Genomic DNA, 69837 nt, shown 5'->3' on the forward strand with positions numbered 1-69837 from the left:
TCGTCAATGGTACACCAGGTAGAAAGTTTGGCGGTCCATACTGAATCTCAGGTACGGAGAATGAACCAGCGTATCCTCCGAGTGCTCTGGCAATTTCAACTTCATTCTCATGTAGAGTGTGATCATAATGATGATGAACGTTATTGTAACGAGAATCACCAGGCAGGATATCCCTCTTTTGTTTGTCTGCTGGAGCAGCTAGGGCCACGCCGAGAAGGCAGACCTTAAGAAATGATTCAATAATCAGATTTCGTATATTAACGAATATCGCTGACATTTGTAATTGAGCATCCAAAATTCTTTATATGTCATCCATTCACATATATTCATCTGCGGATTGTCGTTTTACCGGCTCTGATGCAATCTCATTGGCCATTACAAGTTTATTGAACTTCTTATGTAAGCAATATTACGTATGGGGTTTCACCATTCATAATTTAATAGATTTAAGTCGAATTCCGATTGAATATTATAGTATAAAAGAAGCCGGTTGACATTTTTGAAAAGTTGCTGCATCCTTTGAATTAATATTTACTCGAAGCTTTCACTCGTCTTAACACACTTGCAGTATCAATTTTTTCATCGAGTCTCGTTTAACGAAAACGATTTTCGAACAAAATACGCGGAAAATTTTTATACCGAGCGTTGGTTTTAATATATAAAAATATAAAAAAATAATAGGTATCAGAATTCGACTAATTTTTATGGTACGTAATTAAAATTCTATAATAATTGATAAAGTGAAATAATAGTGATTCGTAGATTTAAAAGATTCATCGGCTCTTTGTTTTCATATTTTACGTAATTTATTTTTATGCGCGATTTTTCTAAATAAAATATCTTTATTTGGAGAAACTATTTACTCGTTCTTGGGACGAATCATAACGAGATTAACGAACTCGCGAAAACTCACCACCAGTAGGAGCTTCATGTTGACTGGATGAAGATTGGTGCTAAGTTGAGCAAAGATACCGAGTCCTTTCGACCTTTTATACAAAGTGATGCTCCTCCCAAATCATTTCGTAATCCAATGGCATTGGCAGAACTAGATTTTTAATTGAGTTTTGCTGCTTCAATTTGCTTCCCACCATTTCAACGTTTGTGGATATACTACAAGTTCTCATGGCCATGTGTGAGTCCAATTTAAATACGTCGTCGTACCCGGAGACAAGCCTCGTGTTGCAAATACACTTAATAATTCAAAATGGAATCCATGATAGTATACCATTTTTTTTGGTATGGCATCTTCCTATCTCTGGTAAGACGGGCGTCCATTAACGACGTTGTCGGTAGCAACGTTAAATTCGAACTGCATTCGAGAAAGTTTTAATGGGTTTTTATATGCATGTACAGATCCTCATAACTCATTGATATCTTTTGTAAAAATTAAAAAAAAAATATTATGCTGCATGAGTTTTCATACTCCGCTAAACATATATCAATTTGACACTTACTTTAGGTCAGATCATGTATCCTGTACTTTAGTAAAGTATATACTGCAATAATGTCTGTATCATGAAAAAAATAATATTTTAAGCTTAATTGTTATTTTAGTTTTAGAAAACATATATTTAAAGTCTAGTATTAAGTATATTTTACATATTTATATAAATTTATATAAATATTTATATAAAGTAGTGTATTAATATATAATTTATGTAAAATAACTTATCATTAAGGGGATATTATTGACATCAACTGAAATCAAATTGGCAATTAAGCTAAGAATTGGATGTTACTTAAGCCTGTGATATTTAGTTATCAAGATTTGTGTTTTGTTACAAAAAAACTTTTTTTGTTCATTATGAAGTGATAAGATTGTATCATGACTTCGAAACATTGATTATTACAGAGCGACTAATATTTATAACTATCGTATTCAAATATTTTTTTAGCAGCATCTTTAATTGGCATCAAATTTTTTTAGGTTAGAACGTATTCAAATAACTATATGTATTTCAATAGAAAGGTATCGACAATTTAATACAATAGCGTTGTCGTAATATATGTATATTACAATAGTAATTGTGGCGAAATAATTGTATTCTTTAGATACTCTGTCTTGCAAAGCATCGCAAAGCTATGTACATTCATGTCGTCGTGCAGACGTACGATCTGAAAGAAATGATTTTTAAATGAATTTAGTGTAACGTACTTCATACTTTATGAATGGTCCAAACAATTTACAAATCCTTTAAACGTACTTGCTCACTTTCCCTTTCGAATAAAGACGAATAACGATTAAGGCTAATTCTATAAGAGACATTTATTTCAACTACCGTACAGGTAAAAATGGTCCAATTCAATATGATATTGCAGTTCTGTGCAGTACCCACATAGTAAGTAAAAGGAAACACATGATTCTTCTTTTGTGCTTACCTTCAGGCGCGTAGACATTGGGGTGTTTAAAGGGCCCAGTCACGAGTAAAATATAAATCATAGAACCATAGAATCATAGAACAATTTTTTTTATTTACCCACCTTAACCTATAATAATTATATATATTTAGATCTCCGTTTGTGGTCATCAGGTTTTATACGAATTAAAAGAGATTTGGATGAATTTCAAAATCCGTGATCCTTGGATTCCTAAAAATAATTTTCTGGTAATTTTTTTCTGTTTTCTATATTCCTATATTTTTTTTTGACGGAATCTATAATAACTATACTGATGATGTATCTTCATGACTGAGTGCCTACGGGTCTAACAACATCAATTATTTCTTTCTAGGCTATAGCAAGCTGACAAATCTGGAAACCAAATGTCAACCAATATGGGACTGCTTATGAATTCAATTTTATTACGAAAAATTTCACGAAATCAAACCGCTCTTTCGCAATATCCGTCCGAGCTCTGCTACACCTGTCGCAGTGGCAGGTATCGAACAAAAAAGAATTTAACCTAACGAGTATCTCTTGTAATATCGATTAGTGAAAATGCAATTATGCAGAACGTAGAATTCTTCAGAAGTTATTAATATCAAGCATTACGAAATACGTATTATTTTACATAGTGACCATATGCTTGGGTCAAATAAACAACCTTTCAATTATTCTAATTTTCAAAAAGTTCTTGAACTTTCAATTATATTCGTTCAATAGGTCTATGCATTTTTACCCATTTGTCAAATTCTGCATAACTCGTTGCACGCGAATGTATATACAGTCGCCGTGTACATTTACCTATACTGTGTACTACGTGTAATATGGCAGCTTTTCTCAGGATGAGAAACCAGTTTGCTTCCCCCTTTAAATGCTAATAATAATTCCGCCATTCATTGCCGGTCAATCATCCTGACACTTTTCGAAATGCTCGACCTCGTGAACTAATCAACCTTTGAACACTCATTGATCTTACACGTTTTGTCATGGGGTCCTTTTCTTTCTCGAGTTCAAAAGTGACGTATTCCTCTAAATAAGACCTCTTCGAATATCAAGTATCGAGACTCAATATTTCGATATTTCAAGTGACTTTTCGATTATCTAAGGATGAGGTGAAATAACCGCTTAGACCCACGCAGTTACGAAACGCACGCTAGAAACCAAACCTTGAAAATCGTTTGGTTTGATTTGTCCATTTATTATCCTATTTATTCTACATCTCGTAAAAATAGACAGTAGAGTTACCAATTTTTTTTTCAGTTCTACGGATTTCATGTTTGCTGTCTTCTTCACACGTTCTTGGTTCGATATTCTCTCGTATTTTTTTACCAGTTCCATGGTGCTGACTTAACGAATACTAAATGTTCACGTAAATGTTGTAAAAGAATGATACATACGTTATGTAAATAACGATATTACTTTGATTAATTTGGAGGCCATAAGTTCCCAGAACAAGGATAAATGAGACATTAAAAAAATATCATTAATCTACCTATAAAATGAGCTGATGCTTTTTTATATTACAAGCAAAAAGCAATCGAATTATTTAGTTATGAATAAATCATATTCATTATAAATTTATATGCACTGATCATTATAATCACGTTATTATATCTTAGATGCTCGAACCACTATGATTATATATTTATTTATACGATTGTTGTAAATATGATTAATTACTTATACTCAAGCCCAAAATTTCGGGCAACAAAATTACAGATTTACAGTCGCCATTTTCAGACACTGTAAATCAAGAAAAAAGAGGCGTTGAATATGTTCAATAGCGTGTTATTAATTTTTATGTACGACCGCAAGGGAGAAGTGGGAGTGTGTTATGTATTCTCCATAAAAAAAAAATTTGTATGCACGTAAAATTCTGTATACAAAATTCCAAACAAGCTACTAAACAGATTGCGTTAAAATTTATAGGGGATATCAAATTCCGGATGTAGACGGAACATCAGCATTTATGTATTTCCAGTATTTCTAATTTCAACACAGCTTATATTCAAAATTCAAAATATTGGGTATTTTACAAGCACGCCTATATAACTATGGGCAAAATAAACAGCTGAACCTATTGAATTGAAGCTTACAAGAAATATCAAGTTCCAGATGTAGACGGTACAGGAATATATGCAGATGTCTAGCACATCCGTTTTAAAAATAGCACATGACAAATATCCAAAATCGTATGTGTGTATCCAAATGCCTTGTTGAATGCTTACCCAATCCGGATTAAATTTATAGGAACAATTGTCGCCTAATTTTTGGAAAATTTATCTTGCGATAAAATAACATTGTAGAATACATCGCGTTGAACACTGTACGTGAATAAGGCTATACAATCAACTTGGAAAAACCATAAAATCAATAATGAATTTATTTAATCGAATAGTCTATGGGGATCAGTTTTATCAGTTTCAGATGTATAGGTAACCTGGGAAAAAGGACAATTCCGATTAAGATAATAACTATGAAATTTATCTCTTTCAAATATAAAGTTTTGTAATTTTTCATTCTGTAATCCAATTTTTGTTTATCTAAGATTCAATGGAATCAAGATAATCATATATTGCGAGGTATCTGTTCCTACAGGCTCATCAGAAATCGTGTCACTTGGAAAATATTTGATTGTCCTCCTAAATGTAAACCATCTATACTATCAAAAATATTGGACCGAGTTCTGTTTTGAAATTGTAACAGCTAGGGAAAAAAAAATATTATCTTAAGATGTCGAGAGTTAATAAAGGAAAGTATGATTTCACTGAAAATTTACAATTTCAACTTGTATTCGAAATACGATGATCCATAGTCACTTTTTTGCGCACCATATACATAAAGAAGTACAGTAATTAGCAAGTGGCAATGAATTTATAGCAATTTTGTTTTATCAAAGTACAACTGGTATTGTTCTTGTTTTTTTTTACCGAAATCTCTTATTCCATTGTTATGTTCCATGTGAAAAATGTTGAATCTAAGATCTGACATTTTTTGTCTCCATCGTTGTTACAGGCGTGTTCTACTAGGCGCCGTTCTCTTTTAGAATGTTAACTTGCACTTCGAGCATCGCTGTTTTATAGTGGCGCCTTTCTCTTGGCTATCAAAAAAAGTCTAGTAAAACCGCGCGCCACTCTCGTCAACGACATCGCTGTTACATTATTCTTATCGTGCCAACATTCTAATAACTTTTCATTGAAATCTTGCCATAAAAGATCTAAGATTCGACAATACAAGTATTTGCTTGATTCATACCACATTCGAATAAACTTCGGATCATTATGGTATACTGATTACAGTTAAATGTCGCACACGTGTTGTTTTGGTTACTTGTGGGGGTGAAAGCATTCATTTTCCTTTGAACATAAATTATAAACTGTCATTGGATTGATTATTAAAATAATCAAAGTTATAATCCATGTTAGCCTGCTGATATATTTTTTTGAATACATTATTGTTTACCCGGTTGCCATATCATAGGCGTTCTGCTAAATGTCACTGTAAATCATAATTCCTGTGAATCTTCGTATCAAAATTATTTTTACATGTTATTTGACATTTGGGGTAAAAAGTTACTGTATTCTGTAATAAGAAGTGAATGTGTTTCTGGAATAAGGAAGAAGGCGTGAATAAAAAAGATAGTTTAAAAAAAGACATTTATCAATTTCAAATGATAAATCTGCCTGATAATGAAAAATTGCAAATTATTCAAACTTAATATTCAATTTACGTAAAAATCGTGCTATTCTTATTCTATTATTCATTTCTATACTCTGGAGTCATGTGATTTTTCATAAAAATTAATTAATGGATGGTTAAAAAGTTTGACCAGAATTTGTTGAACTATAAAAAGTTATCGAGAATTATCATTGGAAATTATCATTATTCTAGATATTTAATTATTCATTATAAAAATAACATGATCATGATTGTAAAATTTTTAAATGACGTTTGCAAGATTTTGGCAAAAAGATACGATGAATAAAAAAAAACTGAAGATTCTCATTAATGTAACCGGAAGTAGCTTAATGATTCTCTTAACGAGCTGAAGCTTTACTGTTAACGGTGTGAAGGCTATCATTAATTTACTTGGTTCTCCCGTGATCTATGATCATCAGCATTTTAATTTAAAGTAAAAGTCGATTGTTAGACTTAGTTTTTCCAGCTACGGAACAAACAGCTACTATCCTTACGACGTGACATTGATCTTGATTTGATCGATTTGCTCAAGAGTGATTTGGCGAGTGAGCGATGATGTTTTTGGAGCAGAACCACTCTCCTCCTTTCAGCGAAAGTAAGAGGAGAAAGACCATCAAATAAGTAACGATTTAACTTTTGCTTTTCAGTCTAACTGGTTTTTCGCTATTTTTATTGCAAGTGGCCTGAATCGAAAGAACATAATATCTGATCCGATCTAATCGATCAAAAATCTTAAATATAATTATATTTATTATACACTGATTGTGAGTCGCATATGTATACCTGTTGTTATAAATATATAGGGTGTAACGTTAAAAATGTTACAGGCTAATATTTCGAAAATTATGATAAACAAAGATTCGTTTGTTATTGCGTTTCATTCAGTATTAGGGAGAATTTTAATCTTTTGCATAATTACATGATTAAACTTAATCTCTAAAAAAAATCTAAAAAAAAAGCAAAATATTTATTACGAAAATGCGTTACATACAATATGAGATAAACGTGGATATCCTATATAATTTTCAATCGATACATTATTTTGAAAATTTTTTCAAATAAAAATTATTCAGTTTCATGTTAATTCTCAAATCATATATTAAAAACTTTCCTTTTTTCATTAAAATTTGAAAGGTAATCTTATATCTGTCGATAGAGATTAAGTTTAGGTAACAGAACATACCCTGTATATACTTTCAATTTTATATCCTTTATATGTATATATATATATATATAAAAAGTATACTTTATATACTTTAAATTTTTTACCCTGTATGTACTTTCAGAGTAATAGTGGGAAGTATCTACATAATTGAGATACAATCTCGTTTAAGTGGCTGTGCATTTGCCGTGTGGAAAATGATTGCATACTTACTGACTTCCGTTTTACGCTTCGGTTACGTAATTTATTTTACATTAAATAAAGTAAATTATATGCGTTGATTGAGAATTTGAAAAATTTTTTTGACTTTGAAGATTGATTAAATAATGTATATTATGCATTTCACTTATGTATACTTGTCCAAAATGCGGATTTCCTTGTGCTTCATTTCTTCTGGAAATCGTTTAAATGAAACCATTCAGTAAGAGTAAGAGTAAGAGAGACTTTAATTGCTAATGCATGAAAGCTATTATAGTTTATAATAAGGAAAAGAGGAAGGTATAGTTGTACCTTAGGAATGTGGATATTCGCAACATGATAATAATAATAAAAGTAAATTAAGGTGTACATGTCCTATCATTATGTTTAAAAAAATAATAATTACGAAGACAAAGTCAAATTTCACAAATAATTAACAGCTTATATGGCAATTATATATATTTCATTTTAATGCACTTGTCTTGCCTGGAATTGAATTAATATGCAAAATGGAGAAATTTGGTCCATAGGTGGAGAATATCATGGATCAAAATTTCTCTCGCAGATAGTGGATTTCGTTAAAGATTTCGAATTTCGAACTACTCTTATACTTTTATTTATTATTTTTTATAAGAAACTTTTCACCACTAGTGGTCTATATAGTAAACGCACTTTGTCTTGTGACGCGTAACAGCACGTGACGCGTATAAGCAATGTGAATTACAATTATTTCAAAGTTGTATTTGTAGTAAATATTGTAACAATGTAAAGTATATATAATGCCACGATTATTTGGTTATACTAAATTTTCAAAAGCTATTGGACTAATAAATCATTCGTAAGTCATAAGTAATCCCTGACAGAAAATTTTGTGATTTGTTATGGGAGAAAATACAATTTAACGAATAAACGAACGAGTGACAAAACAGTGATTCGATACACAATAAATATTGGGTTTCAACTAACGATATCGTATATCAGAAAGAAAAATGAAATGGTTGACAGTACACACGTCCTTTCGCCATTCTCCTCCAACCGAATATCTCTTATTTTCTGTCACTAACGAAAGGAGAAATGACAATTCCATTGAAAATCCATTCCCAAGAGTCGTTCACATATACAATCTCTAAAGTACCTTTTTCGATTAGCTATTGCAACACGTAACAAGCATCTTGTATGAACTTTCACGAGTAATTGTAAGATAATCCAATAAAAAATAAATAAATTCGTCTTACAATTTTTTTTAAGTTAAAACATAGAATATCAAAATTCTCCTTACATTTCTTTGACTCTGAATCTATTTGATACCTACGAGGCGAAGTGCCATTAAGATTAAATAACTGTACACGATTTTGAATGAAAGGTGAAACTGAAAGTAATCGAAGTGTCTTTTATCATTGGTTTCAGGGCATCCAATACCGACATCTCTGGGAGAACGTTTCCATACAGTCGAAGAGGAACAAGGAGTCTGTAATATATACAATATACACCCCGGATAACGCTGGCGAAGCAGTAACTAAATAGGACCTTTCTTTGAGGTTCGAGCGCGAAGTGAGTCGGGCGTCGAACTCGAAGGCAAGAAAAAAGAGAAGACTCGCGAATGTAAGTGAGTTGGAAAGAGAGTGCTTTCTTCGGGAATCATGGTGAAGGTCCTCGTATATAAGCTACAGGCCGCTCTACAATTGTCAGTGTAGTTCTTCTCACTGGAAACACCAACTCAATTAAACGAGAAAACATGTTTCGATTCGTAAGTTTTCCGTCGAGAGATACAGTGACCCGCATAACGTATCTTGATAATCAAAGTGACCTTATATCCCGGAAATATCAAAAGTCCCTGACAGTGAATTTCAATGGAGACCAAAAATCGCTTATATATTCATTCGTTTGATATCAATCGTTTTGATATTCATTTGTTGCATAAAAATTTTATGTATCGTTGACATAGGGAATTCTTTTTTGTTTTTAGACATTTTTAGATCAATCCAAGTTTTTAATCGAAGTTGACCTTTTTATAATATATTATTGTTATTCGATTATTATAATAACATTAGTATTATTGTGTAGTAGAGTATCGTTAAATGCCAGTCAAAATTTTTTGATATTTCAAGAAGTCTACGGTATTTTGGGTCGAGAGAAATTTTCTATCAATAAAGCATAATTTTGGATTTACACAAAATAAAAGTATCTCTATGACTGATTGCAGTTAATACTAGCGGTGACTCTAGTCATGACGAGGGCCTCTTACTCGTCATACGGCGGAGGTCACGAACTTTCGATACAACCGAAATTGTTATCCCAGTCGGTACATTTGCAAGAAGTTCCCACGAAGGTGATCAAGGTTACAAAGACGGTGGCGATCAAAGTTCCAGTGCCTTACCCGGTGAAGGTAAGCCTTCAAAAAAAAAAACATATAAGAAACATTGATCGTAACGTAATATAAGATAATTGAGCTTAATCGGCCATAATTTACAATGATTGGTGACAAGTCCGATAATCGACATTTACGCGTGAGTCAGAATCAATCTGATTAATTCATCTTTAAAAGTTTTCACGCATCATCGTTTCTCTGCCGACAGGTTCCACACCACATTCCCGTTCCTGTGCCTGTGAACCATCCTGTGGCAGTTCCAGTTCCGCAGATAGTGAAAGTTCCTCATCACGTGCCGTTCGAAGTCTCTAAGCCGTTTCCAGTGGAACTCCCCCAGCAGGTTCCCGTCTTGGTCTCCAAGCCGGTTCCGGTGCCTCGGCCGGTCGCAGTTCCTCATCCTGTTGCCATCAACAGGCCAGTGTTCTACCCGGTACCACACCCTATTCCCTACCCTCAACATAGCGAATCGACCGGATATGGGGGCGGATATGGAGGTGGTGCCGACAACAGCGGCTACGAAGCTCAGTCCTACAACACTTACTCTGTTGAGTCTCAGGGACCTCATGCCAGTCATGAACAGTCTAATGCTGGTTACGGTCAGTCTGAACATGACCACTTCCAGGCATCCCAACCAGATTACACGGCCCAGCACTAAAATTGGAGTTTGCTCAATCATCCAAGCTGGAACAAGTCGATACCTTCACCTCCCATCTTCATCCTCATCCTGATACTTTCCTTCTCCTTTCTACGTCCTGTACACAGGGTGTCCCAAAATTACCTAACCAACGGGGTATCGCGGTGTTCGGGAGGCACCACTGATCACGAAAATGACCTTCCTTTTGTCCGGAAGGTCATAGTTTTTAAATGGGAGCAGGTCAAAGTTGACCAATCAGAGGGAGGCGTCAACAGAAACGTAGGTACCTGCGAACTCTGAGTTTTCTTCCCTCGCTTTTGTTTCTCGGTGGCTTTGGGCAGGATGACGTCAGCCGAAGACATGCCTATGGGAAACAAGAAACAAGCTACAAGCGGGTGCCTCCCGAACACCGCCATTCCCCGTTGGTAGGGTAATTCTGGGACACCCTGTATAGAGATTGATCGACCCACGACCGAGTCACCATTGAGTTTTTGTTTGTAACATATCGTTGATGTCTTTGGGGACCTTGTTTTATATGTTGTTTTTTTTTTATAATAAAATCTTTCACTTTCGAAATTGGAGTTCTTTTCTTATTTTGTGTTTAACGTACTCCTCTACGTAGAGATCGATACAAGTCAAGCAGAACGATCGTAAGACTTCTTATCAATGTTGTGATATAGAGATCAAAATCTGCCAATGCTACTAGAAGGTTGTTTTTACCGAAACTGTTAGTAGTGAAGAAATAAATTCTTTCGCTTTCTAAGGTTAGTTTCGGTACTTTATATCGGGTATTACGTGGACCGAATGATTTGTCTAGAAAAGTCCGAATGAATGATCTGTCGTAGGTCGCCTATTGACCAACGGCTTTGCTAAAATTATTAGAGTCAAGGAACTGGAGTATGGCACTGTTACTTGCTGTAATAAGAGATTACAAGTAGAAAGTGATAGAAAGACGATACTATTGTATTTTTGTGATATCCGACTTGTAACAAGACTCCTGTCAGTAGTTCGGATGACCATTTAAATATTAGGTATCTATTTGATACATTTATGCTGACATTTTCTTCAATACTTTCGAAACAATTTCTTGTAAAGTGTCCAATTTTAATGTCCGATGAAGATATGGTGTGAGGAATTCTAAAAAGATTTATCGGTAACTCTGTTGGCTCTTATACCAATTGTAATTGGAATTGTAATTATTGGAAAAAAAATATTTTTTCACTCGCAACAAAATCGATATACGAGGCGTTCGTAGGACAAAGCGATTAACTCCATTCTCAGATTATTTTATTTTTAGTACCGAAGCACTTGCTCCATGCTTAACTTTTTATATTTAAAATAAGTTTCAACTTTTTCTTGTGTTAATCGATTTGGCAAATGAGCAGCTCATATATAGTAAACATTGTTCTAGAATAATTCTTTTGAATTTTTTACCTTGAATCTTTTTAGAAATTCAATAATTTTCCAAATTTTAATTCATAATCAACATTAATAAATATCACGGACAGATTAGATGAAAATATTTTTATTGCACCACAAAGGCGTACCCCTGTGAAGTCTCGAAAGTAGTATACAAAGATGAGAAAAATTATAGTAGTACAAAATATAAATCTCCATAGAAAAAATGTAGGTACCGAGTAGATTTCGATATTGAGTAAAATGCCTATGAAAGGTTGAACACTTGTTGACGGTACTTGAGGCCGTTAAAGAGCAAACTTCGTTGTCTATATAGTCCTTTTCCAAAGGAGAGGATAACGGTGTTGTAGTTCAATTAAATCCCGTAGTTAGTGATAGATCGCAACCTCACCAAGTCCCTCCACGTAGCATGTAGTTTATAGAGACTCGGACAGATGGCGCCATCGTAGAATTGAATAGAACAGTCACCGTCTACGAATGCTCCCGGCTTCTTCGAGGGATAGTCCATTTACCATCCGCCATAGCCGTAGCCAGAAACAAGACCGCTGCCGTATTTCTCAACGACAATGGGTTGATGAACAGCAACGGGAACGTGCTTGACGACGGGGACAGGGTAGGGCTGGGGAACCTTGACAGGGTAAGGAGCAGGTACGGCAACTCTGACGGGTACATTTACGGGAACTGGGTAAGGGCGGTCAACAGGAACAGGCACGTGTTTGGTAACCTCAACGGGGTATGGCTTAGGTACATGAACTGGGTACGGACGATCGACTGGTACTGCGTATGGGACCTAATAACATAAAGAATAAAAATATTAAATATTATTTGATCACTAAATGTCAATTTTGTACGATTAAATTTAATCTTATTAATACTTTTCGATATTTGCTGCGATTGTCGCGGCAATGGGTTGTGGGAATTCTGTGACATTCAACGTGACGTGAATATGAACATTCGAAGGATGAAGAGCTCTAAGCTCCACTCTCCTTGTGATTGGTTAGCGAAGCTACAGTGGATGCAGTATCGAAAATAATATGCGATTACTAGAGCGTGATCAAGGAAACAAGGTCTCTTCATTCGTTCTATTCGTGGAAGCTGCTTGGATCGAAACCTTGTGCTAAATATTCTTGCGTTATTTGCGACAATTTAATTAATTCTGAATGCGTTGAAATTTCTCGAGTTGACATGTAAATTGTTCTTTGCGCAAAAAATGTTTCGTTACTAGTAATTATCGCGTGGGATGTTTCTTTGTTTTGAATATAAACAGCTACACCGTATAGTCGAATATATATGGGTTTAAAAATATTGTTTGACTATGAATTGTTCGACAGACAATTAACTAGTTTTTGATTTAATTTTTAGTTGGATTATCGTCAGTTAATACAAACCTTGACAGGAACTGCGATGTGTCTCTCAACAGGTACGGGAACCGGATGTGGCACAGGCACTGCTACTTCGTTGGTCACTACGGTGGAGACTCCATGGTTGAGTCCAACAGATGGAAGTGCTGAGTAGCTAGTAAGTCCATCGATTCCAAATCCAGAATTCAGACCAAGTCCCGAATATCCATAATTGTAACCATATCCCAGACCCAAATTACTTCTCTTCTCTTTCTTAGCATCGATTGGTTTATTATCCTTTTTCACTTCTTCGGCGACAGCCAAAGCCACAAGGGCGAAACAGATGACGATCTAAAAATTGTTAAAGATTTCATTTATTTTGCTCACGTTATACTGAAATTTCTTTTGTCATGAAAAGTCCAAGAACCATTACAAGTTTTAACGCAAAACAAATATTTAAATTTTATTTACAACTAAGGAAGATTCATTTAATCGACTATTCTGCATTTATGCCTTTTGAAAAAAATTATATGCAGTCCAGCCTTACAGTTTATCTGCGTACGTGACATCGTAATTTTTATGGTAAGCTTAAAAATTCGCGATGCAAGAGATACACTGTATTTATGTAATTTGTAATTTTTACCTTAGCGTTCATGTTGCTGTGCTTGTCTTGTTTGCAACTGGAGACTATCGGGAAGACCTCTTCTTTTATACGGTTGGAAACCCTCCAGAGGTGGAGGGTCTCGTGGGGCCTGAATACACAAGGACCGAAATCCACACATGCGAAGCTTCTCGTTTCTTGCGCAACGGACGACCACACTTACACTTTGCAACGAAATTCGCAGCATTTCGTATCGAGATTGTAGATCTGACCATTAATTATCCAATTGGCTCGTTCCTTTACGTAGTACTACGGTCCCGTACTTGTTTCCGGAAAACGGCACGTGGTCAAGGATCCTCAATTTAAACATTTCTTTCTTTTTTTTCGGATCTTTCAGAATTTCTCTTGGCTAAACCACACCGTGTCCGTACATTTAAGTACACCTTACTTCTACTGGATGCAATTGCACCTTGCTGTTTTCGAAGCCAAGTGCATACACGCATTAAGGAATGCAAGAGTAATTTCGAACCTTCAAAAAAAGGAATGGGAGAAATAAACAGCTTGTAGAAACTTTCGTAATTTGAAGATGAAGGATAAGTCGGATTTTTAAAATTCTTAATTAATAATTTATATCATTTGCGAATTCTATTTTTGACATGTACAATTTTGATCTTTTTTAGTTACTATTTTTAATCTTTGCTTCTGACGTTACTCCAGTAAAATTCCTGAATTTCAATTTATCACCTATATCATCCTTCTCAATGGGCTATGCGATGCTTGGGGCAATTTTATAAAAAATACATTAGCCCAACTTAAACGAGTTGGCCGCCATTAAGGTAGCGCATTTACGCTCTTTATCGACAATTTGTAATTTTATGTAGCGAAAGTACCTAATAAAGATTATACAGAATATTTTCTCTCATACTTTAGCCGTTCGACGAATGGCTGCTGATTACGCATTACGTGTGATATTAATAAGTAAATATGTTGTAAATATCAGAACTACAGGATCGGCATGTACTTTGGTTACTACAAGATTCATATGTGAACGCAATTAAAATTTTAAGATGCTCTTTGAAAATTCAGTCGGTATTAACTAACAATATTAATGCTACCTAATATTCTGCTTTACGAAACTGTCGAGCTGCATTACGAAACAGTAATCTATAACAATTAATGAGCGACTTTTCGATTGGAAATTTTATGAGAATCCAATTTTGTACGCATTACGTGCTAAAATTTTTCTTTTTCATTTCGCAATCGAAGAGTGCAAAAATCGTTTCTTGTATTGCGATCTTGAAGCAGCTGGTGAATGTAGGCTGCATTTCCGAGGTCACAAACGTATGATTAAATGAATATTTGTATGCTACTTTTTTAACATATTGCCGATTCTGAGGAAAAAAGAATCGCCCTCTATGTCTGCGAAATTTATATAAAGAAATCTAAATATTACAAGACACGCAATTTCGATGAATGTTTGTATCATTAAGGAAACATTTTTATGCGAAATACTGAGACCATTCCAGACATTGGAAGTTAAATACATAAACAGGTTTTCAGATGAAACTGGAAAAATTGAAGATCTGCAAATAATAGGTATTATCTCATTCACATTTGGGAATTGAGATATCTGACGTATATAATTCAATCCACTTGGAGGTTAGTTCAATATTTTTTTTATGTAGATACCTACATATAACTCGCGTTAGACGTATATGGCATTTTTCAATGTCAAGCTTACGTAATTTTCAAATTTGATGCAACAGACCTACGCAAATTTTACTATCTCATCTATATTCCGTAAATAAAACCTTATTATGAATTTTAACTGCTTGGTTCAACTATTTATCATTAATTTTATGTGGAAATACCGATTCTGTACCGACAAAAAATACATTAGGTTTGATCCAGGATAAATAAATTAGTTTATGAGAAACAGGATTAGCAGATGACGAAAATGATCGGTATTTTTAAGCATTACTGATTCTACTAAAATTTTATTAAATACCATTATTTGCATAAAGATTTGCATGAAAAGTGTTTCAGGTAGGAACAGTCTCACGGACGAATTAAAAGACTAAATGAAAACAACAAAAATTTGAAATAACATCTGTATCTATAATTCTCATATTAATAGAGAATAAATGGCTAAGCTATATCAGCATCCGGAATATTCAAGATCGACATAATTTTTCGGACGCGATAAGTTGTTTCGGAAAGTACAGTCATACTTCTGGTAAGAAAGTACGCGAAAGTACAGAGTTTCGGATTTATGATCTGGTTCGTTATGAAATAAACGTCTATCAAGCAGACCTACTCGACAGACCACGAATCAACATACAAATTTAAGATTATAGTCCCTGTGCAAATCTGATGGGGAACTCTGTACGGGTATGATGCAAGAGAAAAAAGAAAAGAAGAGCCACCATTTTGACGAAAACTACAATTTCGCAAGAGACGTGTCGATCGTAAATCAAATAAAACTGTCAATTTCGTTTAGCCTACGTTGGGACGCACAAGCCCGATTACCGAGCGTAGATTGGATTACAGGAAGAGACGACGAGAATGGGTTAAAAATTGTATGCATAAATTTCATAAGTCGTAATGGTTTCAACACCGGAAACTAACACGGCTTTTACATGATCTTACCGCCTGGTATATGCCCAACAACAAGATGGACTCACGTATCATTGCGCAATAGAAAAATTTTTTATTGCAAAATGACGAAATTTCATACTCTCCTACCCTCTTATTACCGACGAATCATTGTAATGGAAATTTCTTATTTACCGATGTGTCCGTCTTGCCCGTTCGGCAACCTGCGGAAGAAAGTCGTTTCGATAATGGCGACGCGATGTTGTACGACGGATTCCGAAACCGGATGGCTAAATGGCCAAACGGCCATATTTTTCCACCTGGCACCAACTAGTCGATATTTCACGTGAATTAATACACTGCTAGAAGCAACAGGCCATCATCCTAACATTTAATAGAATATTTTCTGAGATGGAGAATATTAGACATAGAAAAATTATTATCTTAGAATTTAACATATGTTATGCATTATGCATTACCTTGAAAGGTTCATTCCGAGTTTCATTTTAAGAAACAGTTGAAAAATTTGAAAATAGTATCTTCTTTCACGCGAGACTTAAAATCATACGAAACTGGGAGACTCGAAGATCTAGCACGTGGAGGAGCATTTAAAATCGCAGTCAAGGTTCGAACCGCAAATATCACATAGTAAGAATTTCCACATGAGATTTATCCGTAGCGCAATATCAGATAGCACGCCATGCCCTTGTCGCGTATAGGATATGTCGAAACATTTCATTTACACATAATTAGTGTTCTTCCATGAGATTTTACTTTCGAAACGGCGTCGAAGATCTTCGTACGTTAAAGTTTCTTGGGCCTAACGTCACTAATGATCGACCAACGTTATATTCGTACAGTATGAAATTGCCAGTGATACGTGAGACGCCACTCGTCTAAATTCTACCGTGAGATATCAGAAATCGGCACAGAATCAAGTATATAAAAATTACGGTTTTTTTACAAAACGTTACAAAACTGATTTATTTCATGATTTTTAGATACTATGATAAGAAACATATTTTGGTTGGTTTGCTTCACGATGATAGCGATGCTCCGATTGGATGATTTTTTTTCTTTTCTACGATGCTTCATGGTTTTTCTAAAATCCATGTCCGTATCCGTGTCCGTGGCTATGGCTGTGAACAAGAACGGGGTACGGTTCCCTAACGACAACCGGGTGTGGAACTGCGACGGGGACTGGGTGAGGAACCGGTACTGGAACTGGGTGTGGAGCAGGGACCTAAAAAAAATAGTAAGATTTAGAAAATTGTAATAGGACACTTTATATATCGTACTGATTTTAATAATCTTACCTTGACAGGGTAGGGGGCTGGCACAGGTACGGGTACCTTTACGGGTACATTGACAGGGTATGGTCTGTCAACGGGAACATGGACAGTTTGGGTCTTGACCACGGGGTAGGGTTGGGGAACTGGAACAGCAATTGGGACTGCGTGGGGAACTACAACTGGTACCTGAAACATATAGATATCGAATGTAAAACAAGTTTATTGATACTATTGAACTTTTTATGCAATAGTTGATTGATAATTTCTCATGTTGCGACATTCCAAAAAATTGTGACACGATAAGATAACTACTTTGTCATTGCTTTCGGAAGGTTGATTCAATTGGTATCAGCTTCGATCCATGATCTACAGTGACTGCTAGGAGTTAGAATGTCTGTTGAGTTTGCCAATAATTTAACGTGTTTGACTTTTGCTATTATTGCGATAATAATTTAATTAGTTTTGCCTGTACTTGTCATCAAGATTTTTCGATGTCGTTTTATTTACCTTCACTGGAACGTGAACGGGTCTGTCAACAGGGTATGGAACCGGATGTGGCACTGGAACAGCGACAGTTTTTTGGATCGCTATCGTGTGGATGCTTCCATGACTACCTTCGTAGCCTCCACCATGGCCCCCCCAGCCCCCGTAGCCACCATAGCCCAAACCAAACACACCACGCTTCTTTACAATCTTCTCTTCCTCGGCAAATACCAGTGAGATCAGCAGGACGCAGATCTAAAATTAATAGGAATATGTTGATACTCGATTTTCGGTGAATGTATATTTTTTCTTTGACAACATTTTTAAAATTATGAAAGTTTGAAATCTTTTTTTTTTTATAACTGCTTCATATAGTAACCACGTACCAGGACCCTCATGACGGCTGCGTTTCCAATACTTTGAGTACGAGATCTGACTGCTAAATTACACTTGGTCTGATGCATTGAAGTAAAACCACCCTTTATATAGGGAATTGACTTTCATTTGATCTGAACACCCCGCCAATAGGAAGCCAATAGCTGTCCCGTGTGCTATCGCCACACCTCCTATATACTATTTACCCACAGTAGAGCACATAAGATCTATAGTAATATCTATAATGTATCTTATGTTGTATAACATATTAAACGTGAACTGCTGTTCTATATGTTAAATAGTCTATTTACGTAGAAGCTTATCGTATCGTATCGTGGGTCTTAACGAGTTCGCTGACTATTTCTTTTGTGTTTAGGTAGTCGAAGCGGTTAAAACTGTACGGTTATGCTCAATTCCATTCGCAGATTTAATTATGAGACTCGATCCCCGAACCCTTGGGTACAGAATATACGAGGCATATAGAATAGTACTAGGTCTGAATATTCTGTCTTTCTGATTGATGATGTCATTCGTGTGTATTATAGGTTATCGATAATCTTACCATTGGCAATTAATGATTTCGAAATGAAATTTGCCATATTTAATTCTCATCATGAGATGAATAGTAGGAGCGCAACGCGAACGAAGGTATTTATCCAATTAACGATAAACAGTACCTACACCTTAACCAGAAAAAGGCGAACCTGATTTCGCGTAATTATATTCGGTAAAGAATTTTATTTTTGCGATTTATTTTCCTACCGATCGACGTGGCAAGTGTGCCAACTTTTTCTCTTTCGCCAGAATTACGTGAATCGTCCGTACAACCAGAAGCAACGCAATTAGAGCAGCATCGAGGAAACAATAAGGAATGAACAATTTTTTTTTCAAAATTCCCATAACATTTTTTCATTATTATAATCAATTTCGTATCGATACTTAATGATATACCAACTATGCAGCCTAATATTATTTTCTTAAAAATTTTAGCATTCACTTAGCAATAATATTCTCACGCTTTGCGTGTTCTACGTATATCTCATATACATATCGGATCTAATAAGTAATATGATAACAAGTATTGGAGAGTATGAAATAGTATCATTTTTTTTTAACTAGACCATAACTATTGTCGAAATTCAAAAAATGCGACTTAAGCGTATACAATAGGTCATGCGTCGTTAGGATTACAAAATATTGGTAATCTGCATGCCCGTATGAGTCATAAGTGTGAATTCCTCATTTTGGCTCAAGTGAGCGTAATGCTGTTCTGCGAGATTTCACGGTGTTACCGAGTTACGCAATCCGGTTCAAATTCAATTGCCATTATTTTCTTCATCATCTCCCTCCCCAACCCAAATAACAGAACGGCCGAAGAAAAGGGCTGATTGGGACTAAAAAATTTCGTATGTTCCTTAATGAGGTACATTTAACAAAAAACTCCAATGACGCAACCGGATCGGAAACGAATTCGTGAGACCGGAAGTCGCCGAGTGGTCAGCCGCGAGAAAAAATACGACACTTCCTAGTGTGTCGGCTGCATAAACAGTCTTGTTGCTCCATTTCTCACAGCCATCCAGAAGGCAGTTCGAAAGCCGCCCACTGCTGCGACGACTGCGTCATATCATTTCCAGGCCACGTATTACTTCGAATACCCATGAATGACACATGTATAGAATGTAAAAATTCTCGAAAGAGAGATAATTTGAAATTGACAAATTTAGGATTTAATTATAAAAATAAAAAAATTCGAAAATTTCTACAATTCTTTAATACGTTACTCGGAATACGATTTGAGAGATAAATAAAATATATTTCCAACAAAAGTAAAAAATTTTCAAATTCCCAAAATATTCAGTACCGGCGTTAGAGAAGGATCGGAAAGTCTGGCAATTTTTCGCAAATAGTCCCAGCGTCAGTAGCGAGCCAGTGAAAACTATAACGCGGTATCAAGATCCCCCCTTACGTAAGATGAACGCGACTGGATTGCATGGTCGGGCGGGTCCCGGAAAAGACGTGCGTGTGATTAAGTGCGTAAATGTGCGTATATAAAAGTGTGATTACGCGTTCCTTGCCGAAATATGTACTTTCGAGCGAGACCAAGCCCGTTCCATGCATAAGGACGTTCCTCGTGACTGCTCCTGACGCAACCAGTGCGCATTCTTCGCAAGGACTTTTACACGACTGCAGACCGACCTCACATACTGGATTCAGCCGTAACGTTAAGGCCCCGTAGAATTGACAGTGTATCATGTATTATCAAGGTAGACTAATAAATAACGTTTTACCGATCAAGATTCGAATCGATCTATCGTATCTCTAGGTAAGTAAGGGGCAGGCAACAGTTTAACGATTAAGAAACCATCAATTACAACGATTGAGTGAACCATTATTGTACAAGCACACTTGACGTAAGACTAATGATTTTTTCGTTGGCATATTGATTTATGAAAATAACTAACCCCGATGGTAAAACAGAGTACACGCGTTATTGTCATTACCAATGATCTCTATATTGAAAATCGTAAACGACCTCTTACAAGTTCCTATGGCCGGTTGAACCTCCGTGACAATAGCAAGGTTAAGAATCTGGAATGACTTCCAGCACTTGATTCGCCCTGACCGTGACAGAGAGTTTACATCGTAACCTGTAAATTCCGAAGACAGTGAATATGCCCTGAGGGAACTCGTACCACGTAGTGAGGCGTTCTTTCAAGTATTTACGCTAAGCAGGTTATGTGCTGCATAGAATAGGTCAAGTTGGACGACGTAACGAGCTACGTTACATTATTCGATATTTATTAAAAGATAACTATTTCTATCATTGATATTGACTAATCGATAGCTTTAGATTCTACAGCGATTGATCACTTACGTGATCGCATGTAATCGTCATCCTAACGCTACGGGTGACTGTCATTGTCTCATTACGAAATCGTGTATAATAATTATCTATAATTTTATTTACTCCTTCATCCGCCCAAGCAGTTCAATTTTTTTATAGGAAACTTAAAGGTGTGCACGCGATCGTTTTCTTGCGTATTGCAAAAGCTTTGATATATATATATATCTATACATAGCAAGTATGCATTTACTGATACTTTTATTCATTAATGACTTCAGCATAGGTTATGTTCCATCGTAACGATCGTAACTGATTTGCTGATACCCATGGAGTTCTATAATTCCTCAATATTCCATAGCATATTCTGACCTAATCATACCGGTTGACCACAGTCGTAAGCGTCATTTACGTCCATCAGACCACCAGGTCATTCCTTAGCGACGATCACGATAGCAATCATTAACAAAGGTAATAACCCAAGCGTGGTCAGACTGTGCCAAAGCACAATACCAATAATTGCTAAATATCTCAGGAAGTAATGACATTCTGAAAACAGCCCAAAGCATCCGAGCCTAAATGGTTGAAAAAAATATCTATGACTTTTTCCAATGCGCCGCCAAGGAAGCCAACGTGAAAATGATTTCGTTCCAGGAACCCTTCCTTGGCCGTCGAGCCATTTAAGGGCGTCCACAGTCCAGACCATAATTACAGGTGTGTTCGACCTTCCGACAATTGGAAGGTGCACGCGATACCGACGAACTATTCAAGCCGATTGTCCAATGGAGCGTTTGCAATGACAGCGACATCTGGTGCGACCCAAGGCACCCAGGGTAGACACGTGCATCTTGAGGTCTGCATGCATGCACTTGGCTACGACGGAGATGGGAATTTTATAGCAGCCAATAGAGAGCCGTTATCCACCTTTGGATAAGTTGGACGTTCTAAAGATCGCGATCTTGACAAGTGGTTCCCCGTGTCAGTTCTCAAGTGTGGAATCCAGTGAAGGGTACTGCACTTAAGATATAGAAGCGGCTCCTAAGGCAGTCCTACTGCAAAACGATACTCGTTAATCACGCGCTTTACGACTGGGAAAACGAGTATGTACCTTCGATACACGGTATATGCATATGGAATATATATGTAGGGCACTTATTGTATATATTACGTATATTACACGTGCCCCTTTTCTTCGTCGATTTCTTCCTCGAGAACGCGGGGAAGGCTGGGTACAAATGTATGTAAGCACAATTCGCACGGCCCTTCCCTCACGAACGTTCTCCTCGGCGTCCCTTTCCTTCAGTTTCTCCGCTCTCGCATATTCGATCCCGAGAAATAGCTCGCGATACGTTGGAGTTTTATCGCTTTAACGAGTGCCTCCTTGCTTCCGTGCGAATGGTCCTCAAGAGCCGTACAAAGCCTCTCTCGCTGGGAGTTTACGGTTTTGCGTGTGTCTCTATGATGCAATATCTTATATTTTATATATATGTATATATATATCGTGTATTTGGGTCAATTCCCACTAGAAGCAACCCATCGATCTATATTGTTGTGATTTATCCGATGTATTTGTTGGTATTTCGTTTTCTTGGCTTCCCGTGAAGTTTGGACGAGTCTCGATGGTGAGACGTGTTTACCAATCGAAAGGAGCAACTTCTAACATATACGTAATACTTTACGAATTTGTTACGTATTACACGCGCCAGAAAAACGATTGGGCCATCGGCAAATGGGGCGTTATATATTATCAGCGTTTTATCATTAAGTGGTTTTTTTTTTCGATTTGCATCACTCGATCTTTAATGCGATTTCATTTTTTAATGTCATAATACGGATTCTCGCATATACAAGTATATCTTACGTATATTCACATATGACTGATTTTACATGAAAGAAAAGTATTTGAAAATTCCTCGGCGTTATGTATAAATGGTTTTTGGTAAATTCATAAATGATAATGCCAAAGTCGACTTCTGCGTAACGAATCTACTCGTATATGAGCCGGAACATTGTTTTGACGGTGAGAACGCCCGACTACGTGATACGGCCAGTCTTGCAATCTTTATTGATATCTTTATCCGCGTATGAGCGACTCTGGTAATAAAAATAATAAAGCACAAAGCTGCAGGCAGTAAAGGCGGGTAGGTTATCGCGGTCGGAGTAGGCCGGAACATGTTCCTTTGAAAACATATAGTCATCCGACGGACTTTTGTTGCGGTAGACCGCATGTGAAATGGTCTGTATATGGTTACTAGCACTTGAAACATGAAATAAGTAATAATAAAAAGAAAAAGAATCTTTTTTATACAGCTTTATTGGTAACGGTGTGTCTGGCGACTGTCGCCCCAAGTACGAACAAAATAATTAAAACTAATAAATAAATAATGGTTAATCGAATAATTGGTTATGTAATAGGACCGTAGATAAAATAAATTATGATATAGTATAACGAAAGTATGTAAAATATTTTATCAGGAAGCGAAACGATTGACGTAAGAAATTGTCAACCTGATGTTATCGATCGTCATTCGATTTATCGATGTAAACGAAATATTCGAATTGAATAAAGGATAACGAAGTAAACGAATGTACGCGTATGGAAATATGTAGTCCATAATGTAACTGTATACAACGGCGCGGAAAGGCAAGCAAGTAAGTTGGTACTCGCCGGAACTTTGATTTTTCATCGAAAACGGCTCCAGTTGCATTGCGGAGCTCGTTGCGGTATAATGTGTCTCTATATCTATATATGAGTTACGTAATGTACGAGACCTATATGGGTTACGTGGGTAGTCGATGGCGTACATAGGATACGTGGCTGCTCGAGCGGAACCTTTCTGCAGAGAGTTTGAGTTTATGTGGGGTACCAATCTGGACTAGGGTATCCCCACTGTCAGGATATTTATACGTAGACACCTACCGCGTGGCAATTGAACTGTGACGTCATTTCGATTAATTTTTTCTCTAGCTACTTTCTCGAAAATTCATACGAATATTTTTACTCGCTATACTATATCCTTAGTTCTCGAATACTCGTTATTGGTTAGCCGTTAGCGTTCTTCGTGGAGCAGGAATGGCGTCGTGCCCTAATAATGTCATGCACTTAGTACAGCAGCTCCATGAAAACGTGTTACCTATGTCTATAACGAAACGTGATTCTTGACTCATGGGGGGTTCGACGTGCGAAATTGTTAGTCTGGCCAATTACAAGTAAGATCAACTGTATGCACGTGACAGTTTTCCTGCTGGGATCAGACACGAAGTTGATATCTCTGCGTAATATCGAATCGTATAAACGAGTAGTACAGATTTAGATAATTAGCCAGGTCAGATATGAAACCTGCTTCTTGCTTATATGTCGTGTAAATAAATAAATATATATATATTATATATAAGGAAAATATAAGTTATTTTTCAAAGAATCTCAGTTTACTCTTTAGGCTTCGTTGTCGGAGTCATTGAGGGTTACGGGTGTCTCGGTAGGTGGCTCCGTAGGCCAAATACCTAGTGTGGCTGCCGGATCCACTGTGGGAGCATCTGTGATGACAATGGGTCCCAGTGGCTCTATGGTAGGTCCTTCGTTATTGTCAGAAACTACCGTCTCATCCTTGTGCTCGAGCTCTTCTGTGAAGTTGTGCGTTTCTTGAGGCATGGTCGCGGTCCCGAGCACTTCGCTGTACGGTTTTGCTGATGTTGAACTTGTGGGCTCTGGAGTCGAATTTTTATCTGGCATTGGAGGTGTCAAATCCATGGCAGGTACCACAGTCTCAATTTGACAATGACGTCCCATGTAGCCCATTGGACAGACGCATCTAAAGATAATATTTATTTGTATTATTCCTTCCTAGTATATTTTTGTTCCATTCTTGATTGTCCTATTATTCGTCTCATTGTTTCTTGTAGTATTTTTAATTGATAGATTTAGGTTTAAAAAAAATCATCTGTCATGCAGATCCAATACCCACCTGAAGTTTCCATCTTCCTTTGTCATGCTGATACAGGTAGCATTGTTTTTGCAAGTATCTGGATTTCTATCGCAATACGTAAGCTTCTCGTCGCAAAGGTCACCAGCCCACCCAGGTTGACATCTGCACTCCCATGGTTTTCTACAGGTTCCGTGGACGCAACCTGGGTACGGAACACATTCCGTGCAATTTGGTCCTGTCCAGCCGACTCGGCATCTGCAGGTCCCGGGTCGTCGACACCCACCATGCTCTTTGCTACATCCTTGCGCGCAAATTGCTGGAAGGACAAATGCTCTTAGAGTGAGAAGGGTCTGCATAGAATTTATTATTGAGAGAGAAAAAGAGAGAGGCTCACGGTTTTGACACAAAAATCCTGTCCACCCTGGCTCACAGTGACATTCCAGGGGTCCTTGGCAGGTTCCGTGAACGCAGCCTGGTAATACTGCGCACTGCTTGCATTTTGTTCCTTGCCAACCTAATCTGCATCTATTGCACATATAATTTGCGCATCGTAATGTTAACAGTATACTTCAGCTTTGTAACTCTTTTAACGCTTTATTTTTCTATTGGTTTACCATCGTTACCATATAATGTTAATTGTGATTACCTGCATTCACCAGGTTTCTCGCAATATCCTTGACTTGGATGACAATCAGAGCCGCAAATGGGTTCTGAGCAGAATAATCCTTTCCATCCAGGATCGCAGGCGCATTCGAAACTGACGTTGCATCTATTTATAAAAATAATATTAACCGTTGCTCTATCATGAAGACCACCTTGTATTCAATTGCTTGGCAGTCTTTGAGAAACGTACTAGATATCCATACTCGGTTGCAAGAAATGATTAAATGCTAAAAAGACGTGCGTCATCAAGAGAAAGCAGTAATGCTCGGGAAATACGCTTCTGAGGTGTCATCAAATGCTACTGTAGGTCATTTACCTCCCGTGTTGACAACCTGGAAGTGCTACGCATTTGTCGCATAGTTCACCATAAAATCCGAGCTTGCAGCGACACTCTCCGGGACGGCGACAGTAACCTTGAAGAGGGTCGCAACCCTTTCGACACATGGGAACGTCGCATAAATCTCCCGTCCATCCTAAGTGCGAAACGCAATACTTTATCGATTGATATTACATTTAAATAATTTTTAAACACATTCCGTTACATGCCCGGTGAACAAGATCGAAATGCATTAGTTAATAATAATTGATGATTTACCTGGTAAACACTTAACTTCACCGGCCTCGTCGCAGACGTAATGAGAGTTTGGATGCTGCGAAGCAGGTACTTCGCAAGCTTGTTGTTTCCACTTTGGAACGTATCTGTAGAAAATTCTCATGAAGACTTTTCGAAATAATCCCTTAGGAAATCAATGATATTCTAAAAGTCAATAAATCTTTAGTGTCATCACCCTAATGGTAAATATTTTATTAAAAAATTTAGAATTACGATCGATCGATATTAAAATGATTTTTATGCCTGTCATTCAGGCTCGGTAATATATCAGCTGCAGTATTGTATGTCTCTCGGTCTATTAACCCTTTGCACTCGAAATTTTCTAATTTTTCATATATTCGATGCCCGAGAAACGGCAGTCGAGTGCACGGGTTGAAATTAACAAGTGATCGGATATTTTAAGCAGATTAATAATATTATTAAATTTTTAAAAATTCGTAAATCACTTTACCTGGGTCCCGCGGTAAATCCAATTGGTAAAAAGGTCAATCCAAAAATTGGTACGAAACGTATAATGGCTCCATCATCGATAGGAGCAACTTCGCGAAGACCGATCAGAAGAGTCAAGGACACAAGGAGTCGTATCATCTTGGCTTGACTTCCCAGTCAAGACTGAGGAGGAAGAGCCGAAGACGAAGCATGGATAACGGGACCTTCTTCGAGGTCACGACACACTTTTCTGTTGCTTGGTCGTACGTGCATGCAGTAAGGTGCCTGGCACCAGCCGCACTTTTTCCACGACTTATGTGTGTTATTCACGGCGGAGAGGTTCAACGAACGCATAGAAGAGATTTTGCTAGAAGCATTTAAGCCCCGGGGCGACTGATCTTTTTGATTTATAATCAACCAGGTATAGCAATGGTAACGACGTCTTGTTTGATGATAAAAGTCACTATGAATTTTCTTACGATATATTCTATAGACTTTATTGATTGAACGAAAATCATTCAAGTATTTACGTGACACTAGTTGATATTAGATTACACGTACAAACGATGATGGTCCCGATTGTAGACCTCACAGGGTAGTAGGAACTTTCTTCGGAAAAGCAGGATAAAAATTCCATCTGGATGAGATCAGAACTAAGGCGCTTAACTACGTGTGAGTAAAGGAGAATCTTTTGGTACTTACTTGCTTACTCCCCTATCCAAAATTCTTAATGTTTTATCGCGGCCACTTCGTCTGCTCTAATCCTGCGTTTGATGACTGGGCCAATACCGACTAGTCCTTTTCCTTACGGCACAGGACGTCGTTTCCTTAGGGAATGGAGATCCGTCAGGATTCTTATAAGGAATGTATACCTATATCGAGTAAGTCGAAATGGGATATTTTAGAAAGCGAGTTTGTAAAATATTTCAGTGGATTACACTATACTTAATTTAAACGAGGAATAAGTATAGTGGGTTAACTTAAAAATTTAATATTTTTTTGTCAGGAAAGTTTACGTTTATAAATGTCAAATTATCATTGTAATTAATTATTTATTTATATTTTAGAGAATATTTACAATAGTGTTATGTACAAATAAATATAGAATTTGGCACGTGACCGAGCCGCTTCTTAAAAACAGGAACTTCTTAGACAGTCTATACGTTGCGTGTTGAGCAATGGTAATACAGTCTATAAAAATATCAGCTCTTTACAGATATTTCTTACGAGATTCTCAACCCTATTTCGTTAACCGAACATAATATTTTGTACATTCATTCACACTTCGGCGCGGAGTCCAATTTCGTGATATTTCTTCGGGACGTTTTATACATTTGATATATACTTCGCGGGGATTGTATCTCCAGTACGTTTATCCAATCGTGTGACTCGTCATAACGTATAGATACCCTGAGATGGTGATTTTCAAATCACGTTCCACGAATTCCTTTTAAGGAACCTTTAGCAGAGGACAACAAACAGTCTTAAGGAACTTCACGCAATATTGTCAACGGCAATATTTTTTTTGTCTCTGTTGGCTCTCCTGACGAGTACGATGAGGAGAATCAAAAGGGAAGCAGAGACGATAGCGGCGGACGTGGGCCAAATTAATTCCGTCGGTAAAAAGATCTTTTTCAAAGCTACCTTCAGAAGAGAAATTTCTTTAGTCACGAGAACAAACTCCTTCCTCTTAAAGGAATCGTCCGTATCCAAAGAGTCGTCTTGTTTGCTTGTTACTTGTTGAGAACCAGAGGTGGTGTCCACTTCAATAGCATAACTGCCAGGACCATCATTCGTGGCAATCCTAACCTGATACTTAACACCAGGTAGAAGAGAGATCTGTGTGGTGCTGGACTTGGTTACCTGATTTCCCATAAGGCCACCAGCTTCCGGTTGCCAAGAGACGATATACGTAAGTTCAGATGCTTGTGGGTAGTCGAAGGATTCGGTGGTCATTGGAAGATCGAGAGACAATTCTGGAGATAGCGAACCAGTACTTGCTTTTGTAGATAAGGTAGGTTTTACTACAATTTTCAAAGCTTCCGATGATAAATAATCAGCGTCCATATGGATAATTTCTGTCTCACTGTTGAGCATCGTCTTGACGTGATTCAATTTTTGCATGAATATGTTCGATGGATTTTTCCAGGTAAGGGTAGCTTCGTAAAGTGGTCCTTCCTTGAGAGTTACTAAGCTTGGCGACCAATTGATCTTACTCCAGTGCTCAACGCCACTCTGAGTTACGACAATTATCCAAGAGTTCAGGTCTAGTGTTGGTATCGTTTTTGAATTAAACCATTCATATTTCTTCCATTCGACGTTCATCCTCTTGAAGACTATCCCTACGTCGAATCTTCCCAGGGTAATTTTATCGCTCTTCGGTGCGGGTAACATGGATGGCAGGTACTCCGATTTAGGCTCTTGAGACTTATAATAGTAGCAGGGATTCACGCATTCTGGGAACTGTAAAAAAAAAAAGAAAGCATTGTTCAGAAACGTGGAAACGAATTGAAATAATGGGAAAATTGTCAGCGAGGGCTTTGTGGTTTTTGGAAGACACGAACATTCTATCCATTAGGGTCCCTCGTTAATTAATGGAACATTCGAATGAGGGCAATTTTAAAATTCCAAGGTCTATGCAGGTACCTAGTGAAGATTATCGAATGGTTATCTCGAGAAAAAGTCATGTATTCTCCGTTACAAGGTAAGATAAGGTCCATGCGACAGACCCAAAGTGAACTTTTTCGTTACTGACAGTAGGAGTGAAATTGGGCCTATATAACTGCCGTAACGGTAGTATATTTTCCCAAATATTTGAGGAAGATTCCTATCGTCAGGTGGCCAAAGAGGGACGGGACCCCTATGCCTTTTGCCCCAAGTCGATCTTCCGTGAAAATCAGCAGGTAGCTGGGTTCTGAGGATTTTGCTGTTTCGGCTTCGATAGATTTTCCTTCTTTGAAAGACGCCCAAATGCTTTATACGTCTCGACGTATAAGACGGATCGGTGCATTCAACAATTTTCCTCGCGATCTCGAAATCGTCGAGACATTTTTTCGCGCCTCATCATAGGATCAACGGACCCTTTGGGTTAATGCGAAGTGACATTGGCAGCTTTTCCTTTCTTGGAAACGTCAGAAATCCATCACGAAGAAATGCCTTTCTATAGAACCATTGACGAATTTAGATGGTGGCGAACAAATATTATAATTACGCAACAGCTTTTTTCAAAATTTCGAAATCCAAAAATTCATTATTTTTATTAGACTATGTAACTCTCTTCCGATAGAGGCTTTCGAAAATTTTTAAAATTTCATAATTCACTTTTTCATTTTGACGTTAGCACTGTCGCTGCTACAATTTCAATTTGAAATATTTACAATTTCACTGAATCAAGTACAATCGATAGATTTGATACTGTTGTGTCATCCATTTTCCATATTATCCAGCAGACGAAATTTTTTATATTTTCCAAAGCAGTAATCAATGAAAATCATCTCTCACCTTGATGCAATTTGGCTTCTCACACATGTCGCGCGTATCATCCCATTCGAACAGGAGCGACTCACAGTTGTACCAGCACTGAAAAAAAAAGGAAATCGTTTGGTTAAAAGAGGTAAAGAGTAAAAAAAAGGGAGAAGGCCAGGAGGGGGGCAGGAAAAAAACGATAAACTCGGGCGGTGAATCGAGCGATGCTTGTAGCTCAGCCGAAAAGGGGCCCGGGCAATGGGGCACTAAGGGGGCGAATCGAGGGGCGAAGGAGACAGGAGACGATGATGACGATGACGATGGTAGTAGTATTCGTGGTGACGCTGCTGGTGGATGGGTAAGCCAGGGGGGTGAACGGGGGCACGAATTAGCTTCAACCTGTTCCCGGCATAACAGGCACCGTCGTTGTTGTCTCTATATTTATTGGGGTAGCCACGAACGCCTTTCCAGACTCTTTCCCAGCTTCGTAGAAATGCCGAGGGGCCGCGTTAATGATGTTTCCGAAACGCTCGAGTAACCTTAACGCAGGATTCATTTATTTTCCAACAGCCGAGAGAAGTGCTCCGTTTCTCGGCTCGAGGAAAGTTTTATGGCGTTTCGTGCTGACACCCGAAAAGATCGTCCGAGACACGAAAAACAGCGTGGCAGGCACGTAACGACGTCAAATGTTACTTACGGTAGCAACCATATATATGTATATCGAGAGGCGACGCCACATAGGAAGATAACGCATCGATAAAACATCCACTCGAAAACGAAGGGGTAATCAATAAGAAGGTTCGTACAGTTTACATTTCCCGTTTAACCTATTTTATTTACTCGTAGCCCCAGGACTCGTATACTACGACCTAAGAAAATAACAGTGAATAATGCTTCGCGTCAAATTAAATTTGAATGGGGAATTTTAATAAGCTCACAGTTCAAATTTGTCTCGCACCAAAAAGTCTTTTTCCATATAATATTCGTGGGAGGGTTATCGCGTGCTATTAAAAGAATGGGTATTGTTAACTCGAAGGAAGATAATTAAGTCAGCCTAACGAATCTTTTGAGATGCAAAGTTTCCAGAGTACGCGCTGCATCACTGCCGGTGCTATTCCATGGACAGAGACGCACATCTGCTTTTTGTAAGCCACCTACTCGACGTCCGTCCTATGGAAATTGTTATTCTAATAGCGAGGATGATCGGACTCAATCGACGTCCGAAAGAGTGCCGGCACCAAACGAGCATAAATTTGAATAGATCATTGCGTAGGGGGACCTCGTCGTGGAATCGATTTTTTGGAATTAATGGACACCCCCGTCCGGTATGGCAAATGAGCAACGCCCCTGAGGCATATAGTGAGGGATCTAGGAGTAGGTACGTGAGCTCATCATCGGTCCCATCTGTCCTTAGACCCGTCTGCGACGTGTCTCCAGGGACGGGGGACCACCATGATTTTCCATGGCGCCCCATAAAACTGACACAAAGATTTATCACCATTGTCACCCTATCCGATTTCCAGAGATCGGTTATCTGGAGACAGAGCGCATTTCGTGTGCTTGCTCCACCCTTCTCTAGAAATGCATTATACAATACTCATGCTTGCGTATCCGCTCTCTGGTTCACGTGATTATTTATCATCGCTACATTCAAGGGTGGCTTGTCATAAGGAATAGTTAGGGGTAATGAGTGACGAAAGCGATGATTCTCTTGTAAGAGGTTTCAGATACGTAATCGTACAGAGAACTTTTACGAGAATATTTAATAGTCGATGGGATAATATTGATTCAGACAGATGAGATAAATGAAAGATATGACAGGAAACAGATGTAGAATTTTTTTTCAAAATCAATACCAATTTTTCCCGGACTCGTGACTTTTATAAAAATCTAATGATTTAGCTGAATACCAGTCCTGTATACAAACCCCTGATTTGGGGTAACTTTTAGGATGCTGTGCCCCTATGATGCAGTTAACAGAGTCTAACAGAGGGATGTTTTCATGGTGCTCGCATCGATTTTCACCAAGCGGAAAGCTGGGAAAGCCGACAGGGATTCTCAATCGGTTTGAGAGGGCGCTATAGTACGTGCATAAAGAGGGCGGATAAGAATATGGGCAAGGTACTCACTTTGCTGCAAGAGAGTTCTTCCGAATTCTCCGAATCGCAGGATCCATCGATGGAATATTTGCTGATACAAGATGATTTGCATCGGGCAATTGATAAATAGGGTTCCAAGTTGAAGGCTGCACCCAAAGTAACGCAGCACATCGTCCACACCAAGAAGCGAATGACGGACATCGTCAAGCAGTGATTTTACTCACAGGCTTATTGATTAATGCACTTCAATTTCTTGCACCGGAAACGATTGTTTTTCCCCGGATAGAAGTGAAGATAGTCGCTCGACTGAACACGGAAACGACCAAAGAGCGGCGGAAAGTAAAAACACGACCGAGTATGCGTGCAGCTCGTGACGAGTCGAGGAACGATCCACGAGTGGGTACCCTTGAATTTTTGAGGCAACTGTGACCTTTGGAGGTTGGGTCGTAGCTTATATACCTAGTCGCCCCACCACCGAAATTTTACCACCGCCCTACTCTCAGAGCATCCCTTGTAATTGCCAGTGAGCAGCTCCGTCCCTTGGCATATGGCGAGCCAGGCCAGTCTTATTTCTTTTAAATTATTTTTCTGATACAAAAGTCCATTTTCTAATTGGCATCGGTGATCACCGGGAGAGATGCGATGACGTGCACAAAAAATTCAATCTCGTGATACATTGTGGCAGGATGGTCGCTTTAAAACATCTAGAATAGACTTTTTCCTCTCATTCTTCTGACTGTGCCTACTGCGATATGGATACGAAAGAGGAAATTAATTAACCCGCGGACAGACTTCAATGATTTTTCACGTTGGTTCTACTGTTAATTCTACAAAGCTATGAATTTTTTTTTATTGTCCTCGTGATCGAACGAGACGATAATGATTTAATTTTTTTTTTTAATGTATATAAAATATAAACAAAGCACACATACGTTCCTCTCTAAATCTGATTACTGCTTAGATTTTACGAATTAATTATCTTTATAAAAAGCCAGCTGGTAGATAAATTCGGTTAACGACGTTGAATAAACTTTGAATTTGGCATAGACGAGTCTATAAAATATTGAGTTTTATAAGGAGACGTTTACAAAAAAACAGCCAGCACTTTTGTGAACCTTCAAGACGACAACCGGAGGGTCCAAACACTAGTGAAATTAGGCTAGTGCTCCGCCCTTCTAACATCCGGGCCGTTTCAATCACGAAGCATCCTCGAGATAGAATAAAGAATGAGAATAGAACGAAGAGAAGATAGGTCCTAGAGGGAGGTCCGATCGCAATTCGAAAAACTATCAATGAACGGATAATCCAATGCGTTTCATCCGGTAAGGAGGCACCTGATCTTACGTGGCGCTCCGCCTACGGACCGTGGATCTTACGTTAGAAGAAATACACCGGAAGTCGACGAGCGTATTTCGGCGTTCCTTCTGGAAGCCAGGGTGCCCCAGTCTCATGACAATGGACAGGATGTGTACAAATAAGGGTATTTGTCTCGCGAGCTGATTGTAGGGTGAAATATACGTGACGCTAAACGAGTCCTAGCATCCCTCGGCTTGCATAGAAACCCCAGAATAGAATCCATTCATCTAGGTAACGTTTAGGGGTGGCGCTGTTCAAATCTCTCAATAGACGAGACATTTTATTGTGCACTTTTCTCACACCTGGACCCACGAGCGGAGCTCTGGCTAACGATAAATACGTCGAACCGCGTGTTGTCAGATGCTGGACCACGTTCCTGGTATGAATTCGAATCTGTTGGAGACTTTGGCTGTGGATCAAGTAGAGATGACAGTGCTAACATTTATACCCATAGCAATGAAAATCCTATAGATTTTTCAGCTTCCATCTTGTTACTGAGCACGATCTGAAGTTTTATCAAAGTTTGGACGCTCGTCGAGGCGTCATCGCATTGTCCTGTTTTATTTGCCGAAGCTGGTCCCTATGGTGTTCGTGCTCGGAGCTTAAAATTTTCTGCTTTGTTAGGTCTTTGGGACGCTGGGTGACGGGAAGGTGTGAGACCTGGTGTTTTTCTAGGATCTAATCCAGGGGTGGTTTACCTCGTATTTTTTCAAACTATCGCCAGCTAGCATCTCTGTCCCTTATACAGGGAAGGACTGTTTATCAGTAATAATCCTCTGAACCAGGGATTACAAAAGTCTCGATTTTCCAAAAGATTGCGTCTGTCTGCGGGTACCGATGCTTTTGAAGATCCTCGTAAAATCTCTTCGAGATATTTGAATTCTCATCGGAGACACGTAGCTCTCACACGACGAATATTTCCTCGTAAATTCGTGCGTTTCTCAATACGGAAAAAGAACTGATTGCGAGTATAGAAAGTATCGATCGTGATTGTCAATCAGTAAATGAATCGTAGGAAAATAAGGGAGAGATGTTTATTCTGCATCAGTTTGCTCAAATATTCGATAAACTAGCTTTTGGGATTATCGGTCCTAGGAAAACAAGCCGCTTCGCACCTTCTTCTTTCGTGCAGAAAAAATTGAAAATCCCAGCGACCTAACAAAGCAGAAAATTGTCATTCTACGTTCGTGTCTTGGAACGAAGCGGTATTGAACAGAACGGAACGGTGTCAGGGAATTCAAAGCGGTTTTCGCGTCAAATACGTCGGAGACAAATTTTCTTTGTGCCAGTCAGCATTAACGGGGATCTTGCACGAGGTCCCTGGAGAAGTTCTAAACGATTCCCGAGGGACAGGTGGTAACCGGAGATCCTATATGGGTATTGAGCCTTCCTACGATTTCCCTTTGTCGAAGGGTGCAGGGGGGTGACAAATTTTCAAAACCAAAATTTATTACCTATACCCACAGGACGGTTTTGGAATTTGCAGGCAAGAAGAATAAGAGTGAGAGAGATGCGAAACGAAAAAGTGAGAAGAGATCACAAGGTTTATGACTTGATATTTTCTTTTTTTTTCCTTTTTTATCCTTCTCGTCCTCGCTGTAGGTCCTCACCAACATAGTTAATTGCCCAGGGAGTTATACTGCTATTTCTATTGTCATCCAAGGTACATAATCAGATGAAAGTTTGGCTCGACTCAATGATACCTATTGAGGTTGTAAATGTAGGATATGCATTTTTCCCTTAAAAAATTTTTTTTGTCTTTTTACCTACGACCAAAAATTTAGAAGTAACCAGTAGTCCGGTTTGGTAATGTAATTTCTATGAATAGGGTGAAAGTTTTAGAAACTCCCCTTTTACTTGTGCAGTGTTATAAATCTGAGTACAGTTTCCAGTTTACGGCGAGCTTTTAACTTTGGGTTTACCTCAAGGACGAAGTACCAATGACTTTTCGGTCGTTTTGCTTTTAAACGACGAAGGTCAATTTACGAATTTCAGTGAGGTTTACCATCTGCGGTTTCCTTTTATTTTATGGCAGATCCGTTTTTAAGAAGTGAGTTCAAATACATGTGTGGGTAAATTATCTTTTATTTTGGAAGTAAATTTTTTCCCCCTTTTTTTATATAGACAACGTAAACCGTATAAGACGTTCTTGGAATTTTGCTATCTACTTTTCTTGATAGGTAACGAAGGGTCGAGTTAATTTATAATAAAGAACGTTAGCTCATTAAAGCTAGAATTCCTAGGGCGCGATCGACACATTAAAGTTCGCTTTAAACGCCGAAAATTGGCTTTACCTCGATTATTATACTTCATCTTACAACATTCGTAATTCGTAAATAACAGTGTTGGCCAGGGCTATGGGGGCGCCTCGCTCATGGCGTTTAGCATATTTTATAGGTGGAGATGGAGCGGGCCCATTCGGGACCGGCATCGCATTTTATTCCACCGTATAGTGCAACTCGGAATTGAAATTCAAATTAAAAATCCGGAATTATGAAATTATGCTGGAAACCGGGTCGGGGCAAGAGCAATTTTCGGGCAATTTTGAAGGGTCCGAATATAATGACCTGCCGTCGGCAACCATATGGTCGTGAACGATACACCCAGCGAAATATAAGACCCAAAATGTACTTCTGTAAACTCCTTGAGTATCTCACCTTCTATGTCAGATTATCTTCACCGCGGAAGCCCCATAACGATACGAGCCCACTCGAGTTTTCTTACCACTTGGTAGCTAACCAATTCAATGTATTTGGATTTCAAAAGTCTTCCGTTTCATGGATTTTATTTTATATTTCATTAGCTATCTTTACAAAACATATTGACTAAGGACGCAAAGCATTAGGGTCCTTTTGATCGATTCGATCAGGAAACTTGCCACAGTGAATTTTCAATATGGAATAAACTTGCATACGAGCTGATAGTTGGCAAAAATAGCACAGGGATAATATATGGGGAAGGGATTTAGGGTTCCTTGGCTCAGACCCTTCTCTTTAAGAGCCAATAGAAATGGGTTTAACACCAGCAGCGAGCGTTCCACGTTGGAAATAGCAGTCGAGTAATTTGGTCATTTTCGAAACTAGTTCCAACCCTTCGCTGCCCCCGGAAAAGAAGAAGAGGCCAAAGGTATTCTTTTGGGATGTTTCTGGTCGCTGGACCGAGAACGCATCCAAACTGCTGCTGCTCGGTCTTGGAAGTATTTTTTTCTAAGATAAAGTCCGCCCGAGTGCCATATGTCGGTTACCACGAAAAGCGTTTTCCGAATTCTCGTTTGAACCAGATGGCCACGCGCGCCACGCTTTTCAAAATTGTGCGGGCGATACCGTGAGTTCTGTCTTCCAGCTGCCTCCTCAAGGTAAGATAGCTACGAGTAATTTATCAAAACAAATTTTTTAAGTAGCACGAAGATAACAATAAGTACCCACTTCGTAAATGGAAGAAGTGTGTCCCATTGCTTTTAGTAGGTACACACGGTAAATGAGCGCCACTTTTTTGACTTTTAAAATCATAAGTGTGTCATAGCTCATTAGACGGATTAACGACCGGCAAGATCCAAGAAAGACTATTCACGTGGGGTGCCATTTTTAACGCTCGGAAAGTAGATGAAACTTTCCTCGTTCCGTATCCTTTGACTATTTAATTAGAGATGGTTATATCCACGTGGGGAATCCGCTTCTGGACTTGGACGCGTCTTTTTCCCTAGGGCTATCTTAATTCCTGATATTTATTTCCATTCGAATATCTTTTACGCTTTTTTTTTTAAGTATCTCCGGTACAAGTACGAAAGGGCTTACGAGGCTTTTATCGAGATTTTAAACGATTCCTTCTCTCCGGGGGTTAAAACGATAAAAAGTGGTAGAGCGACAGTAAAACTTCAAAACTGTACGCGGACTAACGGACCGTAAACGTTGTAATTACTTTTCACTCGTCCTTGCTCGTCCTTCGCCCAACTGACTATCTAACCGCGTCTAATCCTGCTTCGCTCTGTCGACTCGTCAATTTCCGCTTCTCTATTCTTCGATTTCAAAGGAGCCGCACTACTAGGAATCCATTGTTACTACTGGTACAAATAATTATTACTTAACCACGTGACTCGTATCTAGATTTATCTGATCGTATCATAATAATAATTTCGAACAATGTATTTACTGATCGAACGGCGACAATAACTAGTACAATAAAAATGTATTGTGCTGAAAGAACGGCGAATGGCAAACAAACAATAAATTGGCGTCATAAATAAATGAATACATCGAATTGCCGACTGCCTTTCAGGAAGCTTTTGAATGCATACTATATAAAGTAACGTACCTCGCAATGTATCCTCGTGCAATGATTTGCAACGGGCAGCAGCAAAAACGAATTAAGTACAGAATTTTTTTTCTTTACCGTAACGGACGAAAGGTAAGCGTAGAAAAATGCTGGTATTCCCGAGAGAAACGTTGCCAACTTCTCTCAATTATTGGAAACAATCGAACTGAAGGAAATTTCAAGTCATGGCCTTATGTCGTTTACCGTCTGCCGGCACCAGAATACAGTATTCGTCTTGTTCAAAGCCTTCGGTCCGTCTTTTCGAAGCTGCTTTGTTTCGTTATTCGCCATCCTTTTTTCGAATTTTATCTCTCGGAATTAACCCATAAAATATTTCGTGATCCTTTAGCACAAGACGCAATTAAATAATTAGACATAGTCTGATACGGAGAAGTTTGAGTGAGTCACGTGATTTAATTATATGCTGCAAATTGCACTCTTAAAAAAAGGAAATAGTATTTTATAATTACAATAGATAAGATAATGAATCTCTTCTTTTTATAAAGGCAATTGATGTTTTTCGAGATATGAGGAAACTCATTCAAATTTGCCGCCAAACCATACTCTCCAACTCATCCTGCAATTGTCGTCGGAAACGATGATTATCGTGGGAATTGTAACGATAAATTTACCGTTACCTCCCTATGACGAGTCCTTATAAAATTTTGAATCTGCATTCTACCCTAAAAACACACAAATTAATAATTATCCTCTGAATTCGAATTTTCAGATATTTTCAATCCTTCCAAACAACCGATCGCCATGGCCCTCTCTCATTCCAAAAATTCCTCTTTCACCATTACAAGAAGTTTTCCATTTTAGTACTACCATAAGATCCAGTCAGTGTAAGTCTGGCAGGAGCGGAGAGAACTTTTTACGAGAGAAAATAAAGATTTTCTGTTTTACGTTGTTTCCATAAGTTATTAAATCCGTACACGAAGCCACAGCGGTGGAATGTTGGGTGTCGCGATTCGGAGACTGCAACGAGATAGTCCATTGCGGCATAACAATATACCGAAGACCTTTCTACTTTCTTCCTCCTCTTCAACTTTCCGCTTTTCTTTATCTTCGTCTACGTCTACCTTTACTTTTAACATTACCCTTGGCACAGCCAGCAGTCGAGAAGAATAGACCAAGGAAACTGTTAAATCTATTATGGTTCCGTGGCCCGATCGTGATCTCCTAGACTCGAAAAGACCCGAAGCGAGGTCCCATGTTTGTAGTTTAGTGGGGCCAGCTTGCAGGTAGAAGCCCCCCCTTAAATCGTTCGAAAAATGAGGGGGCACAGCGCAGCCAGGGCCGCCGCAACAGACTCAGATCTTTTTGATAAAGTTTACTGCCTCTCGCCCCATTCACCTACTACTGGCACGTGTTTTGGAATAAAAATGAAGATATTACTTTTAAAAAAAAATATTATTTTTAAGAAGCATATCCCTTGGCCATTTTCTCTATGAACGTTCTTTTAATCTGATTTCATCTTTCATGAAAATAATACCAAACTTAAGTCACACTCAGGTACCAATATTACAACTAAATATAACATGAACGAATTTCACAAAAAAGTTGTACTATAATATGACTCTTTTTTAGGATCAAAATTTGTTAGTATTTTTGTATGATATCAGGAGTGATAAATGACGTTAGAAAATCAATAAGGCCAATAACATTTGTAACATTAGCATATACGTTTTTTACATTTTCAATTGTATCAAACACAAAACACGTGACGTGCTTCTGTCATAAAGTTAACGAAAAAAATCTATCCACTGGTAGTTTCACTTTCGATTTGCCACTGGGGGAGTCTGTGCATCTGCGTCGAATGATTCATTGACCAGCATCCGAGCGGCCCTGATCTCGAAGGGACCCCCGGACAGAAGAGGCCTCAGTTCTTGTGTTGATTTTTTGACTTAGCGTCCCGACGTCGAGCTACCGTTGACGTTTCATGCAACCGAAGCCTTATGGTTTTTCCCTTCTTACCTCACGAACCCACCGGCAGTAAACTAATTTGACAGTGAACTCCTCCATTTAAGATATGAAGACTCTTTTGATTTTCACTCCTCCAGTTCTCTCCTTCCTTACTTTCTATCTCACTTTCTTCCTATCTCCTTCTCTTCAGCATCGCAAGTGCCAAGTCATCCGTGCAGTAGACTGTTTCTCGTCATCAGTCGCATATGACGTAACGCAGAAGACTGCAGAGTTCCTTTCCAACTGAAGAACAAAAGCTTAGTTTCCACCGTGCAGAGTTTTTAACAGAGTTAACCAATCGCGTATAGGAGTCGAATGGAATTGACCAATGAGGCTGCTTAACTCTGTTTAAACTCTGCACGATGGAAACTAAACCCAAGGCTTGATTTTCGAAGCTGTATGTCCTTGCTTCTTCATTTTTTTTCCTCCCAGGACATATTATTACAGTACAAGCTCATATAATGTTCCGTTTGTCGATCGATCACTTAGAAATTACTATTTCATTTTTTTCAATAATTTCTTAATCGTGCTCAACTCGTAACTACGCCACATTGCGTCATGCGACACGTATACGAATATCGTATGAGAAAATAATCGAATTTCCAAAACATAATGTAATGTGAATTAGTGCGATATTAAAACGAGTGAAATTTTTCTTGTCCCTCTGGTACACGAAATATCCTTATGTAGGATTTCTAAAGTTTTAACAACTATTTAACACTTACTCCTATTTCTAGAATACATGCAGGTAGTATCTGCTAGAATCACTGACATTCCAGGAATATACATTAATCCTCCGGATAAATCGTACTATCCCTTTTCGGTGTGAATCCTGGCTCATTGGAATGACATGATGTAATTTCTAAAATTTCCCATAAAGGCGATCCCACCAGTTGACGGCGACGATCGAATATTCGGCAAGAATAAAAATTCGTGCATTCATGACGTCGTCACGGGAACCTGAACGGACAGTTGTACGTTGACTGTTTCATTGTTATTCGTTACGTCAGCCGGTGTCGTCTTGACTTTCGGCTTATCTGCCGACTCCTGGCAGTCTTCCTGTTTTTCAGAATCCTTGTAGATGAGACTTGCGGCGTAGCATAGCAGAAGCATTTCGATTAACATCAGCGCGTTGTACGTCACTGAAATTGAGAAAGAAATTTTCGACGACCATCTCGATTAATGCTCAGCACGTATCCTTGCCGCAAGGATCTTTCGAACCAGTCCACGTTTATCTACATTCTACCTAGACTTCGTGCTTCTCGATACTTATCTTAAGAACAAGGAAATGTTTACCTCCAGCGTATATCGGTGGAGTCAGTGGCGGCTTGCATGGAAATACTCCAAAGCTTGGCAGATTCTTTATGAGAGCCGCTTGAAGCTTCGTAAACAGTAAGACTATTTGGCTAACCATAGTCCTGTAATGCAGGTTAGATTCTGTAAGACAGAGAGAAAGTACAGATATAATTTCTATATAAAAATTCTTATGAATACGTTAGTCGTATTTTGTGCCTTTTGGTTGGTCGCCATGCCAAGAACTACGATTACTAGTGAATTAGTGGTATTAATCTTTAACTACTGGACGCTTGATAGCATGATAGGCATTACCGACTTTACTGAACAACAACTAGATCGTCACGTTTCGAAAGTGGCACAGAGTATTTTACCTGGAGCAATTTCCTGTAGACTCTTGGTAGTTACTGTCAGTCCGTATATTCCAAGGAGTATGCTGACAACGCAAAATGGTTGCAAATAAATGACGTACCGTTCAGCAAGTGTGGGCTGCTCCGCCGCGAGAAAAAGAAGAACGCAGTACGCGATTCCCTGCAAAGTTTTTCATTGTTAACATTCAACGAAAGCGATTTCGTCGCTCTGGAAATTTCAAGGAGGAACTTGACGTTTGCTCGTCGACTCGTGAAATTCGAAGGGAAGAAAAAAGACGATACCTGGACGAAGGGTAGTTGCAGGACGAGAGCGCGCAGCCATGACAAATTGCTGGTAGACAATTCCAGAGTAGGAAAGGGCAGACAAGGCCAGCAGCAACATGGTCCGACTTTTAGCATTAATGGTGGCGGTTTCGTGACGTTTCTGCGTCCCACGTCAATTAGCAGAAGAAACAGCCGATACAAGGATATCGTCAAGAAGATTTGAGTGACTGCCTCCGACAGAAGTTGGGCTCTGGAGAAAAAAAATGAGATCATTAGTCTTTCGAAATTATTTGAGCCTCACCTTGTTGGTCTTTGTTAAAAAATCACAGCAAAGCTTAACGCCAACTTTCGCACCGTAACGACGCTGCGCAGGTTAAATATACCTACGGAGTACTGAATTCGGTTTATGACGTCACTAGACACATAGATTTCGCAATATGGGTACAACAGGTTCGCTAAGGTAATATTACCTATTTTCTAAAATCATTCGTGCAATATTTTTTATTTTTTTTATTAATTGCAATCACAGACAGATATATACGGAAATATAGATCTATTATCGCGAAGCAATGGAGATCATTGAACCGTCATTGATTGATCAATGATAATGTAATGGGGCAGACGGAACTAAAAAAAAAGTGATAGAGATATTGAAACTTTTTTATTTTGATTAAGATAAAGTTTCTGTCGCTACGTCGCTTGAAATAATTATTCTTACGAGGGTGGAAGCAAAGACTGTTCGATTTTAATGTAACTTGTTTCGTTTTAATTTTTTACCTTGGTATCGCAATAGCCAGGAGACTGCTTAAACTGGCGACTGGATAGACGAAGAGTATGAAGTAACTGTTGGTTTTGTAGGACGTGGTTTCCTTCTGAAAGAGGACATTGTAACAGGCGTCAATGGCTATGTAGAGAGTTATGGCGGAGAAGAGTGATCCGATGCTGAGCATGCCGACCCCAGAAACGCCCAGGCCTATAAACATCACGTGCATTATAATTCATGAATAAATTCTCTCGAAATCCACTTGAACATTCAGTATGTACATACGTTATACTAGGTAGAAGATGCAGCTTTAAAAAAAGGATGGGAGGGGTAATCAATGTATCATGAATATTATTGATGACTATAAATTGCTTAAATTAATATCACTGTTTTGAATGATCCATCCTTGAAGATAGTTACAATTTCCTTTTGATCTACTTTATCTTCTATTTTCTTTTATCTATCTTCTGTGATTTATCATTCAAGAAGGATTGCTCGAATTTGATTTACTTTTTCCTGTGCCGTGTAACCTCGTTGCAAGAATATATTTCGATGGTTCATGGAATACGAATGATAAAAATTAATTTCAGGTAGTCCTTGAAGGTATTTTTTGAATCATCTCGAAATCATCTCAAAATGGTCCCATACCAGGGAAACTATTAAAAGTAGGTTTATTCGATGTGTTGTAATATAATATGGTATCGCAATAACCGGTTCGGAGCTGTTGATGGTTTTTCTTTGGTAAAAGCTATGGATCTTGAGGGATCATACTGTGCCATGTTACATCGTGTGATGTCATCGGAAATGAGGTAACAATTTTCTTGTGTACTTCAATAAAAACGAATATGCTATGCCTCATATTTTAATGCGTTTTTGGTAAATTATTTTGAAATAAATGGATACTGCGTTTCGAAATTCCACAGTATCCTACGATCATCATGAATTTTAATGATAATTTTTATTTGAAAATTCTTTCTCGTCAAAATAAAGAAAACTTATTTTCATGACTACTGTCACTGCTATACCATTTATTATTCATTCGGCCACATTATTATACGGAACTGTTCTTCATACTCGTTTAAGAAATTCAGCTACCGATTTATTTATTTTAAGCATAATTAGATGTAATTGATATACGATTCTTTAAGATCCAGAATGTTTAGAAATGCTAAAATATCGATTGCGTTATCAGATTAAAGTTTTCATGATTTAATTAAATCTATATTTAATAAACGTTAAACGTATTCGTATTTTCTTAAAAAGTATTATTGTGTTATTTTAATCATGCATCTTTACTTATTTCTTACGATATCTCTACTAAGAATAAGACGGTACTTGCTAAATCAGAATGATGCTCTTGAATTAATCAGTTTGCTATACTGCTAATCTACTATTTTCTATGGATTGAAGTCTTGGACGAATTATAGTAATGTTATATAATTACAAGTCGATGAATATTATGAATCAATAACTATTGGCATGATAAATCGATAGTATAGTTCATACAGCTTCGTAACCAATGATTGATAAATTTGAGAATTACTGTAACTTGGTACCTAAGAAATTCAGACCATTTAAATTAACCGCTACTGGCTATAGAGGTACACTTTTATCATGGTAATTACAATATAGAGGTAAATTCACCTATGAAATATATGTGATAGACAAAATTAATTTCCAAAAAATAAATAAATACACAAGACTCTTTATTCTATAATAATTATACAGTGGAGTCTGGTTATTACGACTCTGCTTATAACGATCGATCGCATATTGCATTCTACTTGCTTCCTGAAGTTTAGTTAGAATATGAATATACATCACTACATATCTTCATTTTGCTTATCATGTCTTCCAATTATTACCATGCCATTTCCATGTCTTGAATATCGTTATAAACGGGCCTTCACTGTATATTTCTCTTATATCTCGATACCAGAAGGACAGGGCATATCATATTGTACGATCCATTGTAACAATCAAGAAACTACACGCGAAGGCAGCTTCTGCATGGGATACGTGAAATTCTCGATTACATAAGAGTACATAGCTTATTGTACTACACGAGCGACTCATATGGATATGGACTTCTACAGTGCAATGAATGGACGGTGATAGAATCATACTGTGCGACTCTATAAGGAAATGTGTGTATGCGTGTGGTGTGTGGATGAATGCCTGTTGTCAAGGGTATGTACGCGTGATATGGAAATTTTACATATCGTAATTGATATATTTTAAAATTTGCCTTTCTTTATAATATTCAACTATTATACATTTATACATTTTTTTGAAGCGTAAATATATACATACAGGGTTATTCACGCTAAACGCACAATTTTCTAACGCCAATTTTTTAAGGGCATGATTTTAATATAAGGAAGCCTTTTCCTCTTTCATACTAAAAAACTTGTATTCCTTATAAAAAAACCACAGTTGAAGAAAAGTTTATGGATCTTGATAAAGACTGAATGTCTTATATGTTACTGGATTTTTATGAATGGTAGAGGGGAAATGGGACGGTTGTACGTTATATTTAGCCATATGCCTTTATACATTTAAATCAATACCCATATTCTATAGACGGAAATAAGGATTATAAATTGACATGCAATGAAAAAAAATAATAATGTTATTCTAATATTTGGATATATGTAACCATTTTGGTTTTGACTTGATTTAATAACTTTTTACATTTTTTGATTGCTCAAAAAAGTGGTAGTAAATCTATTTCATCAATGTGAATAAATTTTGATATTTTTCCTTCGTACTACCAACTCGTGGTTTGCAAAAGAGGTAAGTACTTTAATGGTGACATTTTTTTAACAGTGCGCTAAGGCTGACTGACGATTTCTTCATGTTTATACAATAGAAGAAAAACTCTTGAAAAACACATTGCTTAAATGAGGAATTACGCTGACACCCGTTACGTTGACTATTCAAGCGTATTGCGAATTTTCCAAAGTAACTTAAGACTAATTTCAAAACCGTCTCAGGTGATTCACGTACTCGAAAACAACTTGATAAATAAATTTGAAAGTGTATAACCGTAGCTGACTGATTCGAAGAATTTTTGATTTTGGAATGTTTATGCAATACTAGAGCAACACGCATGCTTCGCCCACGACAAACCAAACATACTAAAAAAAACTATAACTTTCACGTATAAAATAGTCCCACTCGTGAATAAACTAAAGCATTAACGTCACTCTGATATCAACTCGCCTCGATGTAACTAAAATTGTCTACTGCCATACGTTTCTGTTCATTTGACATCTGTCAATATCTGTCATGCCGTTAGTAATCCCAGCTGTCAAAAACAGCAAAAATACACAGACATCACTTGATCAGTCAACATCGCGGAAAAGTAATCATTCCACGCGGTTCAATAATATATCATGATATGACTCTTTTAGTAAAGAGGGATTACAGTATATGGTTAGAGAATTTACTTTCGAATTGTTAAATTTCTTCCCAGTTTTTGCACACGTAACGATGAAAAGTACAGTTTCCGCATTTCTATTGGCAATACCGTACAGTTTTCAATTATAATAAAAAAAATTGCAAATTTAGTATATTGTTATTGCACAATGATCTAAGGTGTCAAACATTAAACAAAAATTCTGCTAACGGGTTACACTACAAGATGTGTACATCATGATGATTCATATACAAAATTACAAACAGGTACGAAAGAGCCATTGGTCCGTGTCTCTAGCAGGCATAATAATTTCGTGCAAAGTTACCTGTCACGATGACGGTACAGTCACCTATGTAAATTCTTGGCTATTTTAAATAGCCATGTCAAGTTCAAGTGTTCATTACCAATTGAAATTATGTATATTTATCCATTTTTTTTTTCATTTGCTCTCGAACTGTTTTAAGTCCGATATAATAAATTAAGGCGAATATGAATGTTTCTAAATCTCAATTAACAAGTTCTTCGTGATAATTTTCGTTGACTGTGTCAAGGATTCTCAAACCAGTTGCGAGCTCTATTTTGATTCTGAAGCGAAGCTGCCATTGTAGATGTTAAAAAATAATTTTAAAGAAAAAGATTTCCTCTAAAAAAAAGTTGAAGAGCTTTAAATATCTACCTTTTATAATATACAATATACTTTTATGCACCAATATTATTATTATGATTTACACGACGAGGAACCTTGCGCTGGGTATATCGTGTTGCATACGTTGCATCGCGTAACACTTTACCCGTTAAACTTTCACCGAAGCGCTCCTGCAGGTTATATGCACAAGGCACATAAGTTCCGTATATGTCATGTATGCTGTACTAGACCGATTATTCCTTATACACAAAATTCCTTTCTAAGATATTTTATGGAACTAAAGTAAATATAATTTTTGTATTATTCACCATTAAGGAATTTCGAATTCTGAGAACTCCGACTGTACAGTCATGATTGGAAAATGATATTCATCAGCGATCATGCTTGTCATATGCTTCTACTGTAAAATCACTTAAACAGGTAAAACTGAATGGTCGCTATGTTTTATCGATTGAATAATTATCTTTATAAGATCTTGCATTAAATATTAATTTCAGCTTAAATCTGTTCTACTCACTTTCCATATATTTGGCAGCAGATGGTATAGCAGCATAGTCACAAGTATTGTATCGATAATTATCCATTTCTCGTTTGAGATAAAAATTGTTAATATCCTCGTCACCCATTATTATTAAATAATTAAAGTAAACTATTGTTTATACGCTTTTTAGTGATAGCAATGATTAGTGCACTGGTCGAAGGAAGACGTGAGGCTTGAACTGCAGCAAGAGGGCGACCGCGGCAAATAGCTGAACAGATAGTGAGAGTCGGTCCCCACTTTTACTCAGAGCCTAGATCGATGTTGTAACATATTATCTTACTGACAAAATGTTCGGCGAAGGGAAAAGAAACGAACGACCTGACAGTCACTTTCTCGAGCACAGGATAGGCATTTACGAAATACTAGGTCATCAAGCATGAAATGCCCGATTAATTCAAGTACTATCAGTTCGAAATCGGACATTTCATAGTTGATGACCTATAGATTGCATACGGCTTATATAGATACAGCGCTGTGAATTTTCGCGTAGAAAAATAATAGGCCCTTATGGGTAATACTGTCTAGGATGTTTGTTGAATTATTTTAAAAAATTGTTTTGACAAACTGATGTATATTGAGACGTTTTACTATTTTTGACTAGTGGAAATTACGAATATTAAAAAAAAGTTCGTGCATTGGGCACGGGTCTCTTAAGGAGGTGTACGGTTCGTGAAGTTGAAAAAATGAATTTTTTGTTTGTTTACATTTTTTAAAAACTGTACATGCGGAGAATGTGTTTCTAATAGGATTTTTTGGAAATTCGTTAAATTGAAGAATTTTGTTGTATCATCGTGTTGAGGATATTATTATTGATGTCACCCGTTTAAGTGTTTGCGGAAATAAAGTTATCTTATCGTTTGTGATTTGTTAGAAAAATTGTATAATATTTTATGAATCGATATCTCCAATCTAATGGATATGTCCTTCCGTAAAGCCAGAGCCTCTTTAGAACCTCACTGAGTCAATACAGATTTTTCTAGGATCATGAGAAGCCATCGATTTTGATGAAAAAATTTTTTCTAGGCAAGGCTCAGATTTTAAGATTAACTTCAGACAAGGAATATTTTCTTACATACCTGTAATCTCTTTCTAATACTTTAAACGTATTTTTCTCAAAACATGTTTTGATCGCGTTGACGTGCTTCCTCAGAAATTCGTTATTCGATCGACTGGAAATTTTCATCTGCATTTATTACCTGAATCAAAATCAGTAGTAATTTATATAATATTGTTTTTGAAATTTTTTATAAATACGACAACGTTTTAGGCGAAAATCGATCACCAAGCGTCCGTCATTTGCTTATTTTGAATATTTGTATTTCGTGGTGGTTCCCGCCATAGTGATACTCATGTAGAATAAAACAATGTAAAAATTTTTTATTTAATATATCTAGAAGAGAGAAAACCCTGTCAATCAGTAAGTTTTCGAGTCAATTCTTCACCTTAAAGTACAACACTGATTAAAAAAAAACTCCTGGTTTATTGTCCTATAATTTACAATTTAAAAGAATCACTTTCGCTCTTTGTTGTAATTTTAACTTGAGCATTCATTCTTATTACTGTGCAGCGGTTGTTTATTGCAACTATAGATTGAGGAGACAGAGAGTATTGTCAGATTCTTCTTTTACGTTTATTTACGAGAAAGTTAGAATAAATAAAAAGATTAAAGGATGGTGCGGCATAAGAACGGAAAGTTATTTCAAGTATTTAAAAAAAAGTTATTAAAAATATTTTTTCATATGCCACATTTAATTCCAATTAATAAATTTATAAATGATTTCACAATGTCTGTGTGAGGCGTCAAACGTTAGAATGCAATACATTAATCATGGAATAAACGGTCGGTAAAGAAATTTGTGCCAATGACCAACTGATTCGTGCTGCTGTTAATCGTGCAGATTTCTTTTTTATCAACTGATGTTTCGAATATATTTTATCGATAAAAACGAGTTATTAGTAGTTGATACAGAAATAAATTATCTTTAATTTATTAAATTAACAATGTTTCGATTGACAGAATTGTCTTACACTGAATGCAGCTTGTAGCATCCCCCGAGTGAAACTCCTCATCAAATCGTATTTAATGACATTATGTGCTGTAAATTTATAGCGGTTTCGATTAGTAGAATTTTCTTCGACCGAATGTCAACAATAGCCTAGTAAATTTTTAACGATCATCAAATTAGGGTTGAATTATTAAAGAGTTTTGTTTTCCCGTACTCTGATCAGAGACATATAAATAAATAATTAAGCCGATCGTATAAATATTTCATTACTTTTTGATATTCTCATACGAATTGTGAAATGACTTGCGAATTAAGGTCAAAGTAATAGGTTGACCATATGAATATTATATGCATAAGTAGGATAAAATGATTATCCAATAAAAATCGTGGGAGAAAAGCTTTTCGTAGAATAATAATTACTGGTCATAATCTCACCAGAAATTCATCCGTACTATACATAATTATAGAAAAATATTGATACTGAGTAAGTATATTTCAAAATCTCATTAACAAAAGGAATAATACACTTATTATTTTGTAATTAATATTTCTATTCCTATTTCAACAAATTGGCTAAAAACTGTACCGTAAAATTGTATGGCACAAATGTTAAAATAGTATCGGATAACACCTTTCCCAAAGTGCAAAAAGATTTCTTGTAAGGTCAAGATTTCCAAGGGTCAGTTGTTTCAGAGGTAGGCAGTACGAATCTGTGTCCCAGTTCCCGCGCACCGTTGCAACTCTCCATTTCTCTGATCTTGGAAAATCGAATGACTTTCGATCTCTCCCGTGAGAAGAATAGAGGAAAGTCTAGTCTGAGATCTTCGTGTGTTCAAGAAAGGCATTAGGTAAAGGTAAGGTAGGGTTAAGCGAAGTATCAATCGAGTATAACAGGAGGGCGCACGTCAGAACAGAAGGAGTGTTAAGCGAGTAAGATAGAGAGAGAGTTCGAAAGTAGGCCTTCGTCGTTCAGTCAGTTGTTGACTGCGTCTCCGGGCGATTGGATAGCGTAATGGTGAGTTTTTAACCGGTGCAAGTGTTTAATTCGTTCAACTCAGTCGATTGTACAACGAATCACTTCCTTATTTTCGATTAGAAGTCGTTACTCACTGAAAAACATTTATTATCTTGCAATGAACAATTTTGAGGTTTGTGTTGTAAAATTGAAGAATATAATGGGTTTTTGTAATTTTTCAAGTTTTACCATAAATTTATATTACTTTTCTATAATTAACGCTTCTGCCGAGCGCTGTACTTTTAACTGACGGTGGCTAATTTTCATGACTTTTATATTCTTCACGGTGTTATAGCTATATAGATATTTATAGATCATTGGCCTCAATTCTAATAAGAAATAAATCGACGGAGTTGCGAGTGACTTCGTGAATCCACAGTGAAAGACAGAATGAGTAGCAGAGCGAAAAATCACCTTTATCATTATGATCATTAGCATGCTCATGATCAATCGTTCCAAGTGTTTTACCATCGTGAAACGACGCAATTGAAAAATCGAAAGTGTTATGAACAGGAAATAATTTTGTGTTTCTGAAATTCATTTTAAGTGGTTACTTATATTTTTTAAGTTCGTAAAAGATCATTACAGTTGTTACGGAGAAAAATATTTCTTGTGATAATTCGAGCATACATTGAAATTCTCATAAGCGAGCCACGTCCTTCAGCGAGAAAAGTAACTTTCATCTATGCATCATCACTCAAGTTGTTTTTCGTCGCTCAGTAGCATAAGGCGTGTACCGGTGCATTTTTGAAAAATATTTCATTAAGTAAATTCTACATTATTTCAAACGATTTTCGGCGCCTTTTATCCACCCCGAAGAAAAAGTCCAGAAAGGAAAGTACGACTAACGTGTTAAAAACGGCGCGAAAAAAGTGGCCAACGGTATTTAAGATTACGATCGCCGGTTCGACAGCCAATTCAAAATGGAGCCAGTGGAATCAGACGATGTATCCGATGATTTAATTGAACAAATTTTTGTGGCAAAACGTGACTTTTCGAATTTCTCCAAATTTACATGCGTATGTTATTTCTTCGGGGAGACGAAGTAAGAAATCGTTGGATTTTTTATATACGGTTACGTGTTGCCAGATGGCAGCTGATTTCTATCGGGTTGGAAGTGCAACGTTGCATAAATAATGCAGCGAGAGGAATCAAAGCGTTTGAATCAGTGTCATGAAATAAGAATCTCTTCACAATTCGGACTCTAAGTTCTGGCTATAGCAACCGATCGTCTAAGCCACGAGCAACGTTGTTAGCTCAACTGGACTTTCACGATCGGTCAAGTCAGTCAAGGATCTCTAGCTACTCTCCTTTATGAATATGGACATTTCTGTAATCATGTTTATGGTTTTTTAAATCTACGTGTCCTTACAATTTCATTATGCAATTCCCGAACTCTTCTCTTATTTATCAAATTTGCTACGTTTTCTTTCACGCGTGAAGTGTAACTGGAATTTCCCTTCTTCTTTCACTTTCAAGGGAAATTTTTTTAATCTACTGGGTAGTCACTCTTTTACGTAACAAAATTTAAATATATTGCATACAAGGTACACTTTAACGGTTTATCCGAGAAACGGACGTTGCTTGAGAATTGAGGTCATTTCTCATTTGTATGATAATTATTGATGAGGTTTCAAGAACACCCAAAAATTTTCTAGGCCATGGCTTTTTACTCATTTGGTGTGATTGACAGAAATTGTGTTTTTTTCTTTTTAATATTTACACAGTTTTTCTTTCCTATTACTGAAGTCGTGCCTAGTTAATCACCGGTCATACAATTAGGCGGCCTTGTAGTCAGAGCGTACTTATATGCAGTGTAGTTTCATTGTTAACACAACTATAAATCCTTAAGTTCATTCATGTTAACTGGCATATTTTTAATAGCAAATTTAGAACGTAGAACCTTTCAAATCACATAGTGGATAATGGTACACCTCTGTTTTTTTTTTTAAATTAAAATAAAAATATTTCTTTCGTCAAGAATGCCCTGTTCGCTTCGCGCGTGTATCAATGTGTAATTTTGATGTTGGGCAAATACTTTTTCTGTATTATCAATTGCAATTTTATCTAGAAATAGAATTTTTGTAATTAATTTTTTTTGTTTTAACACAATTACGCAATTAAATTTGCATTAATATAACATTATTTTCAGATTAAACTACTGTGCTTGATGGTCATTTTTGGCCTGGGCCACTGTCATAATGAGAAATCATTGTTACCATCCAGACTGGAGATCGAGACGTCCATCAATCGAACGATCGACGAAGTCGAGCGGATGATACGTGAGAATCCAAAATTGCCAAGACTTACGAGACCTGAGATCGTCGAGATATTGCGTAATATTACATCAGTGGACTTGAGTACTCACAGCGACGAGGATCTTTCAAGTAAAGCAAGAGATGAGTATCAAAGAGCACTCATGGTAGTTTTACCTTACAGTCCGCAGGAATCGAATGAAAATCTTAATGATTTATACACGAAGCCGCCGGTTGTTCAAATGTTAAACGACGGCGTGACTACGGAGAAAGCTGAGATCATTTTAAAAAATAAAGGAATAGAGAGTGTCGTTTATTTAAAGGAATTGAAAAAGACAGATTCCGTTAAAGGCACCGAACAAAGTTCCAATAACTTTGTCGCAACGCAACTTTCCGATAGTTCATATACTGACTCAAGTGAGAGTCAAAAGTCCAAAACGGTCTACAAAAACCACAGAGACACTTACTCTGATGTGACAACGAAATCCCAACCGAAAAGGACGTTTCAGAGTTTCATGAAGAACGAAAGAAAACGTGATCCGGCGCCGGAGAAGTTCAGTTTCAATTTGGACGTTTTCGAAGAATCTAGTGGAACTTCAGTTACTCCAACTAGTCATTCCATGTTCAAGGACATAACTGAACAAGCGCAAGATAATGCAGTATCCGGTTCAAAGTTGGAAATTGTATATAGTACCAGTGTCACGAGAAAACCAATGATGAAATCAACTACGGAAATTTTGCAAAATTCTAAATTCACAGAGGCAACAACAATTCCTTCGAAGACAACGCAACATATTTTGTCTTCGGATCAATGGCAATACAATGCTCCACCCGTTACTACTGAAAAAAATACAAGAGTAACTTTGACTGTTCCAGATAAATCGATATTTGCACCTGGTTCAATGAATAACAGGGCGGAAGGCGACGTGGCGACCACGAGAAAACCGGATGTGAGGATAAAAATTCTTGGATCTTCTACGGACGTAAAGTCGGGGGGTGGACCAGTTCGAATTGTTAAGACTGAAAAACCAGCACCAGTTTACGTTACGCCGATGTCGACGGCGACCTCAACGAAGCCAAAGTACAGCTCGACTTATACTTTGGCATCCGGTGGATTTTTGACAGCTACGACACCGATGCCCATGAGTGACGAAGTGAAGAATCTCTTGGCTTCCATTGGTCTACGTCCCGACAGCAATGACGTTGTGGAGAATGTGTCTTTAAAGGCGAATTCGCAAATTCCAAATAGCGATAATGTCATTTACAATCAGGCGACAAGACTGTCAGCAACGGGAACGGACTTACTGCCATCTATCGTTAGTCAAAATACTTTTGCGCCGATACAGCCGGATTTCCAAAAAGGGGTGGAAAATCTGACGCCGGACGTGCAACTTCTCTTTCAGAAATTCGGTCTGCAGACGTCTTTGAAGCAGATGGAAACGACTACGGCCAAACCAACGAAGCCACCCGTGAAGGATGACTCTTACGCTAAATTCAAGCCGCTGCCAACATCCACAATCGAGGACAAAGATATGAGAGATTTCTTGGCAAAGTTCGGCTTGGATTCTATCGAGAATAGAAATAAAAAAGCAATGAACAATAAGAGCGCGCAGGACGAGCAGCCATCTGTAATCGAAGCCATACCCGACTCTATGAAGAAGATTTTACAAAATATCGGTCTGATCGGTAGATCACAAAAATCGGTTGAAGTCGTTGCGAAGACAAATATTGTCCACGAAAAAGCTCCTACTTCGACGCCAAAATTACACGTCTTCAAGCCTCAAGAAGCTTCCGTACACGCCGAAGAACAGAGAGATAAAATTAACAAATTATTAGACACGGTCAAGCAGGTTCAAGATGGCAAAGCCAACGTTCAAGACGTGCAGAAGGTAGCTAATGATCTTTTGGAGTCAACGAAATCGTTGCAGAACGGACCAGATCCTCTGAGCCTGGAAGAGATCCTAAAGCTCTACAACGAGGACATAAGGAACGAGGTGAAGAGGCAGGAATCTACGCAAGAACAGCCATCGCTAGCCGACGAGGCCGCAACGGGTATTAAGAAATTAATGCTATATGTCTTGGGCACTTCGGAATTATGGGTTGGAAGGATTATTCAAGGTTTAACGAGGATCAAGAACGTGCTAACAAACGCCACGAATAAACTCAGAGTCTCCGCTGCTGGCGGTTGACTTTCGATCTCTTTACTAAAACCACTACTAAAGCTGAAACCAAAGCTGCCATCCTTCTCCGTCTTTGCTTTCTTATACTGTTATCATTGTTTCAACTTTTCTCACTTTTACTTATTTATTGTCGCTATTTTATATTCTCTTTCTAATGCTTCCATGAGCTTCGTGCTTGTTCAATGTGCTTCGTGCCATTCGCATCTGAAACATAACCTATCATTGTGATACGCGTCACTTGTCTTGCACGACAGTACAGTTCCTATAACGGCCACTCACGTTCCATTGCACTTTGATGCAATTTCAATCGAATGCCATCCATGGTATAGATATCTATAGAATAGTTTCATCCTGTTCTTTTTTCTTACCCCTTACATTTCTCGGAGACGTCACGCACTCCATTCCTTCATATTAAATGTTGCATGTGAATGGAAGTTCGCGTGCATCCATTGCATGCAAAACCTCATCGTTGGCTAATAACTTCGGGATTGCAAAACTTCCGACACGATAGGCGCTCGACGAGTTCAACTGGTTATGAGAAAAATCTAGCGGAACAAAATCTTGTTGATTTTTTTTTTAAAGTAGAGTCCACATGGTACTTATACCAAAGAAACTTTTTTTATCTTCTTGGAATTTAGATTCGATTCCACTTTCAACAGTCACGCATACTATCACGATGAACTGACTCTGTCACACGAGAGTGACGTTTGAGCATTGTTTATTTTCATATTAGAAAATTACTGCATGTGTCAAGTATCGATTTCCCAAGCTTCGATCCATTTCTGCGTCCATATAATTCCATACTTTCTTCTGCCGGACGTGCTGTCGCGCGAATGTACGAAATTGCAGGAATGAAATGTCGGAAAAATATATAAGGGAACTTATCGACCCACCTTATAGAATCAACTTCAACTACGACGACGACAGTGACGAGTTTGATGGTTGACCCAGCATTCACCACGACTACAGCGCCAGTGGATTTGACGAACTTGGCAGCTTTGGCAGATTCCTTTGGAGGAACTACTGCAGCACCGGATCCTGTTTTACCGACACGGCGACGAAGCGGGCTGTATTTCCTCGTCGACTGGAACACTTTCCTCGAGGTTGGCGAGGAAGGTAAGGATAAGGTTAATTTAAGGTTCCAACCTAAGGTGGGTGACAGAACGCGTTTTATTCCTGTGACCGTTCCTTAGAATCGTTATTAGTTTTTATGAAAAAGTTGAACATGATTTTTTGGGTTACGATCCAGAGTTTTTATTTTATGCTCAATTCTCGGTGTGTATTGTTATGAAAAATGTTGAATTATTTGCTGCGAGTGCGCAAGTAGGTGTGTACGTAAGATAATGACGTTTCGAGGAATATGCCAGCCTCGGAAGATTTTAATCAAATGTGATGACTGGTTCAAAGGTAATCCCTTCGACATATCTTTGTCGTCCACGTTATTCTTCTAGGATATCGGATTAGGTGTGGTTTTGTATATTCTTAAATTTATTTATTACGTTCAACGCATTATTGTTGTACAAAATAATGTTTAGGTGCTTCAATTGGATAAAGTTTATTTAAAAATGTATGACTACCTAAGTGCTTTAAAATATTATTTGTGACATATAATTTAAATTAATTGTACGTTAACCAAACTTTGTTTGAGAATTTGTCACAATTAGTAATACCAGTGTAATAATTTATATGTATCTTTGGATATAATTTTTGTATTGCTCGTATCGAGAATAAACGAGATTAAACGATAGTAAACGAGGATTTGAATGTAGTTAGTACATTGATTGTATGTACGAATGAAAATATTTGTACGTTAAATTGACCTCAGGTGTCATTATTATTCGAGACAGACACGATAACATTAAATTAATGAATCCTTACACGTTCAGTGACCGTCTAGTCATGGCAACGAGAGCACGTTATAAGGTAATATTTTTATTGTCAATAATATTCTCGCTGGCAGAATGCAATTCGTACATCGAGGAAATGTCGGAAAAATTAGACAAAATGTTATTGGATACAAAAGCGCCGAGGTATTCGCGAAATATCGACGATTCGCAAATCTGGCAGCAGTATAAATTTGGCACGGGATCTGGAAATAGAGACGGTAAGACGATATTTTGCATTAGCTAATTACAAAAAATGTGAAACTATACCTTTTTTTAGAATTAATTGTAACGGACGTCGAAGTGCAAGTGGACGTAGAATTGAAAATAGCCATAAACAATTGGCAATTATTAGAGACAATGAATGGCAGATATTTAGCCGGGACAGACGGCTCTATGTTATATCTGTACAAGTTGGATCTGCAAAATGGCCATATGTTTAGTAAGCTCTTGGTAAAATTTCCAAGCAGGACAGAATCGTCCTTGAAAATAGTGACTTTCAAATTACTCGATATGCCAAAATCAGATACCGATACAAGCGACTTAATTGTTATTCTATGCGTGGAATTGAATTACGTGACGAAATTACAGTGGTACACGATATCCAATAACAGTGTTGAAGAATTTTGGTCCTGGCCAGTGCAAGAAAATGTTGAACGTTTCGAGATTGTCCGTCACAAGGATCAAAATATCATAGTTCTGTTGAACGAGGCAAAATCTTATCCTGAGAAATACTCCTCTCACATCTACATTTATGGATTTAGAATAGATGAAAATTTACCACTCTCTTGGTAAGTACATGCCAATTTTGTGTACACTGCTCTTGACACGTACTCAACTTTTTTACGTTGTGATTCGATAGGTTAATTCAAAAACTGCCCGTTTCAAATGTTCTCAACTTGGAAGTTTGTCCGTTTTATGATAATACTGTTGTTATACTGCAAGCTCAGAATGAAGTGTTTGTATATGAACTGAAAGATGAAATAACGGAAATGGGAAGGTTTATACAAATACAATCTGTCACGTCGAATGGTTTAAATAATGTTATTTGCTTCGAAAGTGGATACATGCAATATTTAGGTATTTCCGGTCAGGAGCCGGATATACTTACTTTCTCTGAAAATGAATTTCTTGACGATATTCAAACTGAAAAGTTGCTTAATGGTGAGATATTTTTAATTGTCATTATATTATATAATTGATCGTCATGTCGTTACTCCATTTCTTAAGTTGCGAATAATAGGCAATTTTCAAATAAAGTTTGTTTTCTGGTAATTTAGAAATAGACGAGGTCACGCGGATGATTGATATACCCGTTGATTCTTATAAGGATGAATCATTGCTACTGATCCAATCAAAAAATTCGTCGGTAATAGCTCTCTCTTGGTGTGGTCAAACCTTCAAAAAAATATCTTTACCAGAGAATATCGATCATTTTGATTTAGCCAAAATCATTCCCATTCCAAAATTTGGATTTCTTTACGAAAATACATTCGTAAAAATTGACACCAAACTGCAAGACGTATCAAAACCGGTTCGCGACGAAATGGAAGAATTGTTAAAACTGAAAAGTAATTTGGAGGTATATTTGTGTATATTAATACCTACAAGTTTTTCATGAATCATTTCGAGTACATAATTTTTTCAATTCTTAAATATGCTTATAAAAATTTCAGGGGGTGTTAGAAAAGCAGGAATTAATTCTCGACAGGACAGCAGTCCTTATGAACAATAGTTATTTCAATAATCCAGAAATTACCGGTTTTTGGAATTTCACTGAAGTCCATACCGAAACTGCAATCATATATGAGAATGCAACTTGTCATTCTATAACGATGGGTCCGACGTTCCTTACAGTAGAAGATATGCATGCGAATATAAATTCATCCATAGATGTATTAAAGGAAATTTATTATAAAACGGAGGAAATTGCTTCCAATCTGGCAAATGCAATTCCGGCTCACGTAACGGAACTTAATTTAAATGAGAATATTGAAATCGAAGGAAATATTGAAATCGGCGAAACGTTGAGCGTGAATAATTTGACATTGGATTATCTTAATCACGTGAAACATACTGAAATATTACAAGAGTTCATATACGGTGATAATGACGTCATAGAGGGTGAAAAATGGTTCCCACATATTGATTTTGAAAAACTAGAAATATATTTCGTAAATGATGTTCCTATGAAAAATATAGTTTTTGACACGACGACTAGTAACTACGAGAACGTTGATTTTTCAAAATTGGATCATCTAATCGTGGAAGGTGATCTCAGCTTCTCAACTATAAATTCTAGAAATTGGAAAAATTTGTTGAATAATATCGTTTTTAAAAGCAAATCGTATGTTATACCTGGAGAGACAATCGTGAATGGGGTATGATTCTTGTTCGCATAACTTAATATGTAGAAGAAAGTTATTTCACTTTTCACAACGTTAAACTGTCGAATTTACGCAACTCCTTATTTGCTTATTTTTTTATAAATAATTTGCATGTCTAGGAAATAGTTGCGGATTACGTAAATGTTGACAACGTAAATGGTCTGCGATATCCTAACGATTATGTGTTACGTAATAGCACAAGTATGGTACTGGTAACGGGTCAAAAAACTTTTGATACGCTGACAGCCACGAAACTTTCGGGTATTAAATATCTGAATGGAATTCCTATTGAAGATTACGTCATTATTGACAGAAATCAATCGTTGACTGAAGAAATTACTTTCGATAATTTAAAAGTTACTGGGAACCTATTGGTAACTGTGATTTTATTATTTTCTTAATATTGTAGGAAAATGAGAAAATGCAAATATATTTTATAATTTTAGATCGATATCAATATAACGGATCAACGTGTAGAACCGATTGAATTGGGACCAAATTTAGAACAGTCGAATGTAATTACATCTGACGTGACATTCACAAATTTACAAGTTATTGGAAACGTTATAGTAGAAAAATCAGTAAATGAGAGGAAATGGTCGGATTTTGATGACATAGTGTTTCATGATGACATTAATGCTAAGATTTCGGGTAAAAAGACCTTTTTGGGACGAATAAATATTGATAATGAAGATATTTCCGATATTCAGAAAATCAATGGCCATTCAATTAATGAATTCGTTAATATCGTCGACGAGCAGGAGTTTCCTTGTGAGTTTAATTGGATTTTGAAATTTTCTTTTTAAGTATTATTATAATGTATGGGCATGATAGTATCAAGATATTCAATCTTATTGCAAGCATTCTAATAATTAATAATTATTCTCAAGTTAAATACATTGACTGAATATATTTTCAGATTTAACAAAAATTTCTTCGGATGTTTCTTTCGGTGAATTGAAACAAGGAGTCACGACAGAACTGCAAAACTTTTTAAACGAGAATGTCGATGAATTTGGGAATGCAAAATGTTTTTCAAAAATTAATTTTGAACAGACTCCAGTCATAGATAACTTGAACTTCGACACCGTAAACGGATTTATTTCTCATTCAGAATTCTCAAACAGATTAAATCGCACGTTTGCTCAGATGAACTTTAATAAAGTGTCAATGAAAAATTTAATTGTTCCGGATATTGTCGCTAATACTATTAATGGTGTTGATTTCTCAGATTTTGAAAAACGTAGATTGTCAAAGTCAGTAGCACAAAATTTGACAGGTAACTTTACGTTTGAGAATTTGGAAACGAATTATCTGAATGCACAATTTTTCAATGGCATTTACGTACAAGAACTAGAGCGTCTTAGATTCAATGAGGACACGTTGATCAATAATATCTTGAACGGAAGTACGGCCATAGATTTCCTGATGGTGACGGGAAACGTCCAGACCCCAAAAATCAACGGAAAAAATGTGAATGAGATATTTACCCCGGCAAAAATGGGTATGGTGATTTTTGAAACTGACGTTTCCATCGAGAACTTAATAGTTCTGGGTCATGTCAATGATTTCGATTTCAACGAACGTGTTGCCGACTTAATTCTTAAGACCGACAGAAATATTGTTGTTTCCGGAATGAAAACGTTTGATAGGATTATGTGTCAAGAATTCGACGTGAACTTTATAAATCGATATTCGATCAATTCTATACTTGATCCTGAAAAAGATCAGCAACTGACAGGACCTATAACGGTGAATGGAGTTGTTACAGTTGAGAGCAATTTTGAATGCAATGGAAAAATAGATGGCATACCGTTTAAGGATTTGATAAATAGATTTTCATATTCAGAAAATAATACACTTATCCTTAGGGGTAATTTCCAATTTGCTAATGACGTAAGGATAACAAATTTGATCGTCAATGGGCCAATTCAAGATATGCCTTTTGATAGCTTTTTCGACACTGTCATTTTTCCAAAGGACGACATGAGTATCTCTGGAACGAAGATTTTCCAGGGTTCTGTAACGTTTGAGAATAATTTTACGATTTTGGATAAATACAACAGTGTCAATTTGAAAGAATTTTACGAGCATGTTGTGTTTATCGACGAGCCCATATTTATTACGTCAGACGTTAATTTTCACGATGACGTCTTCGTCATGCAGAATATAAGTGCAAATCGAGGAATGGAAACAAGATTCATCATGGAAATTGATATTGATGAATTAAAAGCAAATGCTGTACATTTGAATAGAAATTCATATATAATCGGTAATTTTTATACTGTATTAATTATACAAAATGTTGAAAAACGTTTGCAGCAAAATAAGTTGTACTGTTTATGAAACTTGGCGCGTTCGCGTTTATCTTTCTTATAGCATTGATTTTTTATCCATCAGCGTTTTAACGCAATAAACCAGTAAAGAAATTCAGGTATTATAAAAAGTATTCCGTGGCATAAATAATGATCGAGTACTAGATTCCTATGGTTAAATTTAATCTTTTGCAGGAAGTAGCTTAATAATATTTTGACACAGCTGTTTTTGGACACTTTGTATACAGCATTACTAGAAATTGATAATGATAAATTTTGTGGTGAAATCTATATTAAGCTTCTGGAGTTTTTAAATTGTTTTAGGTCCAATCGCGTTTACTGACGTCATATTTGATACTGGTATAAACGTGGAGACTCTTAATGGGATCAATATTCATTCATTGATTACGCTTAATTCGCAGCAAGTTATTGCTGATCGTATTTCTTGTCCAAGTTTCAGTGTTAATAATTTAGAAATCACTGGCTTTGTCAATGGCTACGATTTGAACAAGATCTATGAAGACACATTCATGGTAGTTTTTAAATCATTTCTTTTATTTATAATTTTTCGAATAGTCTTGTATCTCCAATTTTGTTTTAGTTAAGAGGAGATCAAAACGTTACGGGACATATAACGTTTTATGGTCCAGTGTACACACTTCAAAATTTTGATGCGGTCTATATAAATGAGATAAGCACATCACAGTACGTTTACGTGAATGAAAATGATACTGTATTCGGTAAAAAATTTATTATTTTGCAATATATTGGATTTTTAACAAAATTGTAAACTTGCATGTAACGCTATGAATGTTGAAAATTGTTTTAGGAAACTTGACTTTTAAACAACCAATTACTTTAAGTGGTAGCCTGCGCATTTTGGGCTTGCTGAATGATGTGATAAATCCCATTGGATGGGAAGGTATTGCGGTCACCACTAGTTTTCCTATAAACCAAGAAGTTAATGGTCGTTGGGTGGTACATGGTAACGTTCATTTTGAGAAGGATGTAACAGGCAATAAAATAGTAAATGGAAATAACGTGGAGAAATTGGCAGATAAAGTGGAAAAGGCACAGTTAACATTGGACGCTATTATTGCTGAGACAAAGGTGATCGAGTTGGCACATTTTAATTCGGACTTTTATTAACACGATGTAACTAAAATTAATATCGTGAATTTAACATTCTTTTAACAGACGGATATGAAGAGCATTTGTCATGATTTAGAGTTATTACGAAATCGCGCCACAACCCAAATATATCAATTCAAATATTTCGAATACCTTCGTATATTGAATTTCGATACTTCTGTATGGAGCATTCATCAGTTTGAATATAACGATCTTGATTATCTAATTATTAATTTCGGTACTTGTGACGTGAAGACATTTATCTATTACAATGGAACATTCGATTCCGTTGAAGAAGCGAATGTTTTGGATTTTGGATTAATCGACCGATGGATTAGTTTATCATATAAAAAAATTCCATACTTCCTGACACTGGGGAAATCCGGTTGTCGTAGAGACGGGGGAAATTTATGGAAATTCGAAAATAATCAATTCACCGTACGTATCTCTTTGATTTGAAACATATCAAACTTACATTGGATTTTGAATTTTATTTATGATTTCTTTTAGCATGTTTACTATTTTGGAAATGTGACTGACGTAACAAAACTTGGTATGGACTACTTTTTGGTTTTGGCTGATAAACATTTGCAGAAATGGTCTATCGATCAAATATATCAGGAATCTTTTGTAATTCCAAAATCGTATCCAATAAACGATGAAAACTCAAAATTTATTCCAAATTTTGAAAAAGTACTTCTTATGGACGAACGTTCAATTTATGAGTATAATGTCGAATTTATGAATTATACGTATGTTCAAAATGAATTTGGGAACGATGAAACTTTTGGGTTCAAATTAGGAGTTTTTGAGAGGACAATGTTTCTTTCATACGATGAAAACATCAGCCCTGAATATATTTTTGTATGTACTTTAACAATTCTGATAACAAATTTTGTTTTATAATTGAGTAGCATTGTTATAATATTATTTATATTTTCAATAGATATACGATAATGATGCAACAGGAAGAAAAATTGAGCAAACGATACGGGCTCACAATCCAAAGTCCTTTTCAATTTTGAATTTTGATGATTTTATAGAAAATTTTCTGGTTTTCATTGAAAATGGCAATAAACTACAAATATATGAATACCTTGGTAAAGTATTGTTTTTTAAAATATATACTTGATCTATAGTTTTCTGAATCTCAAAGCAATTTCTTTTTCTATACAGGCATACAGGGCTTCGTTTATAGAGAAAGCATAAAAATGGAAGCACAAAAATTGTTCACGTTTAAACTACGAATCCATAAAAATCTTTCGAAAAGGCATTGCCTTGGTGTAATACACAATAACAGGTTAACAATATTGGAATCAACGATGTACGGCGAAAAATTAGATATGAATGAACTAGATTGTAACAATTAATATACTGGTATAGGGCAAACGTTTGGTCTTGTAAACGTGTAATTACTATGATTTATGTGTATTCTAATATTTATTATTACATATATGTTCTGAGTTAGATTGTCATATATATTTATATGTATATTATATATTTTTTCCTAAGAGAAACATCATTTAATCAATTAAAGAAAAGTCAGTTTGTTAAGATGTTAGTTTTTCACCTTTATTACTTTATTTATTATCGACATTGTATATATTGAGAAACATAAACCGTATATGTATATAACAGCTAATTACTAAACGAACCCATTTATAAGAAATTTTAATATATCTCCAGTTACTGTTATCAAAAGGCATCATTTCTTAATATATAAATTATACAATATATTTCTAATACGTATAGTGATTTTTACAAATTAGCGTTTTTCATTGGGTTCTAAGACTAAATTCAATATGTTCCTCCTGAACGTTTCGCCTTGTAAAATGCGATTATCTCCTCGTCGATCTCAGGATCCCCCGTGAGTGGTAAAGATTTCTCAAAAGCCTTTCTAGTACTTTCTTCCATTGAATCGATATAATCTGTTTTAACTGCTTGTCTGACGTCGGCTACTTCCGTTACTTTCTTATCTTCTGATAAATGCTCTTTTGACTCTATGCTCTTTCTTGAACTTGCTATCAGATCAGCTACAGTTTTTCGTTCACTTTTTGTAGACTTGGTGGGCTTCATTTTATGTGTCAAAATCGAATTTTCTGTTAGATTTTCAGAATTTTGATTTGATTCCACAATTTTGTTCAGATTCACGCAATGCATATTGTTTAGGAGTGATGGTGTTTTAAACGAATATTTTTTATTTTCTGTATTTGTACTTTGTGTGATTGACTTCGATTCAACATTGTCTTGTTTCTGGTCTTGCCCACTCTGACGTTTAAGAAAGTGGATTGTCTTTGCACTATTGATAGGTGTGGTAATAGTTTGATCTTTCAAAGTTATTGTATGAGTTGGTGAGTTTTTTTCAATCGGTATTTCAGTATTTGGTGAATGAATTGGAAGAGTTTGATTTAGACGATTTGTGGTATTGCATCCCATCTTCAGATAATTTTCACTCTGTTTAGAACCAATTCTTTTATTTTCACTTATCCTAGTCCTTGGTTTATTGGAAGATTTTGAAAACTCTAGAATTCCGATATTTTGATTTTCAATTCCTTTTTCTGAAATAGTTTTCTTTGTAGTTGCACATTCTATTCCGTCATGGTTATGAAGTTCATTGATTGAACTAAAATACTGAGGAATTGATTCTTTCAAATCAGAAACCGCGATTCTTCTGGTTGATTGAAGTACCAATTTTGGATAAGTTCCTGAAAATTGCTCATTCATTTCAGTTTTATCTTCAATTCCTTTCCTACCTGTTTCACAATTATCAGTAATCTTATTTAAATCTAATTCAGGAATCACTGGATTCGAGTAAGAAATTCTTCTTTGCGAAGAACTTGAAATATTTTTAGACTCCATAAATGTAGAAATTTTGTTATTTTCAACAGGGCTCATTTCTTTTTTGAAACAATTCTGTTCCAATTTTATCGGCGGAGAAATATCTATTTCTGTCGCATTAATTTGAGTGTCTCTTCTTTGTACTGCGATTAATGATACATTCGAATTTTTAGTGGAATTATTTTCCAATGAATTAGTAGCTAAATGTAAAGTTTCTTTTGGAGGTTTCGATTTATACTTTCTTTCAAATTTCAATTGTTGCGAAACTTTTTGATTGTCGACTCCTCTCAATTTTTCCTCATTATTCGCCCTTTCCTTCTTGAGAAGTTCAATTAACAATGCTGAGAATATATTAAGGATCATGGTAAATTAATTATACAATTAATATTATATTCAGCAATCGAAATGACAGCTGCGGCACTTTGTTCGCGTTAATTTTAATTATTTCTAAAGGATACAAATTTCCTTGTCACGTTGAAGAACCAAATTCTTGTAATATTCTAAAGCAGTTGAAGACATTTCTGAAGAAGTTTTATGCCTCGTTCCAGTTTCTATACTCATCCTCATTGCTTCAAAACAATATTGAACTTTTCTTGGATCGTTATCCCACATTACGTTTGATCCATTTACGAGAAAATTACTGATTTGATGATCCAAGTTTTTCATTTCATCCTCGGATAATAATTCTGTTGACTCTATCTACGCAAATATCTACATTAAATTGACCAAAGTAACATTCAAATACTGTCTCAACGGACTTGATTCTTGGATAGACGATTAATTTCCAGCTTGAGTCTCTCGATTTCCATTTTCAAAAACATATTTTCGCTCCGTACGTCTTTTTCAAAAACAAGATTAACATCGTTTTTAATGAGCGCAACTCTTTGGGCAAATCTACAAGTAGATATGGTTTCCTGTAGACAACAAGATTATAATTTTTCATCAACAATAGAGTACAGTTTAAGCAAAAGAATTACTTGAAATACCTCAAAGCTAAAAGTAGCAATACTCAATGTTGCCAACATCGTCGTAAGGCAATTACCACCAAGGCTATCTCGAAGAATCGCAGTTAACAAAGAATTTCTGAAATTTTCAAGTTCATGTATCTTTCACATTTCACATTTATTATAATGTCATCCGTACACCACCTGTAGGGAACGTGAGTTATGTTGTCCTGACCCAGACACACTATGACTTGCTCCAAGTAATGTAGGCTCAGGTTAATGTGCTTGGCCTCCGTTAAAATAGTCCCGGTGATGGCACACTTATATACGCGTTCGGATCTGTAAAAAAAAAGTGACATTAAAAGTCTTAATGCGTAATGAATTTAAAATTGTTCTCATAGATGATGCATTGTGCCCCCTGCTTAAATCACATTCTCCATTTAAGACCATAAATGGTTGCTCTTTGTTAGGCGCGATTAACAGCATTCTCGTTACCATCGAACGGTAAAATAATTTTTTTAATCTATTTAGAATAATATGTAGTTGAAAAGCAAACAGACCAGTACTATACGAGCCAAATGTATAACTCTACATGAACATTCTATAAGTTCTATAGTACCAACAGATCTTCATGGATAATCCTGTGGAGCTTCGATCCAACATTAGTCAATCCTACAGATGAGATATGCTGCACAAACATTTCTATACAATAATATTCTACACTATTATGAAGCGGCATTCACACTGAGATTCAATAACATTCTATATAGCTAATAATGAACTAGTTAATCTTTCATTACATTAGGTCAGATTTGTTATGATTTAATAGGGTACTGCTAAAATTTATTATGATTGAGTATACTTTGTACATGTGCATTAGGTGGGACACAATGCGAAGCCACTGAGCTCTAACAGAATACTGACTAAAATTAGGCGACTCCGTGTCTACCGCGCATCTCATGCACAGGTTCCCGCACATACATATGTATATATATACATGTCTAATAACAAGTAGAGATTTTAAAAACTACTTCCAACAAGATTAGAATTTTAATGCTAGACATCCTGAATTAGTAAAATTATTTTAAAAATTTGTTAGCTTCCTTGTCGTTATTCGTCTGAAGTTTAAATATTACCGGGTAGACTGATTAGTATAAAAATCATTAAATTTTCTTGTAGAATTATTCGTGTAATGTTGTGTAGAGTTTGCCTGTGTAGGACTGGTTTTAACTGATTAAAAATATTTCAAGCAATTAATACGTCTATTATGAATAAACAAACCCAGCCAAGTCGACAAGATGCATTTTAGCTTTAGTATGATGATCAGAACTATGTTTCTTCATAGACACGATGATAGTGAATATACAATGAGACCTCGAAGATTGAGGATTCATAGGCGTTTCGGAAATGGCTCTAAAAAAAAAGTTCATTATAAAAGTTTTGAATACGAATAATTACGAAACGAATAAATATCGCTTTACCTGTTTGTCTCACCTAAGGCTAACAAATCGAGAGCATCGCTTTCGTTGTCGACATTATGAAAGTTTAAATTCTTCAAGTGAAGAACCCCAGTCTCGTCTTCCTGAATAGTGACGCGTTTTCTGTAATATTATCGAAGCGTATGAGAAGTCATGAAGAACATTTTATATTTGAACAGAACACATAGTGAACTATGTAGGAGAGTTATAGGGAATCCAGTGGAGACGGTATGGATTGAGCCTTAGAGGAAGCGAATAACCTGGTGCAAAGCCAGGATTAAGTCGGGATCGAGAACTCTAGTAAAAAGGAACATTCTCCGGATCTCCTGACATTCCTTACGCGTATTTCCAATTGGCGAAGTAGTTGGAAGTAAGTAGTCGAGCCACTGCTAGTGCTACTGGCTCAACTAATGCTACTAGTTGTCTAGACTCTCGCGTACCCTGTCTCCCACTGTTTCTCTCTCTCTCGCTCACTCGTTCGTTCACTCTTTACTCCTATGCGTAACAGTCGTAACGGCTCGTTGTCGTGGCAATCTCGTTTTTACGAAATGTCAAGAATTCTCATGCAGCGACTTACGGGAAATCGTCCGATCTCGTAGCGATTTCGTGTCGCTGATAGAGCAAGTCGTAACCATTCTCGTTGTAAATCTCCAGGTATGAGATTTCTATGGAGTAGAGATTTTCCGGTTTCTGAAAATGAGCACGTAATTTCTTGTCGTTGTCGCCGAGACGAAAGGATTGCCTCCGCCTTCGCATCCATTTTAACTAAGCCGGCATTGCTTAAGGCCTCGTCCTTTACCAACGTCTACGACCTTTCCCGCAACAGTTCTTAACGTTTTTCACATTTAACAAACTCACCTTTCGAATTACGTCAAAGAGATACTCCAGCGTTCTTGGTAGTACTCCACGATCGTTGTATTTTCTTTGGTCACCCGTTATCGAGTAGGTCTTGCCACTCCCCGTCTACATTATTTGCCTTTAAATCGCTCGTAAAAAATTGCACGTTCGTAAAGCAGCTTGTTACTCACCTGACCGTATGCGAAAATTGTCCCGTTGTAGCCACAGAGAACACTGATCGAAAGATCTATTAATAATTGTTATCTTATTACCGAATGATGTTGCGTTATTGAAGTCATTATTAACCTGTCCACTACGGGTCGTGCGACATTTTCAAAAATTTCTTGCTGATTGGAATCCTCTTGGAAAATTTTGTAAAATCTAAAAAGTAATTGGTTCACAATTTGTAGATGTATTTGTATATGTATTTTTATGCGTACGAGAAATTCCATGACTCAGGACGATTATCTATGTACTCGTTGAATGACTTTTGAGGTGCTGTTAATACTAAAAAATCCTCCTCGGAGTGACTTTTTGGTCGGCGATGTATCTGGTAATTCTGCAAAAGTAGTTTTGGTTATGACGTATATCTCAAAGTTTATAACTGTCTCATCAGTGAATTAATGAATTTCAAGATTTACCACGGCTTTATTACGTCTTCTTTCTGGCTTAAGCCGTGCAAATACCTTGATCTCATTTTTTACCATTTTCCTAAGAATTCACGCATATGCATCACGACTTCGTATCTACTGATGTAAAGTTATGTGCAAAGCGTGATACAGTTATTTGCATTATATCGATATGTTCATGGTCATTAGCTTCGATATAAACAACGTGTCATTGAGTTCAATGAAAGCTATCAATATTGCATGTATTTTACATATAACCTTCGCTATATAATATAAACCCCATTTGCAAATTAAGCCATAAATATATTCCAAAATTTCATACGTGCTTGATGGAATCGCTGAAGGGGAAAGATTCACAAGGTAAGATACGTATCATTACGGCAGACAGTCGGTCCACAAGCTAAATATGAAAACAATGAATATTTT

At 36.8% G+C, this 69837-nt stretch overlaps 11 protein-coding genes across 14 annotated transcripts in view; 4 read left to right on the forward strand and 7 right to left on the reverse strand.

Annotated features, from left to right (window-relative positions):
• LOC107272720 (flocculation protein FLO11) overlaps positions 1–1017 on the reverse strand; it is a 3251-nt gene extending 2234 nt beyond the window's left edge. Inside the window, exons 1-2 of the mRNA XM_015750164.2 lie at positions 914–1017; positions 1–223 (exon numbers count right to left, since the gene is read on the reverse strand). The exon at positions 1–223 is cut by the window's left edge and continues 80 nt beyond it. Coding sequence (XP_015605650.1) covers positions 1–223; positions 914–931 — 241 coding nt within the window. The 5' untranslated portion in view covers positions 932–1017. The remainder of the gene's footprint in view (positions 224–913) is intronic.
• A 7821-nt stretch (positions 1018–8838) lies between these two features.
• LOC107272721 (keratinocyte proline-rich protein) lies at positions 8839–10678 on the forward strand. Its single transcript, XM_015750165.2, has 3 exons — positions 8839–9188; positions 9645–9827; positions 10018–10678. Exons 1-3 carry the CDS (start codon positions 9177–9179, stop codon positions 10462–10464), a joined length of 642 nt encoding a protein of 213 aa, XP_015605651.1. The 5' UTR covers positions 8839–9176; the 3' UTR covers positions 10465–10678.
• A 1274-nt stretch (positions 10679–11952) lies between these two features.
• Positions 11953–13965, reverse strand: LOC107272723 (BCL-6 corepressor-like protein 1). The gene is made up of 3 exons (XM_015750167.2): positions 13843–13965; positions 13248–13550; positions 11953–12649 (listed from the first exon to the last, which is right to left on the reverse strand). Exons 1-3 carry the CDS (start codon positions 13852–13854, stop codon positions 12368–12370), a joined length of 597 nt encoding a protein of 198 aa, XP_015605653.1. The 5' UTR covers positions 13855–13965; the 3' UTR covers positions 11953–12367.
• Positions 13966–17350: 3385 nt separating this feature from the next.
• Positions 17351–19171, reverse strand: LOC107272722 (cuticle protein 65). Its single transcript, XM_015750166.2, has 4 exons — positions 18557–19171; positions 18195–18425; positions 17712–17873; positions 17351–17638 (listed from the first exon to the last, which is right to left on the reverse strand). Exons 1-4 carry the CDS (start codon positions 18632–18634, stop codon positions 17498–17500), a joined length of 612 nt encoding a protein of 203 aa, XP_015605652.1. The 5' UTR covers positions 18635–19171; the 3' UTR covers positions 17351–17497.
• A 4512-nt stretch (positions 19172–23683) lies between these two features.
• Positions 23684–27200, reverse strand: LOC107272698 (delta-like protein 4). Its single transcript, XM_015750101.2, has 7 exons — positions 27041–27200; positions 26572–26675; positions 26293–26449; positions 25960–26082; positions 25708–25838; positions 25353–25629; positions 23684–25199 (listed from the first exon to the last, which is right to left on the reverse strand). Exons 1-7 carry the CDS (start codon positions 27175–27177, stop codon positions 24824–24826), a joined length of 1305 nt encoding a protein of 434 aa, XP_015605587.1. The 5' UTR covers positions 27178–27200; the 3' UTR covers positions 23684–24823.
• Positions 27201–28108: 908 nt separating this feature from the next.
• LOC107272701 lies at positions 28109–32995 on the reverse strand. Its single transcript, XM_015750103.2, has 3 exons — positions 32613–32995; positions 30520–30597; positions 28109–29481 (listed from the first exon to the last, which is right to left on the reverse strand). Exons 1-3 carry the CDS (start codon positions 32781–32783, stop codon positions 28513–28515), a joined length of 1218 nt encoding a protein of 405 aa, XP_015605589.1. The 5' UTR covers positions 32784–32995; the 3' UTR covers positions 28109–28512.
• Positions 32996–40600: 7605 nt separating this feature from the next.
• On the reverse strand, positions 40601–47834 carry LOC107272716 (organic solute transporter alpha-like protein). The gene is made up of 6 exons (XM_015750147.2): positions 47490–47834; positions 42920–43115; positions 42161–42392; positions 41882–42038; positions 41511–41651; positions 40601–41356 (listed from the first exon to the last, which is right to left on the reverse strand). Exons 1-6 carry the CDS (start codon positions 47596–47598, stop codon positions 41154–41156), a joined length of 1038 nt encoding a protein of 345 aa, XP_015605633.1. The 5' UTR covers positions 47599–47834; the 3' UTR covers positions 40601–41153.
• A 2555-nt stretch (positions 47835–50389) lies between these two features.
• On the forward strand, positions 50390–56716 carry LOC107272715. 2 transcript variants are annotated; one of them, XM_025090035.1, is made up of 4 exons: positions 50390–50534; positions 52687–54105; positions 54193–54841; positions 55870–56716. In XM_025090035.1, exons 1-4 carry the CDS (start codon positions 50532–50534, stop codon positions 56160–56162), a joined length of 2364 nt encoding a protein of 787 aa, XP_024945803.1. In that variant the 5' UTR covers positions 50390–50531; the 3' UTR covers positions 56163–56716. The 2 variants fall into 2 exon arrangements, with proteins under 2 accessions (XP_024945803.1, XP_015605631.1); XM_015750145.2 differs by having other exon boundaries at positions 52687–54841.
• A 26-nt stretch (positions 56717–56742) lies between these two features.
• Positions 56743–64317, forward strand: LOC107272713. The gene is made up of 15 exons (XM_015750132.2): positions 56743–57073; positions 57133–57643; positions 57715–58016; positions 58133–58434; positions 58529–59233; positions 59359–59613; positions 59686–60010; positions 60159–61511; positions 61879–62087; positions 62156–62294; positions 62384–62664; positions 62752–63123; positions 63196–63549; positions 63632–63785; positions 63862–64317. The coding sequence occupies exons 1-15, from the start codon at positions 56836–56838 to the stop codon at positions 64053–64055; spliced, it is 5694 nt and encodes a 1897-aa protein (XP_015605618.1). The 5' UTR covers positions 56743–56835; the 3' UTR covers positions 64056–64317.
• The window catches only part of LOC107272717 (kinesin-like protein KIF6), a 6268-nt gene continuing 666 nt past the window's right edge, over positions 64236–69837 (reverse strand). The window contains exons 2-14 of one of the 3 annotated variants that reach the window (XM_025090032.1): positions 69424–69749; positions 69223–69341; positions 69089–69163; positions 68974–69016; positions 68804–68908; positions 68523–68635; positions 67949–68068; positions 67749–67880; positions 66672–66806; positions 66510–66606; positions 66282–66437; positions 65982–66222; positions 64236–65864 (exon numbers count right to left, since the gene is read on the reverse strand). In XM_025090032.1, the coding sequence (XP_024945800.1) occupies positions 64483–65864; positions 65982–66222; positions 66282–66437; positions 66510–66606; positions 66672–66806; positions 67749–67880; positions 67949–68068; positions 68523–68635; positions 68804–68908; positions 68974–69016; positions 69089–69163; positions 69223–69341; positions 69424–69489 (2784 nt within the window). In that variant the 5' untranslated portion in view covers positions 69490–69749 and the 3' untranslated portion in view covers positions 64236–64482. Of the gene's footprint in view, positions 65865–65981; positions 66223–66281; positions 66438–66509; positions 66607–66671; positions 66807–67748; positions 67881–67948; positions 68069–68522; positions 68909–68973; positions 69017–69088; positions 69164–69222; positions 69342–69423; positions 69750–69837 lie in introns of those variants that run through there. The other 2 variants (XM_025090033.1, XM_025090034.1) reach the window with 2 other exon arrangements.
• LOC107272714 (disheveled-associated activator of morphogenesis 1) overlaps positions 69753–69837 on the forward strand; it is a 25971-nt gene continuing 25886 nt past the window's right edge. Inside the window, exon 1 of the mRNA XM_025090031.1 lies at positions 69753–69771. The gene's annotated coding sequence lies outside the window, so the exon portion shown is untranslated. The remainder of the gene's footprint in view (positions 69772–69837) is intronic.

Source organism: Cephus cinctus, unplaced genomic scaffold, assembly GCF_000341935.2.
Source record: "Cephus cinctus unplaced genomic scaffold, Ccin1 Ccin1_scaffold1237, whole genome shotgun sequence".
Classification (NCBI taxonomy): domain Eukaryota; kingdom Metazoa; phylum Arthropoda; class Insecta; order Hymenoptera; family Cephidae; genus Cephus; species Cephus cinctus.

Bases quoted from the DNA above. Each gene is read 5' to 3' on its own strand.
- LOC107272721 (XM_015750165.2), top strand. The intron at 9,828-10,017 runs GTAAGCCTTCAA...CTCTGCCGACAG, and splicing joins CAGTGCCTTACCCGGTGAAG to GTTCCACACCACATTCCCGT.
- LOC107272723 (XM_015750167.2), bottom strand. The intron at 12,650-13,247 runs GTTTGTATTAAC...TTATGTTATTAG, and splicing joins ACATCGCAGTTCCTGTCAAG to GTCCCATACGCAGTACCAGT.
- LOC107272722 (XM_015750166.2), bottom strand. From the start codon at position 18,634: ATGCATCAGACCAAGTGTAATTTAGCAGTCAGATCTCGTACTCAAAGT. The intron at 18,426-18,556 runs GTACGTGGTTAC...TATTAATTTTAG, and splicing joins CAGCCGTCATGAGGGTCCTG to ATCTGCGTCCTGCTGATCTC. The intron at 17,874-18,194 runs GTAAATAAAACG...TATATGTTTCAG, and splicing joins CCGTTCACGTTCCAGTGAAG to GTACCAGTTGTAGTTCCCCA.
- LOC107272698 (XM_015750101.2), bottom strand. From the start codon at position 27,177: ATGATACGACTCCTTGTGTCCTTGACTCTTCTGATCGGTCTTCGCGAA. The intron at 26,083-26,292 runs GTAAATGACCTA...TTTTATAAATAG, and splicing joins CCAGGTTGTCAACACGGGAG to ATGCAACGTCAGTTTCGAAT. The intron at 25,200-25,352 runs GTGGGTATTGGA...TATTATCTTTAG, and splicing joins AAGGAAGATGGAAACTTCAG to ATGCGTCTGTCCAATGGGCT.
- LOC107272701 (XM_015750103.2), bottom strand. From the start codon at position 32,783: ATGTCCGTCATTCGCTTCTTGGTGTGGACGATGTGCTGCGTTACTTTG. The intron at 30,598-32,612 runs GTGAGTACCTTG...TTTTTTTTTCAG, and splicing joins AAGAACTCTCTTGCAGCAAA to TGCTGGTACAACTGTGAGTC. The intron at 29,482-30,519 runs GTGAGAGATGAT...TTTTTTTTACAG, and splicing joins AGAAGCCAAATTGCATCAAG to TTCCCAGAATGCGTGAATCC.
- LOC107272716 (XM_015750147.2), bottom strand. From the start codon at position 47,598: ATGGGTGACGAGGATATTAACAATTTTTATCTCAAACGAGAAATGGAT. The intron at 43,116-47,489 runs GTGAGTAGAACA...TGATGTTTATAG, and splicing joins TGCTGCCAAATATATGGAAA to GCCTGGGCGTTTCTGGGGTC. The intron at 42,393-42,919 runs GTAAAAAATTAA...TTTTTTCTCCAG, and splicing joins CTGGCTATTGCGATACCAAG to AGCCCAACTTCTGTCGGAGG.
- LOC107272715 (XM_015750145.2), top strand. The intron at 54,842-55,869 runs GTATTAAGAAAT...CCCACCTTATAG, and splicing joins AGCCGACGAGGCCGCAACGG to AATCAACTTCAACTACGACG.
- LOC107272713 (XM_015750132.2), top strand. From the start codon at position 56,836: ATGAATCCTTACACGTTCAGTGACCGTCTAGTCATGGCAACGAGAGCA. The intron at 59,234-59,358 runs GTATGATTCTTG...TTGCATGTCTAG, and splicing joins GAGAGACAATCGTGAATGGG to GAAATAGTTGCGGATTACGT. The intron at 61,512-61,878 runs GTAATTTTTATA...AAATTGTTTTAG, and splicing joins TAGAAATTCATATATAATCG to GTCCAATCGCGTTTACTGAC.